We start from the raw sequence: 72089 nt of genomic DNA on the forward strand, positions 1-72089 counted from the left end.
AACTTTGCCCTTTCACACCTTAAATCAATTAGGAGGGGCTCTTTCTGACACTTTGCTCAGACTGACTGGCGGTATCAGAAGTTTCCCTAATCCCTGAATTTATGGGGCAGATAGGAGTAATGATGGTTTTTCTGGTTTGTGTACCTTAACTGTCTTCAGCTATTGAGTAATGATGTTTGAAATAACATCAGCTCCTCTAAAATAAACCCTATTTAAGAAAATTCTATATCCCCTAGAATATATCCTCTCAATGAGATACAGACACATAAAGATACATTAATAATATTTGGTTATAATACATCAATATTGCATAGTATATATGAATCATTAATAAGTTCAAACGCTAAATAAATGCACACAGGAATATATCTATATGCGAATATATGAATAGATATCTGTTCCACACCAGATGTGTTTTATGGACGTCTCTTATCAGATCATGGTTTAGCCATGAAACACCCATTGTTCCTCAGACAGACAAGTTTAGAGAAACCTGTGTAGATAAATCCATGTCTCTAAACAATAATAAAAGTATAGTCTTCTCTATAGATTCACTTTTAACACATTGAACTTGCTATGAACCCATCTTGGTTTTTTTCAGGTTCATGCTGATCACATGTTGTTAAAGGCAATGATAATCCATATTGAATATAGTATCATCAGATACATTGTACACTTATGAAAATGCACAACATTCCTGTCATACTCACTCCAGGGACAGTGATGCGGTCTCATTCAGTGCGCAGGGGTCTCAGTCTCTCTCAATCCCCTTTGAGCAGGAGCCCATGTAGCTGGGTTTGCTTGCCTCTAACAACAGAGGATTCAGCTCTCAGAGGAGGGTTTGTTTCTGTTGTGGAGGTATAAATAATTTGGCAAATGTTTGTCCCTCTAGGAGATTCAGGGAGTTTTTAGAGAATAATAAAGAAACAAAAAGAAAAAAGTCCTCTAAAAACGTTCCATCTGTTACTATTGGCAAGGTTGATGCGGAAATTGAAGGTTTTCCGTTTGCTTGTAGTTCCCGTTTTGTCCTACCTGCCAGGGTGGCGCTAGAGAGCAAGAACATTGTTTGTGAGATTTTTGTAGATAGTGGAGCAGCTGTCAATCTCATTGATAATCAATTTGCTATAACACATGGTTTCCAGGTATGCACTTTGGAAAAGGATATACCTATTTTTCTATTAATTCCGCTCCACTTTCACAAAAATCATTAAAGGGCATAGTTCACAATATCCGTTTGACTGTGGGTGATGCTCATGTTGAGGATGTGTCATGTTTCGTCCTAGGCGGGTTACCTACTCCTCTAGTGTTGGGTCTACCCTGGCTCACTAAAAATAACCCCACCATTGATTGGCAAGCGAGGCAAATAAATGGTTGGAGTGACTTTTGCAGAGAGAATTGACTCTCGACGTCTCTTTCAGAGGTTTCTACTAAGACTGTACCATCTTTTCTTTCTGAATTTTCGGATGTGTTTTCTGAGAGTGGTGTTCAGGAGCTACCCCCTCACCGGGAGTACGATTGCCCTATTAATCTCATCCCAGGCGCCAAGCTGCCTAAATCTCGTTTATACAATCTCTCCCAACCTGAAAGGGTCGCTATGCGTTCTTATATCTCTGAGAGCCTGAGAAAGGGACACATCCGACCCTCTAAGTCACCTGTTGCCGCTGGTTTCTTTTTTGTTAAGAATGGTTCTTTAAGACCATGTCTGGATTTCAGGGAGCTGAACAATATCACAGTCTAAGGTACGTGGACATGCTACTTTCTATCATTGAGATCTTTGCATGGGCTGAGCAGTGAGGGAGAGCTCTAGGGCATTAATAGGGCTCACCCTTTTGTTCCTTAGTTTGGAATCAAGTCAGTCGGATCTTTATTTGTTACTTATTGTTTCCTGCAACACCATCCGTGACACATGCTTCCTATGGATTGTAGTATCTGTCCTTTATACTTAAAACACATTTACACTGCACAGACTAGCAGACAATTATCAGGAAGGTTTTGCTCAGTCATCGGGTGATCTGCAGCACCTTTACACCGGCAGATTTTTAGGAACGAGCATACATAGGAATGTTTGTTTCTGATAATCTGCCTGACAATTGGGCAGTGTAAATGCGCTTTAAAGCATAACGAGTTTTCAAAAAAGTTTGCTTAATGGCTGTGCTTCTGTGTACAATCATACCTGTTAAGGAGCAGTTATATTTGGGCTTCCCTAATGTTTTTTTTCCGTCATATTATTCCATGTTTCAGCTACACAGCTAGATGCATTTCACTCAGAAGCAGGGAATGTGTCCCTTCTGCCAGCACCATACTACTGTCACATCCTTTCCCTTACTTACCACTTTGCTTTCAGCTCTGGAGCTCACAGAACAGATAAGGAGGGATAAATCACTTATCTCAAATCAGGCTCATGATTTCAGCTAGCTTTGACTTACCCCCCATTTCCTCTCAGGTGTCTTCTGAGTTTCTGTTAACCAGCGATGGATCTTGCCTGACAACATGCAGTGGACTGCAAATTAGTTGGAAGTGAAACCCCTAGTGGCCATGACTTTACTGCTTTTTTTTTTCAGATGGATTCGGGCATATTTTTTAAATGAAGGGATTTAGAAATGTGGTAGTTACACCAATCTCTATTAAATGAAATTGTGTGAAAGTACAGAGACTCTTTAAAGAGGCATATACACCTCACCAACAGGCAGTTATGGGAAAGGAATGCTGCAACTGCTTGCATATCAGTGGTGGTGAACACCTTCACTGTATGAGGATGAGTGATGGCTACTGCTATCACTCATCCTCATACAAATTCATTTTTTGGGGGCAGCAGAATGCTGTTTACACGGTATGATCTGCTGACCAGAAAAGATTATTGAGGTGTCTGCACCAAAGATCATTTCACCTGATGAACGAGTGTTTTGCTCATTCATCATGTGATCTGGGGCACCTATATACTGGCAGATTATCAGGAGCGAGCATTTGTAGTATAGCTTGTTCCCTATAGTATGTCTGACTATTGAGCAGTGTAAATGCACATTTCCTCTTCCTTTATGCTCTACACATGGTTTTGGGTTCAAAAACAGCATTAAAAAACTTGAACGTGTAAGGCTACTTTCACACTAGCGTTGTTTTAATCCGGCGTTCAATTCCGACACCGGAACTGCCCGCCGGATCCGGAAAAACGTGTGAAAACGGATTACATTTGAATCCTGATCAGGATTTTGATCACAATGAAAAAATGCATTGGAAAAAACGGATCCGCCATTTATGGACTTTAACTTTTTTTTCACATTTTTCGGGCTTAACATGCAAAAGCCGGATCCGTTTTGACTGAACACACAGTGCCAGATCCGGCGTTAATGCAAGTCAATGGGAAAAAGGCCTGATCCGGCGTTCAGTCAAAGTGTTCAGGCTTTTTGGCCGGAGGTAAAAATACTGCATGCTACGTTTTTCTGAAAAGCCTGATCAGTCAAAAAGACTGAACTGAAGACACCCTGATGCATCCTGAAGGACTGACTCTCCATTCAGAATGCATGGGGATAAAACTGATCAGTTCTTTTCCGGATTTGAGCTCCTAGGACGGAACTCAGCGCCGGAAAAGAAAAACGCTAGTGTGAAAGTAGCCTTAATCCAGCCTGAGTCAGAGCTAATCAGTAGACTACATCTCTGTACATTGTAATTAGACTGTTTTACAAGCAAGCTTTCTCATTTGCAAACAAGCACTCAGCGTTTATGTGACACTTTGTATAATTATGTGCAATGTTTATCAGCAAAGGAAGTTTGCAGAAAATATAATCTTGTCAGGAGTAATAAAACAAACCATCTGGCACTGTGAATGGAGTAGCTCTCAGATGAAAACACCTTTGACATAAAAGTTTCCTCCTATCATTTTAAATTAAACCTCTGTGAATTAGACTGTTCATTCTTATATGGCATCTTCTGTAGAAGAAACAGAGATGTTTACACAAAACTCTTTGAAGTTTTATACATTACAAGTACAGTAGGCAGGCTCCCTTTGCCCGCTGCAATTGCCTTCACTGGGGCTGATTGTTTGAAAGACAGTCTAAAGTGCCTAAAATTGAAGATCAAACGATTATCAGCAAATTATGAAAAACAAGCATTCATAGAAACACTTGTTCTTGATAATTGGCTCGTATAATTGAGCAGCCAATCAGCAGATGAATGAGCAAACATTTGTTTATTGGCTGCTGGGCATCTTTCATCAGGATGAAAGATGCCCAATTATCAGCAGCAGATATCCATATGTAATCAGGGATCTGCAGCCAATAATGAATACAACAGAGTGAGAGAGGAAAAAATTATTCCTCCCACATTCAGTTTGCATCGACCAATGCAGGGGTGTTGCTAGGGTCTCAAAAGGGCCCAAGCCCCAATGAATATGGCCCAGTTCTCTAAGTCTCCACCCCCTCCCCCCGCACACCGCATTCTGCTGTACTTGCTATACAGCAGCACATACCTGTCACATCTAGAGCCTCCCAGGTGACGTCTCCTCCGATATAGATCTTCTCTGTCATCATCTTCTCAATTTGGTCTGGACAACTTCTTTCAGTCGTGCCTCGTCTCTGCAGAGTGTAACACACAGACATCTTAGCTTCCTCACTTTTCTAACATCATCCTCCAACCTGGAGCCCCCACAGTGTTATTCTGCTGGTCACTGTGCTCCTCAATACCCCCAAATACTATCCTGAAGAAATATGAGTGCCCCCCATAGTAATAGTGCTCTTCCAAGTCCCACCGATAGTAATTCCTTTCCAGAATGCCCCCATTAGTAATACTGCCCCCTACAGTGCCCCCAACAGTGATAACGCTCCCCAAGAATGCCCCAATTAGTAGAAGAGCCCTCCAGTATTAATAATACCCTCACAGAGCTGTATGCATTTTTGTTGGGGTTCGTCATTAGCAACGGGCCACAAGTGCAGGACTTGCTCCCCTATATACACTCACCTAAAGAATTATTAGGAACACCATACTAATACGGTGTTGGACCCCCTTTTGCCTTCAGAACTGCCTTAATTCTACGTGGCATTGATTCAACAAGGTGCTGATAGCATTCTTTAGAAATGTTGGCCCATATTGATAGGATAGCATCTTGCAGTTGATGGAGATTTGAGGGATGCACATCCAGGGCACGAAGCTCCCGTTCCACCACATCCCAAAGATGCTCTATTGGGTGGAGATCTGGTGACTGTGGGGGCCATTTTAGTACAGTGAACTCATTGTCATGTTCAAGAAACCAATTTGAAATGATTCGAGCTTTGTGACATGGTGCATTATCCTGCTGGAAGTAGCCATCAGAGGATGGATACATGTTCTCATTCTGTTTACGCCAAATTCGGTCTCTACCATTTAAATGTCTCAACAGAAATTGAGACTCATCAGACCAGGCAACATTTTTCCAGTCTTCAACAGTCCAATTTTGGTGAGCTCGTGCAAATTGTAGCCTCTTTTTCCTATTTGTAGTGGAGATGAGTGGTACCCGGTGGAGTCTTCTGCTGTTGTAGTCCATCCGCCTCAAGGTTGTGCGTGTTGTGGCTTCACAAATGCTTTGCTGCATACCTCGGTTGTAACGAGTGGTTATTTCAGTCAACGTTGCTCTTCTATCAGCTTGAATCAGTCGGCCCATTCTCCTCTGACCTCTAGCATCCACAAGGCATTTTTGCCCACAGGACTGCCGCATACTGGATGTTTTTCCCTTTTCACACCATTCTTTGTAAACCCTAGAAATGGTTGTGCGTGAAAATCCCAGTAACTGAGCAGATTGTGAAATACTCAGACCGGCCCGTCTGGCACCAACAACCATGCCACACTCAAAATTGCTTAAATCACCTTTCTTTCCCATTCTGACATTCCGTTTGGAGTTCAGGAGATTGTCTTGACCAGGACCACCCCCCTAAATGCATTGAAGCAACTGCCATGTGATTGGTTGACTAGATAATTGCATTAATGAGAAATAGAACAGGTGTTCCTAATAATTCTTTAGGTGAGTGTATATGCACAACTGCATGTGGGTTTGAGCACTTCCTGCCTGTTTAATGCCACGCCATTATTTTCAGTTTGTATATATAGAGATGCCTGGAGGTGTATAAACTCCAATTTAAATGTGCCTGCTTTCCATCTACAGGCTACATTTAGGTGCACCTGTGAGGCCTGGGCCATATCAGCCAGTCTTGAGTGGGACTCGCAGACTCCTCCCTCCTCCCATTGCAAGCATGGTTACATGCTGGAGGTAACTGGTGAGTTGTTTGTGAGTCGGCCTCATGCTCCTGCAATTTGCCCACTGGCCCCTGGTATTGCCCACATGGCACAGGTAGGTGAGTGTTAGGTCCCGAGCTACTTGAGAAACCTTGGCGCGGTGCTCGGGCTCAGACATGTCCTACACCATAGGACATGTTGGCTAATCTCTCAATTTTAAAATCAGTTTGAGGGTTTAGTAAAACCACAGAGTGCACCTGTCTTTGCTATTATTTTGTTATATTGATTATCACATCCACATAATTGCTTCTTGTGTAGGATGTCTATTGTGGTACTTGTGGTTCGCTGCGGGCATCCTCCACTGTATGCAGAACAGGCCACAGAACGGGCCACAAGTGCAGAATTTGCTCCCCTGTATATACAGGGAGTGCAGAATTATTAGGCAAGTTGTATTTTTGAGGATTAATTTTATTATTGAACAACAACCATGTTCTCAATGAACCCAAAAAACTCATTAATATCAAATCTGAATATTTTTGGAAGTAGTTTTTAGTTTGTTTTTAGTTTTAGCTATTTTAGGGGGATATCTGTGTGTGCAGGTGACTATTACTGTGCATAATTATTAGGCAACTTAACAAAAAACAAATATATACCCATTTCAATTATTTATTTTTACCAGTGAAACCAATATAAAATCTCAACATTCACAAATATACATTTCTGACATTCAAAAACAAAACAAAAACAAATCAGTGACCACTATGGCCACCTTTCTTTGCAAGGACACTCAAAAGCCTGCCATCCATGGATTCTGTCAGTGTTTTGATCTGTTCACCATCAACATTGCGTGCAGCAGCAACCACAGCCTCCCAGACACTGTTCAGAGAGGTGTACTGTTTTCCCTCCTTGTAAATCTCACATTTGATGATGGACCACAGGTTCTCAATGGGGTTCAGATCAGGTGAACAAGGAGGCCATGTCATTAGATTTTCTTCTTTTATACCCTTTCTTGCCAGCCACGCTGTGGAGTACTTGGACGCGTGTGATGGAGCACTGTCCTGCATGAAAATCATGTTTTTCTTGAAGGATGCAGACTTCTTCCTGTACCACTGCTTGAAGAAGGTGTCTTCCAGAAACTGGCAGTAGTACTGGGAGTTGAGCTTGACTCCATCCTCAACCCAAAAAGGCCCCACAAGCTCATCTTTGATGATACCAGCCCAAACCAGTACTCCACCTCCACCTTGCTGGCGTCTGAGTCGGACTGGAGCTCTCTGCCCTTTACCAATCCAGCCACGGGCCCATCCATCTGGCCCATCAAGACTCACTCTCATTTAATCAGTCCATAAAACCTTAGAAAAATCAGTCTTGAGATATTTCTTGGCCCAGTCTCGACGTTTCAGCTTGTGTGTCTTGTTCAGTGGTGGTCGTCTTTCAGCCTTTCTTACCTTGGCCATGTCTCTGAGTATTGCACACCTTGTGCTTTTGGCCACTCCAGTGATGTTGCAGCTCTGAAATATGGCCAAACTGGTGGCAAGTGGCATCTTGGCAGCTGCACGCTTGACTTTTCTCAGTTCATGGGCAGTTATTTTGCGCCTTGGTTTTTCCACACGCTTCTTGCGACCCTGTTGACTATTTTGAATGAAATGCTTGATTGTTCGATGATCACGCTTCAGAAGCTTTGCAATTTTAAGAGTGCTGCATCCCTCTGCAAGATATCTCACTATTTTTGACTTTTCTGAGCCTGTCAAGTCCTTCTTTTGACCCATTTTGCCAAAGGAAAGGAAGTTGCCTAATAATGATGCACACCTGATATAGGGTGTTGATGTCATTAGACCACACCCCTTCTCATTACAGAGATGCACATCACCTAATATGCTTAATTGGTAGTAGGCTTTCGAGCCTATACAGCTTGGAGTAAGACAACATGCATAAAGAGGATGATGTGGTCAAAATACTCATTTGCCTAATAATTCTGTACAGGGTGTATATGCACAACTGCATGTGGGTTTGAGCACTTCCTGCCTGTTTAATACCACACCATTCTTTTTAGTTTGTATATTCAGGGCCCAGGCCCCAAATGTTTTGACCTAGCAACGCCCCTGGACCAATGTAAAGCTACTTTCACACTTGAGTTTACATTTTCCGGGATTGAGGTCTGTCATAGGATCTCAACACCACAGAAAAACACTTCCGTTTTGTCCCCGTTCATTGTTAATGGGGACAAAACGGAACAAAATGGAATACTCCAAAATGCATTCCGTTCCATTTGGTTGTGTTCCCATACTGGAGAGCAAACCGCAGCAAGCTGCGGTTTTCTTTCTGTCATAGGATGCGGAGCCAAACAGATCCGCCATGACCCACAATGCAAGTCAATGGGGATGGATCAGTTTTCTCTGACACAATAGAAAACAGATCCGTCTCTCATTGACTTTCAATGGTGTTCATGACGGATCCGTCACTGCTATGTTAAAGATAATACAACCAGATCAGTTCATAACAGATGCAGATGGTTGTATTATTAGTAACAGAAGCGTCCTTGCTGATCCCTGCCAGATCAGGGAAAAAACGCAAGTGTGAAAGTAACCTAATCAGGCTGCGCGATCAATGTTTTGTGATCCATTGGTGCTCGCATTGCACATATATCAGTCAGAGTAATACCACCTTAACAAAAGCCCCCCAGGGCTGTCCTTTGGTAGTTTTGGCAAGAGGTATAACTTTACAGCTGCCTGTGGACTTTACATGTGGACAGTGATTCACTGAAAATTGCAATACATAGGTATTCCTATGTATTATAATACAGAACATGAACTACAGTTTATTAAAATATGGACTGATTGGGATTGTTTTATTAACATACATAATGAAAAGACTTCCTATATCCATAGTAGATAGGAATAAAACCCTTACCGGTAATGAAAGGATTTGGGCCTTTCTGGACCTCTACGACCACCTTGGTTGGATGTCACTGACGTCAGGAGAGATGTTTCTCAGTTGGCAATAACAGACACGCACACAGGCAATCACTGAGAAACACTCTGATTTTATTATGCTATTGCTTGGCCTCATATAGGCAACAGAAAAGTTTGCAACAGCGTTAAACCAATCATAAAATGATAAACATTGACGCCCATACAGATACAATTGGAACATCCCTTTTATGGGTATGTAATACGTCACATATAAGAACGTACGTTGTTGTGCCGAATGACCCTGAGTGAATTAGAACATTTGTTCTAATTCTGGGAGATTTCCAGAATCTGTCCTGAGACAGATAAGTGAATCTAACTCACAGCGGGGGGGGGGGGGGGGTGAAGTGCGTAGGTGAGATATTATAACAATTCTGTACATGTAAGAGAAGACAAGATGGAGTCACATTTGCCTTCAATCCCCTCTTTAGAACCAAATTTCTTAGATAATATGGTTCTTACCCTTGCCCTTTTCGCTGTATACCGCCAGATATTTTCTATATGCTTCATGTGAGTTGTCTTCAGGATTAGGCAGCAGAGTCTCATAAAATTACATATTTGATACTTTCATTATCAGTTTCCGTACACATGGTATGATACATGTTGCAAATAATGCTATTACTATAATAATTATCAGGATAATAATTCCCAACTGTACAAGTGCCTGTTTCCAGGTAGTGAACCAGCCAAAATACTGATCCCAAGGGTTATCGATACCTGAGTTTCTTTTGAGCTCGATTGATAAATCCTCGAGTTTCTTTATTGCCAGTGTGACCTTACCATTAGGGTCGGTGTTGTTGGTTATGAACGTGCAGCAGGATGAGGGGTCTGACAATACCTTACAGACACCACCTCTTTCTGCAAGTATCATATCGAGTACCATGCGGTTTTGAAATGTCATAATGGAATCTGCCTGTAACTGTTCTGCTACACCCTGTAACGCATCCCTGGTGCAGTTTACAAACCTTTGTTGATCATAGTAAATATAGTTGATCCAGTATACATTTTTGTTGATTATGTGGGGAATTATGGATTCAAATCCTGCTGCCACCTGACCTCTGGCCTTGAATTCATCAGGGACCCCTCTTGGGACCCCGATTGCATCAATATATACGTGTGAGTCGAAGCTACCTTTTGGGAGGGCACGACGGTTGCGTATATGTGTGTCTGTGTCTTTTTCATTTTCAGTGAAGATGTGTATGTTCATGATGGCTTTAGCAAGGGCACATTCACCTTTCCAGGAACCCTCTATCTAGATCTATCTTTCCATCCCCACAGATCCAATATACATCTCCAATCGAGTATACTTGATTCTGTGTGAGGGAGGTATCTGTTTCACTGTAAGTTGCACAGTATCCTTCAGTGAAATCCTTGATCTCCCCCTCTGTGGCAGGTATAGTTACCAGGATAGATATGTATACCTGCACCAGGGCGGAGTGGGTATTTTTGCTTCCATTCTTCACATGCAGACTGGTTACTAGATTAATTTGAGAATAATTGCAAAAAACATTCCTCAACACTAGAGGGCAATATTAAGGTCACAGCACCTAGGTGAGGCTTAGCTGTCCCACATATATAACAATTACTTTTATTTACTGAAGCAGCGCTGTACTTCATCCATTCTAACCATAGGTTGGCATCAGAGAACCCAGTTTCTTCTGCCAGAGCCTCCTCATATGTTGGGTCAGATATTGCTCTTATATTGTTAAAAGTTAAGATACAGGGTTTGAGGGGGTTTGTTTCTGAGGGTATGTCCATTCTTATAGTGGTTGCCGCATCTCGTGGAAGGACTGCACTTCATTATGCTGCATAAACAGAAGGAGTAAGTTGCAACGTGAGTACTGGAGGAATTGTACCAGAAGGTAGTGATTCCACCTTTCTGAGTTATAGCAACTTCAGCTTTGTTATCCTTCGGCAGAGTCATTAGGATCGTCAGTAATCCCACAGTCCAAGTGGACCGTCTGTGCCATCTTCCAGAATTGAAGGAGTGCATCCTGGTGGAGGTGTCACTACCAGAGCTTTGGGACGTTCTCACAGCTCTGTTTCTCCACCCCTGTGATGATGTCACTACTAGAGCTGGGAGGAGTTCTCACTACTCTGTTTACTTTTGGTTTCTTTCACCACAGCTGTCCTTCATGTGTTTGATTTTCCTCTCTTTATATCACCCCTCCTCCTATGATAGGATGTGGATTATAGTTCTCACTTCAGTTGTAGCTCTGGCTTTAGTTTCTTCACTTGTAGCTATCAGTTCACTGGACCTGTGTTCTGCTGCAGCTAGCACTCCGGATATTGCCAGCCTGTCCTTGGATCCGTCTTCTCTGCGGCTGCAACACCGTCAGCTAAGTGTGCAGACATTGTTGTGTTCCTGTTTATTTTCTGACTGGATCTGAGGTGGCCACGGTTCCCTCCATATACCGAGTAGGGCACTGGTGGCCGTGCCCCTTCCACTATTGTAGGGGTTACAGTGGTCATTAGTCTTAGGCACGTGGGCATGCCTCTTTCCGCCATTTGGATCCGGGCATGTGCTTTAGCAGAATAGGGAGAGCGTTGAGGGTCGGACAGGGGTCACCCGTTATCCTCCCTAGTTCTGGGTCCAGTCAGTAGCTCTGTACTGTGTATTACTATTGTTGCCCACATACAGCCGTGACATTATAATCCACCAAAACCGTCCTTTTTTGACATGGATCCGCTTTCTGGCCTGGTTGACCGCATGCAGGGTCTTTCTTTGGAAGTAGCGGATCTCCGTCAATCTATGACTCAGCTTCAAGCATTGGGCCCTGCTCCGGCTCATGGAGTCTGTTGCGAGCCAAAGGTCTCACTTCCGGAGACGTTCTCCGGGGGCAGTGAGAATTTTGTTCGTTTCAGAGAGGCATGCAAACTCCATTTTTGCTTGTGTCCTCACTCTTCTGGTAATCAAGAGCAGAGGGTGAGGATTGTCATCTCCCTGCTCAGGGGTAATGCTCAGACTTGGGCTTTTTCGCTGCCATCAGGGGATCCCTCCCTTCGATCCGTGGAGGGATTTTTTGTGGCCCTGGGGCAGATTTATGATGACCCGGATCGTGTTGCTCTGGCCGAATCTAACCTACGTGTTTTATGCCAGAACAAACGGTCTGCGGAGCTTTATTGTTCTGAATTTCGGAGATGGGCAGCTGATTCGGGTTGGAATGATGCTGCACTCCGGAGTCAGTTCTGTCATGGTCTCTCGGAGAGATTAAAAGATGCGTTTGCTTTCCATGAGAGACCAACGTCCTTAGAGTCTGCCATGTCATTGGCGGTACGCCTTGACAGGCGTCTAAGAGAAAGAAACGAGACCTCTCTGTCCAGCCATTGTCAGTCTAGGGGAAGTGGTGCGGACTCATTCAGTGTGCAGGGGCCTCATCCTGTCTCGCTCCCCTCTGAGGAGGAGCCCATGCAGCTAGCTCGACTTGCCCCTGATAAAAGAGGATTTAGTCCTCAGAGTATGGTCTGTTTTTGTTGTGGGGGCATAGGTCATTTGGCAAATGTTTGTCCATCTAGGAGATTCTTGAACCGTACTAAGAGCGATAATAAGAGAAAAATCTCAAAAGGTAAATCATCAAGTTCTGCTTCATCTGCTACTTTGGGCAAAGTTGATGTAGGATTTGATGCTTTTCCTCTGACCTGCAGTTCCCGTTTTCTCCTGTCTGCCAGGGTGGCGCTAGAGAGCAAAGTCATTTCTTGTGAGATTTTTGTCGATAGTGGAGCGGCCGTCAATCTTATTGACACTCAATTTGTAGCCATGCATGGTTTTCAGGTTTGCACATTAGATAAAGATATACCTGTTTTTGCTATTGACTCTGCTCCACTCTCACAGAGATCTCTGAAAGGCATTGTTCACAATATCCGGCTAGCTGTAGGTGACACTCATGTGGAGGATATATCTTGTTTTGTCCTTAACGGATTGCCGTCTCCTCTAGTTTTGGGGTTACCCTGGCTCACTAGACATAACCCCACTATTGATTGGCAAGGAAGGCAAATAAATGAGTGGAGTGACTTTTGTAGAGAGAATTGTCTCACAGCGACTTTTGCAGAGGTGTCTACTAAAACGGTGCCATCATTTCTCTCTGATTTCTCGGACGTGTTTTCCGAGAGCGGTGTTCAGGAGCTACCTCCTCACCGGGAGTTTGACTGTCCCATTAACCTCATTCCCGGCGCCAAGCTGCCAAAAGCACGCCTCTACAATCTCTCACAACCGGAAAGAATCGCTATGCGAACTTACATCTCCGAGAGTCTCGAAAAGGGGCATATTCGTCCCTCAAAGTCACCTGTGGCCGCGGGTTTTTTTTTTGTTAAAAAGAAAGATGGCTCTCTGAGACCTTGCCTAGATTTTAGGGAGCTGAACCGTATCACGATTCGCGATCCCTATCCCCTTCCTCTGATCCCGGACCTCTTCAATCAAATTGTTGGGGCCAAGGTGTTTTCCAAATTGGATTTGAGAGGCGCGTACAACCTGGTCAGGGTCAGAGAGGGGGATGAATGGAAAACGGCCTTTAATACCCCTGACGGGCATTTCGAGAATCTCGTTATGCCTTTCGGCCTGATGAATGCTCCGGCCGTCTTTCAGCATTTTGTTAATAGTATTTTCTATCATTTAATGGGGAAATTTGTATTGGTGTATCTTGATGATATTTTGATTTTTTCCCCTGATGTTCAGACCCATCAGGATCATCTTTTTCAGGTTCTGCAGATTCTGCGGGAAAATAAATTGTACGCCAAGCTGGAGAAATGTCTTTTTATGGTATCGGAGATTCAATTTCTGGGTTTTCTCCTCTCTGCTTCTGGTTTTCGCATGGATCCCGAGAAGGTCCGTGCTGTACTTGAGTGGGAGCTTCCTGAGAATCAGAAGGCATTGATGCGCTTTCTGGGTTTTGCGAACTATTACAGAAAGTTAATTTTGAATTATTCCTCTGTTGTCAAACCCCTCACTGACATGACAAAAAAGGGGGCGGATTTTTCCTCTTGGTCGGAGGAGGCGCTTGCAGCCTTTTCTAAGATTAAAGAGAATTTTGCGTCTGCTCCCGTCTTGGTGCATCCCGATGTTTCCTTACCTTTTATTGTTGAGGTGGATGCTTCCGAGGTGGGTGTGGGTGCGGTTTTGTCCCAGGGCCCTTCCCCTGCCAAGTGGCGACCCTGTGCCTTTTTCTCTAAAAAACTCTCCCCGGCAGAGAGAAACTATGATGTGGGCGATAGGGAGTTGTTGGCCATCAAGTTGGCTTTCGAGGAATGGCGCCATTGGTTGGAGGGGGCCAGGCACCCTATCACCGTTTTTACCGACCATAAGAATCTGGCATACTTGGAGTCGGCCAGGCGTATGAATCCGAGACAGGCCAGATGGTCTCTGTTCTTCTCCAGATTCAATTTTGTTGTTACATTCCGACCTGGGATAAAAAATGTGAAGGCTGATGCTCTCTCTCGCTGTTTTCCGGGAGGAGGAAACTCTGAGGACCCGGGTCCCATTTTGGCGGAGGGGGTAGTTGTTTCTGCTCTATATTCCGATTTGGAGGCCGAGGTCCAGGCTGCCCAGACTGAGACACCTGCCCATTTGTCCTTCTGGGAAGTTGTTCGTGCCTCCTGAGCTACGTCACAAACTCTTTAAGGAGCATCATGATACGGTTCTTGCTGGTCACCCCGGGAGTAGAGCCACGGTGGATCTCATTGCTCGGAGATTTTGGTGGCCGGCTCTTCGTAAGTCGGTGGAGGGTTTTGTGGCTGCTTGTGAGACGTGCGCTCGCGCTAAGGTCCCTCGTTCACGGCCTTCAGGTTCCCTTCTCCCGTTACCCATTCCTTCCCGTCCTTGGACACACCTGTCCATGGACTTTATCACGGATCTTCCTCGTTCCTCGGGGAAGTCGGTGATCCTGGTGGTGGTGGACCGTTTTAGCAAGATGGCTCATTTCGTACCTTTCCCTGGTTTACCTAATGCTAAAACGTTGGCGCAAGCTTTTGTCGACCATATTGTTAAATTGCACGGCATTCCCTCTGATATTGTTTCCGATAGAGGCACGCAGTTTGTGTCCAGGTTCTGGAAGGCTTTCTGTTCTCGCCTGGGGGTTCGGCTGTCCTTCTCTTCTGCTTTTCATCCGCAGTCGAATGGTCAGACTGAGCGCCTCAATCAGAATCTGGAGACATATTTGCGCTGTTTTGTTTCAGAGAACCAGGAGGATTGGTGTTCATTTCTCCCTCTTGCTGAGTTTGCTCTGAACAACCGTCGTCAGGAATCTTCTGATAAGTCACCATTCTTTGGTGCATATGGGTTCCATCCACAGTTTGGGACATTCTCGGGAGGGGCTCTTTCTGGTTTACCTGAGGAGGAGAGATTTTCCTCGTCTTTGTCTACCATTTGGCAAAAGATTCAGGGTAATCTTAAAAAGATGAGTGAGAGGTATAAGCGTGTGGCTGATAAGAGACGTGTGCCTGGTCCGGACCTGAATGTGGGTGATCTGGTGTGGTTGTCTACTAGAAACATTAAGTTGAAGGTTCCCTCCTGGAAATTGGGTCCCAAGTTTATTGGGCCTTATAAAATCTTGTCAGTCATCAATCCTGTTGCCTTCCGTCTTGATCTTCCACGGGTTTGGAAGATACATAATGTATTTCACAGATCTCTCTTAAAACCATATGTCCAGCCCACGGTACCCTCCTCTTTGCCTCCTCCTCCGATTTTGGTTGATGGCAATCTGGAGTTTGAGGTTTCCAGAATTGTGGACTCTCGCATGGTCCGCGGTTTTCTTCAGTACCTCGTTCATTGGAAGGGGTATGGTCCTGAGGAGAGGATGTGGGTTCCGGTGTCGGACATTAAAGCCACTCGCCTCATCAGGGCATTTCATATGGCTCATCCTGAGAAGGTGGGTCCTGGGTGTCCGGAGTCCACCCGTAGAGGGGGGGGTACTGTCACTACCAGAGCTTTGGGACGTTCTCACAGCTCTGTTTCTCCACCCCTGTGATGATGTCACTACTAGAGCTGGGAGGAGTTCTCACTACTCTGTTTACTTTTGGTTTCTTTCACCACAGCTGTCCTTCATGTGTTTGATTTTCCTCTCTTTATATCACCCCTCCTCCTATGATAGGATGTGGATTATAGTTCTCACTTCAGTTGTAGCTCTGGCTTTAGTTTCTTCACTTGTAGCTATCAGTTCACTGGACCTGTGTTCTGCTGCAGCTAGCACTCCGGATATTGCCAGCCTGTCCTTGGATCCGTCTTCTCTGCGGCTGCAACACCGTCAGCTAAGTGTGCAGACATTGTTGTGTTCCTGTTTATTTTCTGACTGGATCTGAGGTGGCCACGGTTCCCTCCATATACCGAGTAGGGCACTGGTGGCCGTGCCCCTTCCACTATTGTAGGGGTTACAGTGGTCATTAGTCTTAGGCACGTGGGCATGCCTCTTTCCGCCATTTGGATCCGGGCATGTGCTTTAGCAGAATAGGGAGAGCGTTGAGGGTCGGACAGGGGTCACCCGTTATCCTCCCTAGTTCTGGGTCCAGTCAGTAGCTCTGTACTGTGTATTACTATTGTTGCCCACATACAGCCGTGACAGGAGGTCAGAGCTGTCTGCTCCCGTTAGTACCTCACTTTGTCCTTTTTCGAGGTCAGAGCTGTCTGCTCCCGTTAGTACCTTACTTTGTCCTTTTTCGAGGTCAGGACTGTCTGTCCCCGTTATTACCTCCTTTTGGGGTGCCTCCTTTAGCAGTTTCACTCTGGTGGCGTGGATCCAAGTAGGTGCTTCTTCTATAAGTACAGCTGTGCGGGTCGCGGCTACCACTGTAGTCGGTGGTCCTTAGGTGAAGTCTCCTGCGAATTTTCCTTTTTTTAATTTCTTTATCAGCATGATATCTCCCACTTGGAATGGGTGAGTTGGTTCCTGTGGAAGACAAGGAGACTTACAAGCAACTTTTTTCCTTAATTTCACTTAGGACTTTAATCAATCTGGTTACATTGGTGTTTGGGTTGTTCCTCAAACATGTGATACATCTTCCCACATAATCTGACACTAACTGTTTAATGCCTGTAATATAAAAGTTCTGTGCTAGCAGCATGTGTGTTGTTTGAATGCTGTTGTGTCCTACTCCATGAAAATGTGCAATGATCAGAGGGGAGCTGTGCTGTGGTATGCATGTTTCCCCCTCTTTGCAGAATAATCCTGTCCTAGGATTCTTCTGCAAGATTGGATAACACCAATCGGCCATTTCATCGTCAGTAGCTGAGGACTGGAGATCCACAAGCATCTGAGTTAACTCAAGTGAAGGAGGTACTAATTTCACCATTTGCAATGTGGCCGGGGCTATCAGTGCAGCCTTCTTGGCCTCCGCGTCTGCCAGGGCATTGCCTTGGGACACATGATCTTTACCACCAGTATGCACCCTGCAGTGGACAATTGCAATCTGTCAGGGAAATCTTATGGCTTCTAAAAGTTTTATGACAAGTTGTGAATGTGAGACGTGCTTACCATCAGCTGCAATGAATCGTCTCCTTTGCCAAATGACCCCGTGGTCCCAGACCACTTCATGTGTGTACCTGCTGTCAGTGTAAATGGTGACTGGCTTGCCTTCATGTAGTATGCATGCTCTTGTGAGTGCAATTAATTCTGCTGCTTGTGCAGATTGGTATGTGATGGGTCTGGCTTCCAGGACAATATCGGGTAGCATAACAATAGCATATCCTGCATGATAAGTGTTGTCATTTGGTCTGCTGCAGGATCCATCAACAAAAACATCAGGAGTCCCTTCTACTGGTACAGATTGTAAATCAGAGCGGGGTGATGTCTCATGTTGTATGGCGTGTATACAATCATGTGCCTCTGTAAAGTGATCCTCAGGTCCTTTAAGTCCTAATAGGGCATTCAAGATAGGTGCTGGACCTAAGGTGTGTGTTGCATATTTGATTTGGAGGGAGGGATTGCTGAGGAGTAGAATCTCCCATCCAGATAGTCTTTGTGCAGACATGTGCTGTGTGTGTATGCCTTTGAGAAGGCCTACTACATCATATGTGGTGTACAGTATAGTTTCATGTCCCATTGTGAGTGGCGTTGCAAGCTCAGCTATCACAGCACAGGCTGCAAGAGATCTCAGACAGGCCGGCATTCCTTGGACGGATGCCAGAACCACCTTTGAAAAAAAAGCACAAGGACGTAACTTGCCTCCGTGATACTATGTCAGCACACCCGCCATGGTTTTACAATTTTGTCGAGCATATACGTGGAATGTGAGTTTGTAGTCAGGGAGGCCTAAACCTGGACTTGTCATTAAAAGAACATTTCAAATAATCAAATACATTAAACATTTCCTCAGACCACCTGATGAGATCTGGCATGTCTGCCAGAGTGGCTTGTCTCATTACATTGTCATAGCAATCAGGAATCCATTGTCTGCAGTAGTTTATCACACCAAGGAAAGATAACATTTCCTTCTTGGTGTGTGGGGTGACCAGGCCCGCTACCAGACTGGAATCTTTCTGTGCTGATTCTCCTTTCTCCCTTTGTGAGAACAAAGCCCAAGTATTCAACTTGCTTTTTACACCATTGCATTTTCTTGCGTGACACCTTGTGTCCACATTCAGACAACCATTTCAACAAAGATAAACATACATTGGCCTCCTCTGACATACTGCACAAAAACAAATAATCCACGTATTGCAAAAGCACAGAATCCTGGGGGGGGGGGGGGGGTGCCAGTGTTTTAAACTGGCTTGGAGGACAATGCTGTACACTACAGGTGAATCAGCATATCCCTGGGGCATCCTGCACCAGGTGAGTTTACATCCCTCAAAGGAAAAAGCAAAATTAGTCTGGTCCACTTATCAACCGGAATAGAGAAGAAAGCATTTTTCAAGTCTATCACGCTGAAACAGACAGCTTCTGCAGTAGATGGCTGAGAGCAACTGAGAAATGTCTCGGCTGTTTACTCACGGTTTTCCTAAACGTTTGCAACTATGTGTGGAGGTCTGAATCTTCCTGATCTCAAAGCATCCCACTGCCTCCTTCTCATATAAATGTTTCTCAAAATTTTGTATTTTGTCTGAGGTCCATGAGAAAATGCGCTGCTTTACAATCAACATGAGATTAGGAAGGAGAACTTGGAAGGAGTGATAATATTACAGGGAGATATGTTCTTACACTTACCACCAGAACAATAGCTCTCACACAAACAGATTAATCTTAAGACTCTATGTATCTTATACTCTAAATATAGGTATGCGTCGAACCAAGGTAGGTCAGTCTCCCGGAGACTGTTCTCTTACATGTACTTCTGGTACAAAAAAAATCTCTGTCGACAGTTAGATAAAGTAAATAGATTCTCCCGGAGAATCTATGGTGTGTCCCTGACACACAACAACTTACGGAATGGATCATGTGATCCTATGATGTGTCCCTGACACAAAACAAATCTCCCGGAGATTTGTTTCCGTGCGTGGCACTCCAAGTGCCGGCCTTATTCATGAAAGTACTCCAAGTACTCATTATAAACTCCCGGAGTTTATTTTTAAGGCTTAACAATGTATCCCGGATACATAATAAAACTCACGGGTAGAGATGTGGCCAGTGCCCTCGTACCCGGCAGTGGACAAAAGGGATGTCTCTCTTACCGGACATGAGGACGGCCTTCTCTATCCCGGAACGGAGCCCCCAACTGAAAGGATTTGGGCCTTTCTGGACCTCTACGACCACCTTGGTTTGATGTCACTGACGTCAGGAGAGATGTTTCTCAGTTGGCAATAACACGCACACAGGCAATCACTGAGAAACACTCTGATTTTATTATGCTATTTCTTGGCCTCATATAGGCAACAGAAAAGTTTGCACAACAACAGCGTTAAAAACCAATCATAAATGATAAACATTGACGCCCATACAGATACAATTGGAACATGCCTTTTATGGGTATGTAATACGTCACATATAAGAACGTACATTGTTGTGCCGAATGACCCTGAGTGAATTAGAACATTTGTTCTAATTCTGGGAGATTCACAGAATCTGTCCTGAGACAGATAAGTGAATCTAACTCACAGGGGGGGAGGATGTGAAGTGCGTAGGTGAGATATTATAACAATTCTGTACATGTAAGAGAAGACAAGATGGAGTCACATTTGCCTTCAGGTAACATATGCATAATGAGACATACTGACAGTAGCCGCTTTAAAAAAAGACCAGCAAAGAAAATAAAGAAACATAGTAATTGTTAAAAAAACTGAGAAAGAATTTTTTTTTTTGTTTAATGCTTTTGTGCGGCATTCTGTAGTTTTTATTGATACCATTTTGGAAAGCATAGGCCTTTTTTATCACTTTTTATTCAACTAATCTGCAATTTAGATTTTTTTTTCATTACACAGTTCACCCTACAGAATAAAAATTTATGAATATTGAATCTAAAGCGTGATCGGCAGCAAGGACTTAGGTGCCTATTTTTTTTAGTAAAACTACAAAATAATTAATAAAGTGGATTAGAAAAAAGTTTTTAAGCCATTTAGAACATGAAAAAAAAAGTTTAGTTGAACTGTAACTTGAAGCTTTAGAGAATCTCACAAAGACCAAGAGCTGAGAGTTGACAAATATGCAGCTCCAAACCCAGATAGCATGTGATTTTACTGTAAACTGAGGGTGACATGGGTTTGCAGTGCTCATTTTGACTGCATGGTTTTTGCATGTAAAACATCTGAAAAAAAACAATGCAAACTAAACTTTGCTGGTATGTGGTTTTACCGCAGATTCAAACACTTTTTTTTAATGTCCACTCAGTTTGTGTAGGTGAAACTTTGTAGGGTAAACTGCGCCTGCTGTGTGTGGTTTCTGCAAGCAGTTTTGGAAGCTAAAACCAGGAGTGAATAAAAAAAAAAAAGTCATATCTGTCCTTTAAACTTTCTCTACTTTTATGATGCACTCCTAATTTTGGCTTCCAAAAACTGCATGCAGAAACCTGACCATATTGTCGTACTCATAGGCTTGATGCTAACAGCCATGTCCATAATTGAGTCCACAAACAGATCTGCAAAATACGAATATCTTCAGTGTGCATTTGACTAAAGCAAAATGGTGGTGAAATTTTAAAATTAAATTTTTTGTGTGGATTTTCCATTTTAATCCATTTTTTCTGTAACGGAAAGTTAACAGCAAAACAAACTGCAATACTTATTACCCTGATTCTGAAGTTTACGCAGTTTACAGAAACATACCATAAGTGGTTGTAAACTGCTGTATGGGACATTTGAAGAGACCCTGAGGTACTCCTACATTAGAAACACCCTAAAAGTGACCACATTTTGGAAACAACATAGTTCGTAGAATTGTCTGAGGTGTGTAGTGAGCACATAGGAGTGGGACACTTGGCTGTGAAAATGAAAAATTTCATTTTTTTTTTTACAATAAAATGTTGCTTTAGCCCCACATTTTTCATTTTCACAAGGGGTAACAGAATCAAAAGCATCCTAAAATTTGCTAAAAATGTTTTCCTGAATACAGCAAAACCCCATAAAAGGAATCCCAAAGAAGTTACCCAATTTTGGAAACTACAGCTTTAAATGAATTTATTATGGGGTGGAGTGAGCATTTTGACCACACAGGTGTTTTGCAAAAATGCACAGCAGATGGGGCAAAGTGAACATTTGCAATTTTTTAACAGCCCAATATGCCCAATATGTTGTGCTCATCTTGTCAGTGTAGAAACTAAACCCTCTTACTATTATGGTGTGCTCACTGGTTTTAGTAACCCTCTACATGTGGCTCAATTTTTTTGGGCTGAACGTATGAGAGGGCTCAGGAGTATAAGAGCATCACGCACATTTTGAGGCCTGGTTTACACCGCTTTTGCTAACAACTGTAGATACTCTTGGTTGAAATAATAAATAGAAACTCTGAGACGTGACACCATTTTCAAAATTTTTCCCTCAAGGTATTAAAGAGGTTGTCAGGTCTTTTAATATTGATGACCTATCCTGAGGATAGGTCATCAATTTCAGATCGGCGGGGGCGCCCCCCCATCAGCTGTATGAGGAGACGGCGTGTGCAGTGCGCATCCGCCATTCGGATATTGATGACCTATCCTGAGGATAGGTCTTCAATATTAAAAGCCCGGACAACCCCTTTAAGGAGTGCAGTAAGCACTTTGATACCATAGGTATTTTGCAGAAATGAATGTGCAGCGAACCGCTCAAAATAAAAATTACAAGTTTTCCACAGATATAGCATTTCAGTGCCCAATAATTTGAGTTTTTCAGTGCAGATTTTGATATATTAGTTTACAGGTGCAGTGTGGTTTCAAACTGCCTCTGGGGTACCAGTACAGCCATTTTCTGACAATCAAACATTTTTTTTTTCTCTCGAGTGGGTTTATTTTTGCAGGATTAGTTGCCATTATCACTGGTACTAATTGGGGTACATATGACTTTTTGATCACTATTAATTTTGCATTTCGGGCAGCAGGATAAAGAAAAGGCCTCTTGCACATGACTGTAGGGCTTTTTCAGTATTTTGCGGTCCATTTTTCATGGATCCATTGTTCGGTTTTTTTGTTTCCATTTTTCTGTTCCGTTTTTCCGTATAGCATATACAGTAATTACATAGAAAAAATTGGGCTGGACATAACATTTTCAATAGATGGTTCTGCTAAAATGGAACGGATACGGAAGACATACGGATGCAGTTCCGTATGCATTCAGTTTTTTTGTAGACCCATTGACTTGAATGTAGCCACTGAATGTGATTTGCGGGCAATATTAGGACATGTTCTATCTTTCAGCAGAACGAAAAAACGGAAATACGGAAATGGAATGCATACGAAGTACATTGCGTTTTTTTTTGCGGAACTATTGAAATGAATGGTTCCATATACGGACCGCAAAAAATGGCCCATAAACGAAAAAAAAAAAGGTTGTGTGAAAGAGGCCAAAGGCAGACTTTTTAGACCAGGATTCTGGAGTGCACGACTTGATAAATTCCCCCATCTATGTATAAGGTAGACATGAGCAAAGTTTAGAAAATTTTGATTTGCTGGCTTTTCTGAAATTTGATTAGTTTTGAATTAATTAGTCACGAGTCACTATAAATCAGGCAAACCCAAGCCAATCTGCTTAAGAGCAATGTTTTCAAATCCAGCATAAAAACGGATTTCAGACGGAATTGGAGCAAACAGATGTCAAAACAATGACATCCGTCCTCCATTAAAGTGTAGATTAAATAAAATGAAACGTTTGTTTCTGTTTTAAAGAACAGGCAGGCACATCTGTTAGACGGAAGGCTGAAAGCCAGTGAAACGTGAGTGTGAACCTACCCTAAGGCATATTCTTTGCACTTGGTGGCCCAATCTCAGTGTAAGGCCTCTTTCACACGGGCGTGTCCGGATGCGTCCCGGTGCATTGCGGCAAACCCGCGCGAGTAGGAACGCAATTGCAGTCAGTTTTGACTGCGATTGCGTTCCGATGTTCAGTTTTTATCGCGTGGGTGCAATGTGTTTTGCACGCGTGTGATAAAATACCGACTGTGGTACCCAGACCCGAACTTCTTTACAGAAGTTCAGGTTTGGGTTAGTTATAGTGTAGATTGTATTATTTCTCCTTTATAACATGGTTATAATGGAAAACAATAGCATTCTGAATACAGAATGCATAGTAAAATAGGGCTGGAGGGGTTAAAAAAAAATGTTAAAAAATTTAACTCACCTTAATCCACTTGTTCGCGCAGCCCGGCTTCTCTTCTGTCTTCATCTGTAAGCAATAGGACCTTTGATGACGTCACTGCGTTCATCACATGGTCCATCACATGATCCATCACCATGGTGATGGATCATGTGATGAGCGTAGTGACTACATCAAAGGTCTTATTGCTCACAGATGAAGACAGAAGAGATGCCGGCTGCGCGAACAAGTGGATTAAGGTGAGTTAAATTTTTTTTTTTTTTTTTTTTAACCCCTCCAGCCCTATTGTACTAAGCACTCTGTATTCAGAATACTATTATTTTCCCTTATAACCATGTTATAAGGGGAAATAATAATGATCGGGTCCTCATCCCGATCGTCACCTAGCAACCGTGCGTGAAAATCGCACCGCATCCGCACTTGCTTGCGGATGCTTGCGATTTTCAGGCAACCCCATTCATTTCTATGGGGCCTGCGTTACGTGAAAAACGCACAAAGAGGAGCATGCTGCGATTTTCACGCAACGCACAAGTGAGGCGTGAAAATCACCGCTCGTGTGCACAGCCCCATAGAAATGAATGGGTCAGGATTCAGTGCGGGTGCAATGCATTCACCTCACGCATCGCATCCGCGCGGAATACTCGCCCGTGTGAAATGGGCCTTAAGGCTTGGAAGTTACAGCTGTATAAGGCTACATGCACACGACCGTATGTGTTTTGTGGTCCGCAAATTGCAGATCCGCAAAGAAAACTAATGACGTTCCGTATGGCATCCGTTTTTTGGGCGGATCCGTTTTTTTTGCGCATCCATTGTAATAATGCCTATCCTTGTCCGCAAACTAGAAAAAAATAGGACATGCACTATTTTTTTTGCGGAGCAACGGAATGGACATACTGATGCGGACAGCACACAGTGTGCTGTCCGCGTTTTTTGCGGACCTATTGAAATGAATGGGTCCGCATCCTATCCGCAAAAAATACGGAACGGACACGGAAACAAAATACGGTAGTGTGCATGAGGCCTAATGCAGTATTTTTAACCAACTTGGGGGTGCAATCCCAGTATGCTGGCTAAGTGTCTAATAAATTTCATAAAAAGTTGTATAAAGTAGAGACCCCATGACAAAGTTGGGAGGGTGGCAGCAGCAGTGGCATACAACAGAAGATGGTGGCATATCACAGTAGTAGTGGAGTTCTGATGCGTGGAAACGTCACATATTAGGCGATGTTGGGAAAGAGTATTTTGCCTTTCCAGCTCAAGAAGGGTGTGTTTTGCACAGTAAGAGTGACTGAAGTGCATTCACAGTTTCCTGGATATTTTTAACAGCGCTTGCAGTCCAGTGAAGGGCCTGAGAAACTAGGCAGGGATCTCAAGTCTCCCGGAGGTTCAGGGAGTCTCCCGCTATTAGATAGCGGCTCCCTGACACCCGCATGTGAGACAATATATCCCGCAAAGGTTTACTGATAGCAGAGCAGAGAGATGAGAGAAGTGACAGGACAGAGTTTACATTACAGGTTGAATTAACCCTTTAGGGTCAAATTGGCTTCTCAAGGAGATATATATGTTAAAGGCATCCCTTCTTCTGTCTCATTCAGTAGCTATATAACTATTGAGAGAGAAGTATTTTTTTTAAATACATTTACACATTTAACTCTCCATTTTAATTATATTATTTACCCCAGTGTTAAATTCACACCCCCTGGATGCTTGTTTTTTTCCTACAGTGGGGTAGATAATTACACACAGGGTTTTAAAGAATAAATTTCCTGACTTAGACCAAGAGCCGACTCAGCGAGTCAGCAAATGAATCCAAGCATCCGCGCATGCGCATTGCGCAACCTAAGCTTCGGTTCACTTGCTTCTTGTCAGCTCAGCGAATGAACCGAAGATTTGATTCATGAATCGGTTCATTTGAATGAACTGATTCAAATGAACCGATTCATGTGAAAGATCCGAACTTCCCATCTCTAGTTTACTCGCAGTAAACCTTTCCGGCAACCTGTAGCAGTGTCCCCTTCTCGGAGCGTGCGCACAGTGCAAGAAGTAGCCGATGCCAGCAGTCTGCAACGGCGCATCAGGCTGAGCCTGTGCGCACGCGCGGGATCTCAAAGCGGGAGGAGGGGGAGGGAGAGGTGGCACTGAGGAGTAGAAGGCGGCGATGCGTTTGGCCGGGCACCATGCATCCACAGACCTCCCCTGCTTGGGCACCTTAACTCAGTGATTGACAGGTTAGTAAAACCTGTTTTTCCACAGAATAAAGCCACAAATAGCTTTTATAAGGCCACCTTAGAAATCCGAATGCTACCCTGGACATGAGCATATGTTTAGCTCACAGGGCTTCTAGGTGGTGACAGAATCCCATTAATCATATACATAAATATGATAATTTGGGGCAGGGTAATGAGCCCAGTCCTCCACACCATAGAGCAAAGTGTGCAGATACTGCATATGTCTGGAAAATGTAATAAAAAGTTTGTGAAAGAAAAAAAAAAGAAAACCTCCCTGAAATGAGAAGTGCACCTCCCTGAAATGAGTTTTTGCAGGTTGGGATGTCTGAACTAGATGAAAATTAGATTGAAGATGTGCACCATGCAGGTCGCATGGGTCAGCCCTCCCCGATGCAGCACAGACAAAATGTTCCTCCCATTATTAGTAACCATGGTTCCAATGCCTAGCTTTGCATGGGTAATACACTGGATGATCACTGTGAACTGTGCCTAGAGGGGAGGGTTAGAATAAGGTGGAGGAGGAGGAGGCAGAGGAGGACATTGGTACAGAAATCTCACAATTACAATGCGGAGGTGGCATTGCCATCACCTGGCCACGTCATTTACCCAGTGGGCTGTGAATGACATACTGTACAGATTTTTGGGAAAAGTGATATAAGCTTGGGACTTTCCACCTTAGGTGGGCACAAGCCATCAGTTCTCTGAAATGTGCAGAGTCAACTACATGGAAAGGGAAGGGACCAGCAACTTGGCCAGGTGTACATTGAACTTCTGTGCCACCCGTTGAGTGCATGCATACTGTTGTCTTTTTGCAATCACCTCGGTGATTGATTGCTGCTGAAACAAGTGACAAGTAGGGGGAGCATCAGGAGCAATAGACAACATTGAAGTAGATGGAAAGGAACGACAGCTTCCTTCTGCTGATGTTGACGAGCCCTGACTGCTGGAGAGGGAGTGCGGGTCGGTGGGAGATTCAGAGGTTGCTGCATCAGGCTGTAAGACTAAATTAGTGGCATGGTTTTCCCATGTCACTTTATGGTGAATCCCAATGTGTTCACGCAGGGCTGTCATGCCGACATTAGCACCCTGGCTGTGCCTCACCTTCTGCCCACACATCCTGCATACCGCCACACTAATGTGCAGCAATGACTGTGTGAAAAATTCCAACACTGCCAAGTATCGCATTTTACCTCCCCCACTGCGTGGTGCCTGCTTGTCACTGCCTTTTTGAAACTGTGCACTGCCAGTGTGTTCCTCACAGGTAGTCTCCTAAGTAGCAGACGATATACCCCTCCTGCATTTGGCTCCAGACCTCCCACTGACTCCAAGTCATAGCTAATCCAGTCTGTTAGCTGTAGAGTTACTGTTCCGTCAGTATTAAAGGCAGGTCTAATTTATAGCCGTGTACATAACTGTGCAGTGCACCAAGAGTCAAAGCTAATCCATTCTGTTAGCTGTAGAGTTACTGTGCGTCAGTATTACAGGCCACTGTTGCAGGCAAGTCTAATTTATCCCTGTGTACATAAATGTGCAGTGCACCAATATTCATAAGTTCTGTTAGCGATACAGTTGTTATACACAATGGCCAAAAGCAGGGTGATCTTGCGCTCCCAGACTTTTCTTCTCTACACTTACTTTCACTTTCTAACACATACAGCCACCATTTTAGAAAAAATTATTCTTTACCACGAAGTGCAAGGAAATTTTGATTAGTTTACAATACAAGCTTTCCTAAAATTCAGACCGCTTCAGATGCTTTTCTTCACAAAACACTATTACAAGGTATTCTTCTCTAGTAGCATGGTTCTGTGTACATAAAACCTTAAAGGAGTTTCCTAGGATCACTATGGTTTTTAACACATATGCTCCTGTTTTTTCTTTTTTTTTGGGGGGGGGGGGGGGATCTGTACACCCAATTTCAAATCACTCTGCTTTGTTTCCATCCTGTTTGTAGCACTTCCTGTTACTGTATTCAAACAAACTCATGATGCACTTCTCCTTTCTATGCACTGCCCCTAACAATGTCCAGCTAGTTATATAGCTATATAGCACCTCCCACCCAGATGATTACATACAGCTGCATGGACATCTGACCACAGATCAGAACTAAAGCAATAAAGATAAAAGAAATACATTTCAAAATGACAGCTACTGTACCTCCATAAATGATTACTTTAAAGGGTGTTTAAAACCCCTTTAAAGAGTTACAAATTTTATTAACACGTTAAGGACCTAGGACGAGAATGCTCATCCTAAACGGCAGGCACTTAGTGCCCCAGGACGAGCATTCTCGTCCTGCGGTCCTTCCTCCCCCCGCTGTTACTGACAGCTGGATCCCTGCTGCATCCACCAGCATCAGTGATAACGCTGGTGGATTAACCCCTCATATGCCGCGGTCAGCGCTCCCTCACCTCATCCATCGAGTCCCTGCGCTGCTGTGGCAGGGACTCGATGGTTGCCATGGCAGTCCCAAGCCATTCAAAGGCTTGGGGCCCGGCATGTACGGAGGCCTAAGAGGCCCAGCCCCCAGGCTGGGTCTCCTAGGCAACTGTTAGGCTGGATTCACACGGGCGTTGAGGGTGACATGCGGAACAGATGGGGGTGCGTTGCGGGAAAATGCACGATTTTTCCCCGTGAGTGCAAAGAGTTTTAATGCGTTTTGCACGCGCCTGTGAAAAATCGGCATGTTTGGTACCCAGACCCGAACCTGGACTTCTTCACATGGTTACAAGGGAAAATAATAGCATTCTTAATACAGATTCTGTATTAAGAATGCTATTATTTTCCCTTATAACCATGTTATAAGGGAAAATAATAATGATCGGGTCCCCATCCCAATCGTCTCCTAGCAACCATGCGTGAAAATAGCACCGCATCCGCACTTGCTTGCGGATGCTTGCGATTTTCACGCAGCCCCATTCACTTCTATGGGGCCTGCGTTGCATGAAAAACGCACAATATAGAGCATGCTGCGATTTTTACGCAACGCACAAGTGATGCGTGAAAATCACTGCTCATGTGCACAGCCCCATAGAAATGAATGGGTCCGGATTCAGTGCGGGTGCAATGCGTTCACCTCACACATTGCACCCGCACGGAAAACTCGCCCATGTGAAAGGGGCCTTAGCATAAGACACTAACAGTTCAATACAGCACAATACAGATGTATTGTGCTGCACTGAAACAGGGATCAGACCCTGTAATGTTGAAGTCCCAGAGTGGGACAAATAATAAAGTTAAAAGAAAAGTTTAAAAAAAAAGTTTTACAAAAAAATGTAAAGTTTCAAGTTTCAAAAATAATAGTACACATATAGGTATCACTGCGTCCGTATTGACCAGCTCTATAAAAATATCACATTATCTAACTCCTCAGGAGAACACCATAATTTTTTTTTTATAAAAACTGTGCTAAAAAAGGCATTTTTTTTGTCACCTTACATCACTAAATGTGCAACACAAAGCAATCAATAAGGCATATGCCCCCCAAAATAGTAGCAATCTAACCGTCACCTCATCCCGCAAAAAATGAGCCCCTACCTAAGACAATAGCCTAAAAAATTAAAAAACTATAGCTCTCAGACTATGGAGACACTAAAACATGATTTTTTTTTGTTTCAAAAATGCTTTTATTGTGTAAAATGTAAAAAAAAAAAAAAAAGTAGACATATTAGGTATCGCCGCATCTGTACCAACCTGCTCTATAAAAATACCACATGACCTAACCCCTCAGATGAACACTGTAAAAAAAGAAAAAAAAAGAAACGGTGTCAATTTATTTGGTCAACTTACATCACAAAAAGTGTAATAGCAAGCAATCAAAAAGTCATATACACCCCAAAAATAGTGCCAATCAAACCATCATCTCATCCTTCAAAAAATTTGCCCCTACCTAAGACAATCGCCCCAAAAAATAAAAAAAATATGGCTCTCAGACTATGGAGACACTAAAACACGATTTTTTTTTTGTTTAAATTATATTGTTGTGTAAAACTTAAATAAATAAAAAAAGTATACATATTAGGTATCGCCGGGTCCGAAACAACCTGATCTATAAAAATATCACATGACTTAACTCAGGTGAACACCGTAAAAAAAAAAAAAACGGTGTCAAAAGCCATTTTTTGTCACCTTACATCACAAAAAGTGTGATAGCAAGTGATTAAAAAGTCATATGCACCCCAAAATAGTTCTAATCAAACCATCATCGCATCCCTCAAAAAATTATACCCTACCTAAGACAGTCGCCCAAAAAGTTAAAAAAAACTATGATTTCAGAATATGGAGACACTAAAGCATGATTTTTTTGTTTCAAAAATGCTTTGATTGTGTAAAACTTAAATAAATAAAAAAAAGTATACATATTAGGTATTGCAACGTCCATAAGAACCTGCTGTATACAAATATCACATGACCTAACCCCTCAGGTGGACACTGAAAAATATATTTTTTTAAAGTGTCAAAAAAAACATTTTTTTGTCACCTTACATCACAAATAGTGTAATACCAAGCGATCAAAAAGTCATATGCACCCTAAAATAGTATCAATCAAACCGTCATCTCATACGGAAAAAAATGAACTCCTAAATAAGACGCCCAAAATTTAAAAAAATATGGCTTTCAGAATATGGAGACACTAAAAAAATCTTTTTTCAAAAAGGCTTTATTATGTAAACAAACAAACCCAAAAAAGGAGTCATATTTGGTATTGTCGCATCCATAACAACCTGCTCTATAAAAATACCACATGATCTAACCTGTTAGGCCTCTTTCACACTACCATTTTTTTTTTCCGTTTTGCGGACCGTTTTTTGCGTTCCGTATACGGTCCGTATACGGAACCATTCATTTCAATGGTTCCGCAAAAAAAACAGAATGTACTCTGTATGCATTCCGTTTTCGTATTTCAGTTTTTCCGTTCCGTTGAAAGATAGAACATGTCCAATTATTGCCCGCAAATCACGTTTCGTGGCTCCATTCAAGTCAATGGGTCCGCAATAAAAAAACGGAACACATACTGAAATGCATCCGTTTGTCTTTCGTATCCGTTCCGTTTTAGCGGAACCATCTATTGAAAATGTTATGCCCAGCCCAATTTTTTATATGTAATTACTGTATACTGTATATGCCATACGGAAAGACGAAAGGGAAACACAACGGAAACAAAAAAACGGAACAACGGAGCCGTGAAAAACAGACCGCAAAACACTAAAATAGCAATACGGTAGTGTGAAAGAGGCCTTAGATGAACACTAACAGCAATTTTTTGTTACCTTGCCTCCCAAAAAGAGTAATATAGTGCAACCAAACATCATATGTACCCTAAAATAGTACCAACAAAACTGCCACCTTATCCAGTAGTTTCCAAAATGGGGTCTTTTTTTGGGGGAGTTTCTACTCTAGGGATGCATCAGGGGGTCTTCAAATGTGACATGGCAGCTTAAAATTATTCCAGTGAAATCTGACTTCCAAAAACCATATGGCGTTCCTTTCCTTCTGCGCACTGCCGTGTGGCCATACAGCAGTTTAGGACCACATATGGGGTGTTTCTCTAAACTAAAGAATGAGGGTAATATATATTGAGTTGTGTTTGGCTGTTAACCCTTGATTTGTTACTGGAAAAAATTGATTAAAATGGAAAATCTGCCAAAAAAGTGAAATTCTGAAATTTCATCTCCATTTTCCAATAATTCTTGTGGATCACCTAAAGGGTTAGCAAAGTTTGTAAAATCAGTTTTGATTACCTTGAGATATGTAGTTTCTAAAATGGGGCACTTTTCTGAAGTTTCTACTCTAGGAGTGCATCAGGGGGTCTTCAAATGTGACATGGCAGCTTAAAATTATTCCAGTGAAATCTGCCTTTCAAAAACCATATGGCTTTCATTTCCTTCTGCACCCTGCCATGTGCCCGTACAGCAGTTTATGACCACTTATGGGGTGCTTCTGTAAACTACAGAATCAGGGTAATAAATATTGAGTTGTGTTTGGCTGTTAAACAAATCACAGAAAAAAAATATATAAAACATCATGCACGATATGATAATGAATGTTACGGATGTGCATAGCTACATTTATACAGTCACAGAAAATAATGCACTATAATAATAGATGCAAGCATAACATATGGACTAAGCCATCACTCTATTGATAAAATCTGAGACACTTGGTCAATACATTTTGATCAAAACACATCTAAGCCCACCTACCAAGCGACAAGGTGGTCTCAGTTCAGGCGGGTCCTACGCTAAACCTGCCTATGCCGTTTTACATTTATGTTCAGGAGCGCAGACCCTGCACATATAGGGTGTTGCTCCTAGTTACCTCCATGTGCAGCAGCAACCGGTGGGAGGAGGAGCACACACAACTATATGTACCACCTTAATCAAGGTTGCCTATTAGATAGGTGGGGCAAAAGTGCACATAAATACTACTCCCAAGATAGGAGCGTATTCGCAAATGAAGGTGACACTCTTTCAAGACAAGTTAAACAAGTCACGGGAAAAAAAATTAACTGAGACCACCTTGTCGCTTGGTAGGTAGGCTTAGATGTGTTTTGATCAAAATGTATTGACCAAGTGTCTCAGATTTTATCAATAGAGTGAGGGCTTAGTTCATATGTTATGCTTGCATCTATTATTATAGTGCATTATTTTCTGTGACTGTATAAATGTAGCCATGCACATCCTCAACATTCATTATTATATCGTGCAGGATGTTTTATATATTTTTTTCCCGTGATTTGTTTAACTTGTCTTGAAGGAGTGGCACCTTCATTTGTGAATAGGCTCCTATCTCGGGAGTAGTATTCATGTGCACTTTTGCCCCACCTATCTAATAGGCGACTTTGATTAAGGTGGCTCCCTCTCTCAACCATCAGGGCTGCAGCGCTGCGATGGCAGCACCCGATAGTTGCCATGGCAACCGGACGCTTTGCAAAGGCGTCCGGTGTTGCCACCTACAGGAAATCTGATAGTATTATACTTTGCAATGCAAGAGCATTGAAAAGTATAGTACAGCCATCAGCCCCACTGGATATTCAAGATCCAAGTGAGACTTGATATAAAAAAAATTGAAAATAATAAAAGTAAAAATAAATAAATAAATAAAAATGGAAATTAAAAAAATAAATTGCCTTTTCCTATAAAAAATGAAAAAACAAAAACAAAAAACTACACATATTAGGTATCACCGCATCCATAACGATCGTCTCTATAAATATATCACATGATCGACCCCGTCCGATAAACACTATAAAAAAATAAAAATAAAAACTGTGCCAAAACAGCCATTTTTTGGTTACCTCGCCTCACAAAAAACACAATATAGAGCAATTAAAAATTATATGTACCCCAAAATAGTACCAATAAAACTGGCACCTTATCCCCTAGTTTCCAAAATAGGGTCACTTTTTGGGAGTTTCTACTTTAAGGGTGCATCAGGGGGGCTTCAAATGGGACATGGCATCTAAAAACCATTCCAGAAAAATCTGCCTTCAGGAAACCATACGGCAGTCCTTTCCTTCTGCTCCCTGCTGTGTGCCCTTACATCAGTTTATGACCACATGTGGGGTGTTTCTGTAAACCGCAGAATCAGGGTAATAAATATTGAGTTTTGTTTGGCTGATAACCCTCAATGTGTTAAAGAAAAAAATTTAATAAAATGGAAAATCTCCATTTTCCTTTAATTCTTGTGGAACACCTAAAGGGTTAAAAAAGTTAGTAAAATCAGTTTTGAGTAACTTGAGGGGTGTAGTTTCTACAATGGGATCATTTATTGGGGGTTTCCACTATGTTAGCCCCACAAAGTGACTTCAGACCTGAACTGGTCCTTAAAAAGTGGGTTTTGGAAATTTTCTTGAAAAGTTTAAGAATTGCTTCTAAACTTCTAAGCCTTCTAATGTCCTAAAAAAAAAAAAATTACATTTCCAAAATGATGCCAACATAAAGTATATATGGGGAATGTTAAGTAATAAATATTTTATGAGGTATCACTTTCTGTTTTAGAAGCAGAGAATTAGAAATTTTGAAAATTTTGAATTTTTCTACATTTTTGGTAAATTTGTGATTTTTTTCAGAAATAAAGGTGAAATATAGTGACTCAAATTTATGACTATCATAAAGTATAATGTGTCACGAGAAAACAATCTCAGAATGGCTTGGATAAATAAACGTGTTCCAAAGCTATTACCACATAAAGTGACACATGTCAGATTTGGAAATTTTGACCTGGACACTGGGGCATCAATGACCCTTGGTCATGAAAGAGTTAAGGTGAAAAATGGCAAAGTCATTAAGGGGTTAAATTCTAAAATTGTCTACTTGTCAGCTGGATTACAGCTGATATGTATATATTTTTTCCTTCTCATAATTTCTTACGTGCTTAGCTCCAAAAGGGCACTCCTCCAATGTGTGTATACAGGCCAAGAAACATTTGCAGGGTGGTATCCATAAACGGGAAATAAACAGAAAGTGAAGTTTAACATAAAAAAATGCCACTGAGCACAGCCAAATACAATGGACCCAAGTGCCAACTAGAATGTTGTGAGCAACTCTTAGTCACTGAGAAGCAGATTGTTTCCATCTGTTATTATCCCTGACCAAACACCAGTTTCTTTCAGACTGTCGTTGCTCATTTCCAAACAACTGCCATTTTCCTATTTAGGCATACTGTGGGCTGGAACAACAACTACACAGAAAATGACACACTTTCAGCACCTGTTACTATGCATCGGTTCCATTAGCTGGGCTAGAAACACATTCCCCTAACCTTTCTAATTTTTCATCACACTTAATTTGACCGGAGACATTTTAATTATGAAGCGTGATGGGTGAAACTTGTTCAATATATTAGAAGGTACAGATGGTACTATTTACTCTGTCATACATGTCAGTGATTTCTAAAGACGTCAAGACTGGCATAGTGCCCCCTCTGTCTATAAAATATGCTCATCGAGTCATCGCTCTTGCTTTTTATAAAGCATTTTGCACCAAACATGTTTCTTTTAGAGCTAACATTTTTTTTTATCTTTCTATAAGAAGTTATTTCTTTTGATGGTGGCATCCAGTGCTCTTTTCTATTAATTCAAACAGCAGCACAAGATGTTTGAAGAAAGGACTTGCCACTAATGTCTTCAGTAACTTCAATTTTTTCCTCTGTTGTAAAGCATATTTGGATGGCTTTTTATCAGTGAATTATAGTACAGCAGGAAATGTACAAGACCAGATCCATACAGGAAAACATAAAATAAAATAGGCTCCATCATATCTAGAACAAATATTCACCAAACAGAAGCTTTATTTAGTGAGATTTATTATTCCTACCTTCTATTGTTTGACCCGAAAACAAGTATGTTTATTATTAAATGAGAGTGATAAATAAACTGAATATGCACCATGTGTATGTGGTTGTGTGCTGCGTGTGCCTGTGCAAGCAGGTGTGCACCTAGCCTTTCTGCTGATGGGATGCAAAAATTGCAACCCCTTCAGCCAGCTCTACTCTTAAAAACATTTTTGGATGGACATTACATACAGCGCTAAGAAACAAACAGGAGAAAACAGCACTACATAATTCTTACATCCAATGATGTCTCCTCTGAAGTAGACATTCTCTTTCCTTGTGTTCACCATACAGACCAGACCACCTTGATTACTTCTTTCAGTCGCTTCTCATCTTTGCAAAGTTTCCCCCTCCTGGTGCCCCAAAATTGTTATCCTGCTGCACCCCTTCCCCCAATACCGTGCATGCTGTGCTCACCAACGCCCCTAAATGCTATACTGCATTCTATACAGATAGTTCCTCATAGTAATAGTGCTCCCAGACTGCCTCAATATTAATAGTTCTACCTAAAGTCCCATCAACAGTAATTATTCTCTCTCAGGCTGACATCATTAGTAATAGTGCCTCCTGCAGTGGCCCCAATAGCAAAAATGCTCTCTAATAATGCCCCCACAGTACCCCCTGTAGTAACAATGTCCCAATAGTGCCCCCCAGGTAAAAATAAGTGCCCCAGCAGTAACAAGGCCCTTCCATAAGGCATCCCTTTAGAACCCACAGTAGCAATAAGGCTCCCTATAGTGTCCCCAGTAGTTTTAAAGCCCATTATAGTGGCCCCAGTCAATGCTGTACTGCAAATAGAGGCAAAACAGGCAGTCGCTATGGGGCCCATGAGGTTGGGGGCCTGGGCGACCTGCCTGGCTGCTTCTGAGTGGACAACAGTTTATGGCGGGGTAGAGGAGCTATGGCTCCCATACCCACTATTCAGCCTCATAAGCCTCAGGCCATAGGGCAGTTAAATGGCGCAGGAAATCTTGACATCATCGCAACCTCCTGTTCCGGGTCTTGCGTTATGATGTGATGTCTACTGGCACTGGAGTACGCAGTGATGTCATTGCGACAGCGCGGGAACTCATGGCCACATCACAGGCAGGCAGCGACTGGGAACACATGGGCAGTACTGATGTGGGTGGGGAGAGCAATTTATGTACTACACATAGAAACATAGAATGTGTCGGCAGATAAGAACCATTTGGCCCATCTAGTCTGCCCAAACAGGGGCCATTTCATAAAGCCAGGCCAATATATATATATATATATATATATATATATATATATTGTGACATAACAAGGGGTTTTGTTTGGGAAGGCAGGTATTTTCCTCCCAACATGGGCGGCTGGGCTGATTTCCAGCCAGGTGAGATCAAATACCGGACCGGAGTTTAAGTGACAGTCTGGGTTTTGGCAGCACCTGGCTGTCCTTTAAATAGGCAGCTGGGCTCAGAATCAAAGTCTCTGTCTTGGGATCTGAGGCATGGTGCCGTACTAGAGGATTGAGAGCCGCATGCGGGGAAACAGGCCCCCTAAAGCCTGTTGTGGACCGCTGAAAGAACCTGCTAACAAGGTGACTGTTTTTGTGCTTTGGACTTTCCTTTGTGTGAACGAACACTAAGACTGTCAATGTTGCTGTGTTTTTATTCTCCTGTGTGAATAAACACTGAAGTTTTGTTTTACAAACTGTTTCTTTTGCCTCTGTTCTGCATCTGCTTACCCTGCCTACCAGAGCGGATCCTCACAATTGGTGGCTTGGAGCGGGCACACGCAGTGAGGCTGGCGTAAACGCCAAAATATTTTTTCAGGTACGGCTAGATCTCCTGGATTAAACCAGCAAAATGTAAACCTGTGTCATGTGATAAAATGGAGGCTATAATAAAAGCTCTCGTGGAGGCTAATCAACACCAGCAAGAAACAAACCAGCTGTTCTTACAACACGTGATGGCTTTACAGATGGCAGGAGCGTCCCAGAGTGTCCATGATGTCCAGAAAGTGGTCTGTGCGGCGATCCCCAAGATGACACCATCAGATCACGTAAAAACTTATCTGGCGATGCATGAGAAGGTGGCCACAAGGGAGAATCTACCCTGAGATCAGTGGGCTGAGGTCGTCGCTCCGTTCCTGACATCCAATTCCCAGCGGGTGTATTTCGACTTGCCGGACGACCAAGCGGCCGACTACCAAAGAGTCAAGGGTGAGATTCTGGCAAGACTGGGGGAGAATGTGTTGGTCCGGGCCCAGCGGATGCATCAGTGGGGGTTTAAGCCGGCTGAGCCCGTGAGACCCCAGTATTATAACTTGCCCTAATCTCTTGCAAAAGTGGCGTGCTGACGTGCTGAGCCCTACTGCTATGCTGGACCGTCTGGTGTCTGATATGTTCTGGTGGGCTTTGCCACCCCCTCTCCAGAAATGGATCGGCCAGGTCTCTCCAGGTAATGCTCTTGAGATAGTCGACCTGTTGGAGCGCTATGAGGCTACCCGGAATCTACAGGGGGGTTCTTTTGGGAGGGGGGGGGGGTAGTCAAAACCCGTAACTCTCCACCCCAGACCCGGCTATTTGAACCCACACAGGATGTGCCCCCTGTGGACCCAGCTCCGATAGTCTGGTGGTGTTGGCGGGAGCCTGGCCATATACCGGTGGAACCTATGGACACGAACTATTGCTTCCGCCAGTTCTTATATGCTAGGAAGCTGTGTGCAGCAGGTGCCCCAGACTCTGAATCACCTGTGCCAGGTGGAGGTGGGAGACACTCCAGCGGAGGCTCTGTTGGACTCAGGGAGTCTGGTGACCCTGGTAAGGGCTGCACTGGTACGAACCCCTGAGTATACTGGCTGGAAAGTTGGGGTCATGTGTATTCATGGTGACTTAAAAGACTACCCCACTGCTATGGTGTCTCTATCCACGGTTGCCAGCAGGTGGACCCACGAGGTGGCTGTCACCACCAATCTACACTACGAACTTATAAAAGGGAGATACTTCCCTACTGTGGCCTACTACGAGAGTGACTGATATCCATGTGACAGGGGTTACCCTGGAAGAGTGGCCCGGCTCAGAGGGGAGACCAGAACCCTGGTAACCTGAGTCCGAAGGGCCAGCAGTAGGGGTGACAGCCACTTCAGTGGAAGAGGGGGAGACAACCCCGCTAAGTGTGATGGTAGGAGACACGGAGGACTTTCCGCCGGGTCCTGAGCTGGCAGACCTCAATGTCTCTGGGGATAATTTTGGTACCGCCCAACACCGGGACCCAACCCTATGCCGAGTTGGGGAAAATGTATTAATAGTAGATGGTGAACCACAACAACCAGGGGCAGAGTCGGTGTTCCCCCGTTTTGTGGTTCATCAGGGTATGTTGTACCGGGTAAACCAGCTGCGAGGTGAATCCATTGAACAGTTGGTGGTGCCCCAGGCTTATTGCAAACTCGTGTTAGAGTTAGCCCACCAACATGTTCTCGGGGGTCATCTGGGAATGCAAAAGACACAGGACTGGATACTACAACAGTTTTACTGGCCCAGTGTGTTTAGGGAGGTGGAAGAATTCTGTAAATCTTGCCCGACCTGCCAGGCAACTAGCCCCCAACACCTTTTTTCGCAGTCCCTTGGTACCTCTCCCGATCATAGAGGTGCCGTTTAAGAGAATCGCTATGGACCTCGTAGGCCCAGTACCGAAGTCCGCTAGAGGACACTAAAACATCTTGGTCGTCCTGGACTACGCCACTCGGTACCCGGAGGCGGTGCCACTGCGACATACATCAGCGAAGCTTATAGCTAAGGAGCTAATGGAGATGTTCTCCCGAGTGGGGCTACCTAAAGAGGTTCTGACTGACCAGGGGACCCCTTTTATGTCCAAGGTCATGAGGGAACTCTGTAAGTTGCTGCATATCAGATAGTTAGGAACGTTCGTGTACCAACCACTAACGGACGGTCTGGTAGAAAGGTTTAACAAAACTAAAAACTATGTTAAAAAGAGTGGTGTCTAGCAGAGCGTGAGGTACCCCAGGCTTCTACTGGGTTCTCGCCCTTTGAATTGCTTTATGGCAGACATCCTCGTGGTCTGTTGGATGTGGCCAAAGAGGCGTGGCAGCAGCAACCCACTCCGCATAAAAGTGTCCTGGAGTATGTTGTCAAGATGCAACAGCGGATAGAGACCGTTTTACCTCTTGTCAGGGAGCATATGGAGGCCACTCAGCGAGCCCAGAGTCGGATCTATAATTGGCAGGCTCGGGTCCGGAACTTTAACCCGGGTGATCGGCTTTTGGTTCTGGTACCGACCGTGGACAGTAAGTTCCTGGCTAGATGGCAGGGGCCCTACGAGGTACTCGAGAAAATTGGAGAGGTAAATTACAAGGCACACTAGCCAGGGCGGCGGAAGCCGGAGCAGGTTTGCCATGTTAATTTACTTAAACCTTGGAAAGATAGGGAGACCTGTACTGAAGACAGCCCGCGGCCGGGTTTTCTAGGGGAAGAGGTTGCCACAGTAAAAATTGCTGACAGCCTCTCCTCTAAACAAGCTCAGGAGACCAGGGAGTTCATTAGTCGGAACACGGATGTGTTCTTGGACCTCCCTGGACGCACACTCCGGCAATCCAACATCGCATTGTCACTGAGCCTCAGGCAAAAGTCCTGTTAAAGCCATACCGAGTACCCGAGGCTCGGCGACAAGCCATCTCGGCGGAAGTGCAGCTCATTCTGCAGCTAGACGTCATCGAGGAGTCTAAAAGTGAGTGGGACAGTCCTAAAGTCTTAATACCCGAACCGGACAGGACGTTACGGTTTTGTAACGATTTTCGTAAGCTGAACGAAATATCTAAATTCGATGCATATCCCATGCCTCGGGTGGATGAGCTTACTGAAAGGTTAGGCCAAGCCCAGTATTTTTCTGTTTTTGACCTCACCAAAGGGTACTGGCAGGTACCCTTGACGGAGGCTGCCAAGGAGAAAACTGCCTTCATTACACCAGAGGGGCTGTACCAATATAAGTTGTTACCCTTCGGTCTGCATGGTGCCCCTGCCACTTTTCAACGTCTAATGGACATTGTGCTTCGTACACATCGGCGTTACACCTCGGCTTATCTGGATCATATTGTCATTGACAGTAACAACTGGGAAAGTCACCTGCCCAAAGTACAGGCCGTAGTGGACTCCCCTGGTCTAACAGCTAATCCAAAAAAATGTGCGATAGGGCTAGAGTAGCCCAAATACCTAGGGTATGTCATTGGGCGCGGAGTCATCAAACCCCAAGTAAACAAAATAGAGGCGATAAGGAATTGGCCCTGACCTGTCACCTCTAGGCAAGTAAAGTCGTTCCTGGGAATGGTGGATTTTTATATAAGGTTTGTTCCCCATTTTGCCACTTTAGCAGCTCCATTGACAGGGCTCTTGAAGGGGCAGAAGTCTGTGATGGTTCGTTGGAATGACCAGGCGGAAGAGGCTTTCTTCGCTTTGAAGTCGGCCCTGTGTGGGTTCCCTGGTTTTGGTGACGCCCGACTTCAAAAGGGAGTTTATAGTACAAACCGATGCCTCCAAAGTGGGCCTCGGTGCTGTACTGTCTCAGGAAGTCAACGGGGAGGAGCATCCCGTTGTTTTCCTCAGCTGTAAGCTCACTCCAGCCGAGACCCAGTACAGTGTAGTGGAGAGAGAGTGCCTGGCCATCAAGTGGGCACTTGAGTCTCTCCACTATTATCTGTTGGGGAGAAAGTTCCGTCTGGTAACCGACCACTCCCCTCTGAAGTGGATGAGCCAGGCCAAAGAGAGGAATGCTCGGGTCACCAGATGGTTCTTGTCTTTGCAAAACTTTACGTTTACAGTAGAACACAGGGCAGGCTGGTTACAGGGAAACGCGGATGCCCTGTCCCGGGTACACTGTCTGGCGTGTGTTCACCCCGTCAGGGTTGAACAAATGGGGGGGGGGGGGGGGGTATGTGACATAGCAAGGGGTTTTGTTTGGGAAGACAGGTATTTTCCTCCCAACATGGGCGGCTGGGCTGATTTCCAGCCAGGTGAGATCAAATACCGGACCGGAGTTTAAGTGACGGTCCGGGTTTTGGCAGCACCTGGCTGTCCTTTAAATAGGCAGCTGGGCTCAGAATCAAAGTCTCTGTCTTGGGATCTGAGGCATGGTGCCGTACTAGAGTGCTGAGAGCCGCATGCGGGGGAAACTGGCCCCCTAAAGCCTGTTGTGGACTGCTGAAAGAACCTGCTAACAAGGTGACTGTTTTTGTGCTTTGAACTTTCCTTTGTGTGAACGAACACTAAGACTGTCAATGTTGCTGTGTTTTTATTCTCCTGTGTGAATAAACACTGAAGTTTTGTTTTACAAACTGTTTCTTTTGCCTCTGTTCTGTGTCCGCTTACCCTGCCTGCCAGAGCGAATCCTCACTATATACAGTCCTGATCAAAAGTTTAAGACCACTTGAAAAATGGCAACAAATCATATTTTACATTGTTGGATCCTAACAAGGTTCCAAGTAGAGCTTCAACATGCAACAAGAAGAAATGAGAGTGAGACAAAACATTTTTTGAGCATTCAATTAATTGAAAATAACGATTAAACTGAAACAGGCTGTTTTTCAGCTGATCCAAATTTTAGGACCACATGCCTTTAAAAGGCCAAATCTGTGCAAAGATGTGGATTCATTGTCATTCTCTGTCAGGTAGTCACATGTTGTGATGGCAAAGGCAAAAAATCTCTCCCTTTTTGAACGTGGTCGGGTTGTTGAACTGCATAAGCAGGGTCTCTCACAGCGCACCATCGCTGCTGAGGTGGGACGCAGTAAGACAGTCATTTGGAATTTCTTAAATGATCCTGAGGGTTATAGAACAAAAAAGTCAAGTGGAAGACCCAAAAAGATTTCACCAGCACTGAGCCAGAGGATCCAATTGGCTGTCCGTCAAGACACTGGACGATCCGCGACCCAAATTAAGGCCCTTACTGGTGCTGACTGCAGCCCCATAACCATCAGACGGCATCTGAGACTGAAGGGCTTCAAAAACAAAAAACGTCTTCAAAGACCTCGTCTCCTTGAACACCACAGAACTGCTCGTTTGGACTTTGCAAGAGAGCACCAAACATGGGACATTCAAAGGTGGAAGAGAGTTTTATTCTCTGATGAGAATTTTTTTTACCTTGATGGTCCTGATGGTTTCAAACGTTACTGGCATGACAAGAAGATCCCACCTGAGATGTTTTCTACGCGCCACAGTGGAGGGGGCGCCATAATGGTCTGGGGTGCTTTTTCCTTCAGTGGAACAATGGAGCTTCAGGAAGTGCAGAGACGTCAAACGGCCGCTGGCTATGTCCAGATGTTGCAGAGAGCATTCCTCATGACTGAGGGCCCTCGTCTGTGTGGTAACAACTGTGTTTTACAACAGGACAACGCTACAGTACACAATGCCCGCAGGACAAGGGACTTCTTCCAGGAGAATAACATCATTATTTTGGCCCATCCTGCGTGTTCCCCTGATCTAAATCCAATTGAGAACCTTTGGAGATGGATGGAAAGGGAAGTTTACAAAAATGGACAACAGTTCCAGACAGTAGATGGCCTTCATGCGGCCGTCTTCACCACTTGGAGAAATGTTCCCACTCACCTCCATGGAAACGCTTGCATCAAGCATGCCGAAACAAATTTTAGAAGTGATCAACAATAACGGCGGAGCTACTCATTACTGAGTTCATGTTTGGAAGTTGGATTTCTGTTTTGGGGGGGGGGGGGGGGTTAGTTTTTTTTTGCAGGTGTGGTCCTAAACTTTTGATCAGCTGAAAAACAGCCTGTTTTAGTTTATTCGTTGTTTTCATTAAATTGAATGCTCAAAAAATGTTTTGTCTCACTCCCATTTCTTCTTGTTGTATGTTGAAGCTCTACTTGGAACCTTGTTAAGATCCAGCCATGCTAAATATGATTTTTTGCCATTTTTCAAGTGGTCTTAAACTTTTGATCAGGACTGTATATATAAGTGAATAAAAGGATCCCACTATTTTTACCTATTGGAAGTGCTGCGGTGTGTTTATATATACACTCACCTAAAGAATTATTAGGAACACCTTTTCTATTTCTCATTAATGCAATTATCTAGTCAACTAATCACATGGCAGTTGCTTCAATGCATTTAGGGGTGTGGTCCTGGTCAAGACAATCTCCTGAACTCCAAACTGAATGTCAGAATGGGAAAGAAAGGTGATTTAAGCAATTTTGAGCGTGGCATGGTTGTTGGTGAAGACGGGCCGGTCTGAGTATTTCACAATCTGCTCAGTTACTGGGATTTTCACGCACAACCATTTCTAGGGTTTACAAAGAATGGTGTGAAAAGGGAAAAACATCCAGTTTACGGCAGTCCTGTGGGCGAAAATGCCTTGTGGATGCTAGAGGTCAGAGGAGAATGGGCCGACTGATTCAAGCTGATAGAAGAGCAACGTTGACTGAAATAACCACTCGTTACAACCGAGGTATGCAGCAAAGCATTTGTGAAGCCACAACACGCACAACCTTGAGGCGGATGGGCTACAACAGCAGAAGACCCCACCGGGTACCACTCATCTCTACTACAAATAGGAAAAAGAGGCTACAATTTGCACGAGCTCACCAAAATTGGACTGTTGAAGACTGGAAAAATGTTGCCTGGTCTGATGAGTCTCAATTTCTGTTGAGACATTCAAATGATAGAGTCCGAATTTGGCGTAAACAGAATAAGAAACAGAATAAGAACATGTATCCATCATGCCTTGTTACCATTGTGCAGGCTGGTGGTGGTGGTGTAATGGTGTGGGGGATGTTTTCTGGGCACACTTTAGGCCCCTTAGTGCCAATTGGGCATCGTTTAAATGCCACAGGCTACCTGAGCATTGTTTCTGACCATGTCCATCCCTTCATGACCACCATGTACCCATCCTCTGATGGCTACTTCTAGCAGGATAATGCACCATGTCACAAAGCTCGAATCATTTCAAATTGGTTTCTTGAACATGACAATGAGTTCACTGTACTAAAATGGCCCCCACAGTCACCAGATCTCAACCCAATAGAGCATCTTTGGGATGTGGTGGAATGGGAGCTTCGTGCCCTGGATGTGCATCCCTCAAATCTCCATCAACTGCAAGATGCTATCCTATCAATATGGGCCAACATTTCTAAAGAATGCTATCAGCACCTTGTTGAATCAATGCCACGTAGAATTAAGGCAGTTCTGAAGGCAAATGAGAAATAGAACAGGTGTTTCTAATAATTCTTTAGGTGAGTGTGTATATATATATATATATATATATATATAAAAAATCCAAGGCAGCACACAATAATTCGTGAAAAACAGGGTGTTTATTCCCCCATGTGAAGACAGCAACGTTTCAGCTCTCTCTATGGAGCCTTTGTCAAGCCATAACAGTCAGTGCACACACAGGTGTTTATAAAGCATACCAAATTGCAATGTAATTTACATGATTATACACAAAATTTATATAACAGAGTGAAAAATATGTAATCCAAATTCATGACATACATATCTGTGATCGATCATTGTGCAAAATTCATATCAGTGATCCATATAATAATTGTAAACAGTATAAAATCCATAAAAGAGTTAATCCACATTTGTAAACATGATTGACATTAAATACAAACAGGTGCCTATAATTGTGTAGATATTTTAAAAAAAAATCAAATGGAGATCTCACATACTGGGGCAGACAGCAGGATTCCCTTGGCGTCCGGAACTTGATACAGCGCATGCGCGGGACGTCTCTCCTACATATTGTCTAAACACGGCAGTGATCGGAGGCCCGCACTCTCGATGGCCGCCAGGCAGCAGGAGCACACTGCGCATGCTCATTCCCGTACATGGGTGGACACAGTCGGCAGAACTGACAATCATGTGACCAGTCACATGATGCATACATAAACAGCACGTAGTTGGCTTGTAGCGATCCGTGATCACAAACTAAGGGAAAGGATTTTAGCAGCTCTCACCTCTGGTCACCTGCCTGAAGCACGGAAAAGGAAAGTGGCTTGAACCTAGCCACACTTGATAAGTCCAAGAACAAAGAGAAAGGTTGATTCCAGCTTCAGCATATAAAAAGTTTTCTTTATTCGGCTTGTAATAAAATCCAACAAAGATGTCACATGGAGAGACACAGGATTGTGACGCGTTTCGGGCTGTGGTATTGAGCCCTTCTTCAAGACAATACAAAGGTGTACTAAAAACACAAACTTTATATACCACACAAATGGGTAACTCCTCCTTCTTAGTTAATTGGAGACTGTGTCCCAGACCCAGGTGCTCCTGGATTAGTGGATCCTCCCTGGAGCATGTGGGTGGGGACGCAGTGCTTCACAGTATTAACCGCTCAGGGACCACATATAAACATATAAACATATTGATGCACTACATATATTGCAGAGTTAAATCATGTTTCTTGTTCAGACCTTTTGGTATGCAAGTATCTAGAATGAACATCCAATATGTTTCCCTACTTAGAAGCTTCTGTTTGCGATCGCCCCCCCTGACAGGTGTGGAAAACCCCTTCCACTCCCTGTACAGAAAACGCAGAAACATCACCTTTGTGAACAGTGGCAAAATGTCTGGTAGCCGCTGAGACATTACGGGACATAAAATGGGGGACATCACTCAGGTGTTTTCTGATACGCACCTTAAGTTCATTAGTGGTGCAGCCCACGTATTGAAGGTTACATATTTTGCATGTTATAACATAAACTACATGATCTGTTTTACAATTTATATATTGCTTAAGCACGTGTTGTTTATTATTGGCCACAGATGTGACCTCTTTTGAAATAAGCATATGTCGACAGCATATACATTTATTGCTGCCGCATTTGTAATTACCGTTTGTTTTGGGCCAGCTAGTCGTTTTGGGGAAATTTTCCCTATATAGACTGGGGCTGATTTTTTGCCCTACTGTGGGGGCTTTTTTTGCTACACATCTAATCCCTGTTGAAACTACATTTTTCCATTCTTCATTATAGTTCAAAATATGGAGATGTTTACGTATAATTTTGCAAACCTTAAAATAGTCTCTACTATAGTTAGTGATAAAGGTGATGGGTTCTTCTTTTTTAATAGTGGTGTCCTTAGTCATGATATTTTTATTACTATTCTTGTTTTTATTTTTATTTTTATTTTCATGTCCCTTATCATTAATGTCCCGCTCAGAATTTTTATTCTCATTATCTATGTTCTTATTTTTATGATTTTTTGGAAAAATAAGGGTTTCTCTATCTTTAGATCTGGCAAAATTAATTCCTCTCTCAATATTAGTTTGGGTGTAGCCCCTCACTTTAAGTCTGGCTGCAATGTTTTTTGCTTCTTTTTCAAAGAGCTCTGGGGTGGAGCAATTTCTCTTTGCCCTAATCATTTCTCCCTTAGGGATATTTTTTATGACGTGTGGTGGATGGCAGGAGGAGGCAGAGAGAATGGTATTACCAGCTGTAGATTTTCTATGGGTGTATGTGACCACCCTGCTGGTATCTTTGACACCTTCCAGGCATAAATCCAGAAAAACAATTCTCTCTGGATCGCTGGAAAAAGTGAATTTTATTGATGCAGTGCAATTGTTGAGATATTCTATACAGTCAGCTATCCTCTCTGCGTCCCCCTGCCACACCCACAGCATATCGTCGATATAACGACCAAACCATTTGAAATCTTCTCTATAGGGATTGTTGTCAGAAAAGAGGAAGTTATTTTCCCACCACGCCATATATATATTTGCTATTGACGGTGAGTATTTAGCTCCCATAGGGATTCCTGATTGCTGTAGATAGTATTTTCTGTTGAACGTAAAATAATTATGTCTCATCAAAAAATCCAGAACCAAACATAAAAATTCCTGCAGTTCTAAAGTATAATTGCTATAACATTCCAGAAACCATTTCAGAGCAACAATAGCGGATTCATGGGGGATGTTAGTATATAATGAGGAGATGTCTGCTGTCACCCATGTATAGTTTTCATGCCATTCAAAAGAGAGAAAATTAACCAAAACAGTGCTGGTATCTCTCAAATATCCTGGTATTAATGGCACAAGAGATTGTAGCAGGGAGTCGGCCCACTCCGATAAATTTTCGGAGTATGAGCCTATGCCTGCCACAATTGGACGTAGTGGGGGAGGAAAACCTGGTTTATGGATTTTGGGGAGCGCATGAAATATAGGTGTAATAGCATGTTCTACATACATAAACTCAACTTCTCTCTTGGACAGAATGCCCAAGGAATGACCCTTATCCAAAATAGTTTTCAGGGTTTTCTGACAAGGGAGGAGAGGATTATAATCCAATGAGAGATAGGTATTGGAGTCTTTCAGCATATCCAGTATCTGATTCTTATAAAGCTCACTATCAAGGATCACAACCGCTCCTCCCTTGTCAGCTTTCCGTATCACAACATCATGCATATTTTGCAATTCCAGAAAGGCTCTATGTTCATTTTTTGTCAGATTATTTTTCATTACTTTGTCATCTGAGATGGCTTTTAAAGCACATAAATCCCTCTGGATCAAATCCTGAAATCTGTCAAGGACCTCGGATCGGGACTGTATGGGGTAAAAACTCTTATTAGAGATTTTATATGTGGTGGATCTATTACACATACAGTCCCCCTCCGGACCCCCACACATTTCCTGGAGCGAGGCAATCTGCACCAGATCTGCAAAGGTAAAACATGGACACATATTCTCAATTGTGACATCACATGGTGTATCATTAACATTAGATGCATCTTCTGTTGTAACATTAATATCATCATTAATAACTGAGAAATGTTTCTTTAGTGTCATTTTTCTAGCAAGTTTGTTGACATCTATTATTGTGTGATATAGATCAAAACTGCGGGATGGGGAGAAAGAAAAACCCTTTCTCAGAACCCTCTCCTGGAAAGGGGAGACGGGCTTTGAGGAAAGGTTAATCACCTGTATGTCATTGGCTGTTTCTTGCGACTCGGATATCGCCTGCCTTTTTCAGTGTTTTCTCCCCGCCCTGCGTTTTTTGCTTGATTACGGTGACTGGAACCTCCTGTTGCAGATCCCTCCACATGGGTACTGGAGCCTTCCGCATTATCTGAATTAGAATCCAAAGAGTCCATGTCCGTGGAACTGAATGACACACCTGTATTGCGTTTTGCTCTGGATTTAAATCGATTCATTTTCTTGAGAATGGATCGAGGAGTTCCTGATTTGGTATTAGACCATGTATATACTGAATTAGTACTGTAATCCAGGAGATCTCGATTAAATTTGTTCTGCTTGAACTCAATAAGCATGTCCTCCAGTTTATTAAGGTTTTCATTTAGTTTGGCATCCAGATCCTGGAAGTTCTCATCCAATTCATGGTGTTTTAATTCCTCTTGTAATATTTTGATCTCATCATGGGTTTCTTTTAGAGCAGTTTCTTCATGTGAAATAATTAACTCCATTAATTTGATAGAACATTCTGATAGAGTGTTATACCATTGTGTGGTAAAAGAATCAGAGTAAGTCGTGGTTGGTTGCTTTCTTAGCCGCAATCCCCTAGGCACCATATTCTTATCTAGGTATTTCTTTAGGGATGTGCAGTCCCACCACGTCTTCAACTCCTTTGCCAAGAGTTTCTCCAGTGACGTCATTTTTATTTTTAAATCAATTTCACCCTGTTTGGATGTACCTGCTATATTGAAAATATTGTCCATCTTTTTCATGCGGTCTTCACATTGCTCCATTGAGCGTAATGCCGCAGACATAATCCAAAACAATGTATAGCAGGTTTTGTGGATCCCAAGCCTAAAGAAAAAACTTATTTTGCGTATTCAGGTGAGGGGGAGTGCACGCTGGTTCGCATAGCATGTATGATAAGGGAAAGGATTTTAGCAGCTCTCACCTCTGGTCACCTGCCTGAAGCACGGAAAAGGAAAGTGGCTTGAACCTAGCCACACTTGATAAGTCCAAGAACAAAGAGAAAGGTTGATTCCAGCTTCAGCATATAAAAAGTTTTCTTTATTCGGCTTGTAATAAAATCCAACAAAGATGTCACATGGAGAGACACAGGATTGTGACGCGTTTCGGGCTGTGGTATTGAGCCCTTCTTCAAGACAATACAAATCCCGCAGTTTTGATCTATATCACACAATAATAGATGTCAACAAACTTGCTAGAAAAATGACACTAAAGAAACATTTCTCAGTTATTAATGATGATATTAATGTTACAACAGAAGATGCATCTAATGTTAATGATACACCATGTGATGTCACAATTGAGAATATGTGTCCATGTTTTACCTTTGCAGATCTGGTGCAGATTGCCTCGCTCCAGGAAATGTGTGGGGGTCCGGAGGAGGGGGACTGTATGTGTAATAGATCCACCACATATAAAATCTCTAATAAGAGTTTTTACCCCATACAGTCCCGATCCGAGGTCCTTGACAGATTTCAGGATTTGATCCAGAGGGATTTATGTGCTTTAAAAGCCATCTCAGATGACAAAGTAATGAAAAATAATCTGACAAAAAATGAACATAGAGCCTTTCTGGAATTGCAAAATATGCATGATGTTGTGATACGGAAAGCTGACAAGGGAGGAGCGGTTGTGATCCTTGATAGTGAGCTTTATAAGAATCAGATACTGGATATGCTGAAAGACTCCAATACCTATCTCTCATTGGATTATAATCCTCTCCTCCCTTGTCAGAAAACCCTGAAAACTATTTTGGATAAGGGTCATTCCTTGGGCATTCTGTCCAAGAGAGAAGTTGAGTTTATGTATGTAGAACATGCTATTACACCTATATTTCATGCGCTCCCCAAAATCCATAAACCAGGTTTTCCTCCCCCACTACGTCCAATTGTGGCAGGCATAGGCTCATACTCCGAAAATTTATCGGAGTGGGCCGACTCCCTGCTACAATCTCTTGTGCCATTAATACCAGGATATTTGAGAGATACCAGCACTGTTTTGGTTAATTTTCTCTCTTTTGAATGGCATGAAAACTATACATGGGTGACAGCAGACATCTCCTCATTATATACTAACATCCCCCATGAATCCGCTATTGTTGCTCTGAAATGGTTTCTGGAATGTTATAGCAATTATACTTTAGAACTGCAGGAATTTTTATGTTTGGTTCTGGATTTTTTGATGAGACATAATTATTTTATGTTCAACAGAAAATACTATCTACAGCAATCAGGAATCCCTATGGGAGCTAAATACTCACCGTCAATAGCAAATATATATATGGCGTGGTGGGAAAATAACTTCCTCTTTTCTGACAACAATCCCTATAGAGAAGATTTCAAATGGTTTGGTCGTTATATCGACGATATGCTGTGGGTGTGGCAGGGGGACGCAGAGAGGATAGCTGACTGTATAGAATATCTCTACAATTGCACTGCATCAATAAAATTCACTTTTTCCAGCGATCCAGAGAGAATTGTTTTTCTGGATTTATGCCTGGAAGGTGTCAAAGATACCAGCAGGGTGGTCACATACACCCATAGAAAATCTACAGCTGGTAATACCATTCTCTCTGCCTCCTCCTGCCATCCACCACACGTCATAAAAAATATCCCTAAGGGAGAAATGATTAGGGCAAAGAGAAATTGCTCCACCCCAGAGCTCTTTGAAAAAGAAGCAAAAAACATTGCAGCCAGACTTAAAGTGAGGGGCTACACCCAAACTAATATTGAGAGAGGAATTAATTTTGCCAGATCTAAAGATAGAGAAACCCTTATTTTTCCAAAAAATCATAAAAATAAGAACATAGATAATGAGAATAAAAATTCTGAGCGGGACATTAATGATAAGGGACATGAAAATAAAAATAAAAATAAAAATAAAAACAAGAATAGTAATAAAAATATCATGACTAAGGACACCACTATTAAAAAAGAAGAACCCATCACCTTTATCACTAACTATAGTAGAGACTATTTTAAGGTTTGCAAAATTATACGTAAACATCTCCATATTTTGAACTATAATGAAGAATGGAAAAATGTAGTTTCAACAGGGATTAGATGTGTAGCAAAAAAAGCCCCCACAGTAGGGCAAAAAATCAGCCCCAGTCTATATAGGGAAAATTTCCCCAAAACGACTAGCTGGCCCAAAACAAACGGTAATTACAAATGCGGCAGCAATAAATGTATATGCTGTCGACATATGCTTATTTCAAAAGAGGTCACATCTGTGGCCAATAATAAACAACACGTGCTTAAGCAATATATAAATTGTAAAACAGATCATGTAGTTTATGTTATAACATGCAAAATATGTAACCTTCAATACGTGGGCTGCACCACTAATGAACTTAAGGTGCGTATCAGAAAACACCTGAGTGATGTCCCCCATTTTATGTCCCGTAATGTCTCAGCGGCTACCAGACATTTTGCCACTGTTCACAAAGGTGATGTTTCTGCGTTTTCTGTACAGGGAGTGGAAGTGGTTTCCACACCTGTCAGGGGGGGCGATCGCAAACAGAAGCTTCTAAGTAGGGAAACATATTGGATGTTCATTCTAGATACTTGCATACCAAAAGGTCTGAACAAGAAACATGATTTAACTCTGCAATATATGTAGTGCATCAATATGTTTATATGTGGTCCCTGAGCGGTTAATACTGTGAAGCACTGCGTCCCCACCCACATGCTCCAGGGAGGATCCACTAATCCAGGAGCACCTGGGTCTGGGACACAGTCTCCAATTAACTAAGAAGGAGGAGTTACCCATTTGTGTGGTATATAAAGTTTGTGTTTTTAGTACACCTTTGTATTGTCTTGAAGAAGGGCTCAATACCACAGCCCGAAACGCGTCACAATCCTGTGTCTCTCCATGTGACATCTTTGTTGGATTTTATTACAAGCCGAATAAAGAAAACTTTTTATATGCTGAAGCTGGAATCAACCTTTCTCTTTGTTCTTGTGATCACAAACTACAATGTCATAAAAAAAGGGGGTCCAGCAGTTTACTATCAAAACAGTGGATAAACCACTCACATATTTTGCTGCCTCATCCCCGTATTATTAAAGGGTTAATTAATAAAGCCCTACATAGCCGTGCATCACATACAAGCAAATTAGTGTCTCCACATCTGAGGACTCAGATAGAATACCAGTCAGGAGTCACCAGTAATTTAGGACAAATGTGGACAGGGACCTAACCTAAGGCTGGCCCTGTACCACAGTTGCCCCAATCAGAGCATACAAAATATCACCCATATCACACATGTGTCATATCACTGCCCGCCGTCCAACCTCATGTCTAACAGGACGAGCCACGTCTCAGGCCACAACCGATGCCCAGCCCCTGCAAGAGTCTCAGGCCCCAGAAATCCGTCCAAAAAAAAAAACGCACACTCTTAGAAAAATCAAAAAAATGACAATAATATGATGCCGGTGGGTCCTGCCATCCTCCAGTATTCCTAGAGATGCTCCAATGTTCAGATGTAACTTCACTTTCATCTGAAAAATATAGAGAGGCAATATTACTAATCGCAATAATTAAACCAGTGCACTTAAAGACAGCCGTACACGTAGGATGAGGAGAATTGTTCAGAACCCCACATAAAATTCACAAAACAGGGTAACAAAGGATCACCAACAATGACAAACAACAAACAAAGGGGAGACATACATAAAAAACAAGACAAAGAGAGTCAGACTACCCGGAAATCTACATTGAGCCCCCTTGGTTTCAGAGTCATGAGCTCAAAAATCCAGAAGAGCTCCCTTCTTTTAGGACGTATCGTCCTGTCCCCACCCCGTCTGGGTAAGAGCACTTGTTCAAGTATCCTAAATTTTAAATCACGCTCTAAATGACCTGCTTCAGTGAAATGTTTAGGTACAGGCAAATCCAGCCTCTTTTTTCTAATGGTATACCTGTGCTGGTTTAGTCTGGTTTTGACATCCCAGGTTGTTTCTCCAACATACCATAATCCACAGGGACACGATAAAAGATAAATTGCATAGGTTGAATTACAAGTCAAATACTGTTTAATACGAATTGTCTTACCAGAGGCTGGATTTACAAATGAGTCACCCTTCAGCATATATGGACAATTAACACAATTGTGGCATGGATAACAGCCCCGACGAGTGGAGCCGAAATATGTGCCACAATCCATCCTAGTAGATCCAACATCAGATCTGACTAATTTGTCTCCCAAATTACGGCCTCTCCGAAAGGAGCATAAAGGTGGAATTTTAAATTCATCTATATTGTCAAAGCCACTAGCCAGAATTGGCCAGTGTTTACTGACAATGGAGGAGACTTGGGGGCTGCTAGTGCAATAATCGGACACCAGCGGGATCCTTTGTGTGGACTCTCTCGATCTCATCTGATATCCATCTCTCAACCTAACTCTGGTTTTCTGAATGCTCTCCGTAACAAGTTTGTTGGGGTAACCTCTGGCCCTAAATTTGCTAGCCATTTCTGATAATCGCTGGTCCCTCACTGGACCATCACCAACTATCCTGGCCACACGCAACATCTGGCTCAGAGGAAGGGAATCAATCATTGGCCTTGGGTGGTGGCTCTCATATCTGACAAGAGTGTTTTTGTCTGTAGGCTTAACATAGAGGTCAGTGATCAGAGTATCACCCTGAATCACCACCTCTGTGTCAAGAAATTGTAATTTTTCATGGGAAAACATTACCGTAAATTTGACACTAGGGTCAATCTCATTCAAAAATGAGTGGAAAGCCATGAGGTCCTCTGTGGCACCCACCCATATCAGAAAAATATCATCTATGTAGCGCCACCACCCCAGCACATGGCTGAAGTGGTGGCACCCATAGATGTAAGAATCCTCCAAGAATGTCATATAGATATTTGCGTAGGTGGGCGCCACATTGGACCCCATCGCGGTCCCTCGTAGCTGTACATAATAGTCATCCCGAAATAAGAAATAGTTCTTGCATAGAATAAACCTCAATAGGCCAAGTAAAAACAATCTACATTCCTCTGTGTAGTTTGTCCGAAGCAGACATAGTTCCACAGAATGGAGCCCTAATTCATGCTCGATTGACGTGTACAGACTGCACACGTCAAAAGAGGCAAGAATGGCACCATCTGGGATCCTCAAGTCCTTAATCTTCATCAAAAAATAATTTGTATCTCTGATGTAGGATCTAGCAGATACCACAAAAGGCCGCAAGATCCTATCCAAAAAAATTGCCGGGTTACAAAAAAGAGACCCCCTGCCGGACACAATGGGCCGGCCAGGGGGCTCCCGCAGATTCTTATGTATCTTTGGAAGGGTATATAGTATAGGAGTTATTGGTTTTTCACATAACAAATACCTACATAATTTATCATCAATGATACCACCAGATTCGGCCTGTAATAACATATTTCTAAGTTCTTTCAACAGATTAAACTTGGGGTCATTGGAGACTCGTTGGTATACATTACTGTCAGCCAGTTGAGATAAAATTTCCTGCACGTAATGATCCGTATCCATTACAACAACCCCACCACCTTTGTCCGCAGACTTGCTGGTGAGGCTGTGGTCTGCAGACAGATCATTAACGGCCTTAATATCCTCAGAGGTCAAATTCCCATATCTCAAGGAATTCACCATCATATCCTGCTTTAATTTTTCTATGTCACACCTGACCGCCAGAGTAAAGGCCTCAATAGCGGGATGGTGTGACACAGGATTAAAGCCACTCTTCAAGAACAATCCCATACTTTGTAAACTTATTTCACTAGTTCTTACATTGGTAGACCTTGAGCTGTCCTGATGCTCAGATGCCCACACCTTCAATTTGATCCTGCGGTAAAACCTCTGTAGGTCTAATTCCACATTAAACCAATTGGTTTTGGCAACTGGGCAAAAGGACAGACCCTTATTCAAAACATGGATCTGGGCATCAGTTAATTTGGCTGAAGAGATGTTTACCACTGTGCTTTCTTCTTGTCTTTCACAGTCCTTGGTCTCTGTGACCTTGGTGTCCTCTCTCTTTCGCCATTTGTGCTGACGCCGACCGCCCCGCCGGAGTCTCCTGGACCTGTGCTCTGCTCTGGAAAAGAAGGACAGGGGACTCTGATGTTGGAAGAATGTGCTGTAGTTTTGTCCTTAGGACCTCGATTTGTATTTCTGTTGTCACCCCCCATGGTTGAATTTCTCTTGTCTCCCAGTGGTCTCCTATTTTTTCGCAAGTCACCTTGCCAGTTGTATACATAGCCTGTAGCATAATCGTCCATATCCCTAGACCATTTATTTCTTTTTTTATTCTGAAGCTCACTTTTGAATTTTTCAAAGATTGATGAACTACTTGACATATAAATGTCAAAGTCCTCTATAGGCAACAAAGCTTGTAATTGTACAACGAGGGCCTGTATAGCAGCTCCCGTGGAAATCAGTTCTTTTTGTAAAAATTCAACATTTAGCAAAATAAAGTCAAAAGCATATTTGTTGGAAATCTGGGTAAATCTAGCACAGAACTCAGAATTATTTAAAAATAGGTCTGGTCTGAGATGCGAACGCATCCCTCTCGGTATTCTGTGGAGATGATGATATTCACTGAGCGTTTGTAAATGTAAATCCAAATTAATGGAGCGTTTTGATTCATTTTCAAATTTATTTATTTTTCTTGACGTCAATAATAGAAGGAGCAGATAAAAAGGAGGCATCTCTCACCGTGTTCTGGAAAATTCGTTTCTCATCCTCTCTCGTGTAGGAAAACACATCGGGGTTATTGATATTTGCAGTATTATCCATATCGGTGGTGCAAACCAGCTCGTCTGGTCCAGATAGTAGAAAGCAAAAAAGTAGATGAGCAGCACAAACTATGGAGGTGCAATTCCTTAGAGTAGACCACGGACTGGATCCAATTCAATATGTATAGAAAAAATCCAAGGCAGCACACAATAATCCGTGAAAAACAGGGTGTTTATTCCCCCATGTGAAGACAGCAACGTTTCAGCTCTCTCTATGGAGCCTTTGTCAAGCCATAACAGTCAGTGCACACACAGGTGTTTATAAAGCATACCAAATTGCAATGTAATTTACATGATTATACACAAAATTTATATAACAGAGTGAAAAATATGTAATCCAAATTCATGACATACATATCTGTGATCGATCATTGTGCAAAATTCATATCAGTGATCCATATAATAATTGTAAACAGTATAAAATCCATAAAAGAGTTAATCCACATTTGTAAACATGATTGACATTAAATACAAACAGGTGCCTATAATGTAGATATAAAAAAAAAAAATCGAATGGAGATCTCACATACTGGGACAGACAGCAGGATTCCCTTGGCGTCCGGAACTTGATACAGCGCATGCGCGGGACGTCTCTCCTACATATTGTCTAAACACGGCAGTGATCGGAGGCCCGCACTCTCGATGGCCGCCAGGCAGCAGGAGCACACTGCGCATGCTCATTCCCGTACATGGGTGGACACAGTCGGCAGAACTGACAATCATGTGACCAGTCACATGATGCATACATAAACAGCACGTAGTTGGCTTGTAGCGATCCGTGATCACAAACTACAATGTCATAAAAAAATATATATATCTATATTTACACTAGCAGAAAGACCCGGCTTCGCACGGGTATATTTCATCTATTTCATTTAATGTTTCTGTGTGTCGTTAAAAGATATCAACAGTATCCCCCATAATAGTGACCTCTACAGCACCCTGCCCCACTGTCTGCTGAGCTGTGTATCTAATCCTATCCTGTGTGATACTGTCTGTGGAGATATGTATCTAATCATATCCTGTGTGATACTGTATGCTGAGCTGTGTATCTAATCCTATCCTGTGTGATACTGTCTGCTGAACTGTGCTGTGTATCTAATCTTATATTGTGTGATACTGTATGCTGAGCTGTGTATCTAATCCTATCATGTGTGATACTGTCTGTTGAGCTGTGTATCTAATCCTATCATGTGTGATACTGTCTGCTGTGTATCTAAGTCTATTGTGTGAGACTGTCTGCTGAGCTGTGCATGTCGTCCTGTAGCTCTAGCCTAAAGCTGACCTACAACAGTGAAGAAAAATGGCTCGGTTGTTATGGAAACCTGGGGAGTAAAACTGTAAGACTTAGGGCCTGCGAGCTTCTATTGGCTGATAAGGGACATGTGACCGTGTGCATGGCAGTTGGAGGCTTGCATTGGCTAATACAGGTCATTTTTTGGGAATATCTCAGAAACTGTACGCCCTAGAGAGCTGAGACCTTCCAGGACACCTGATGTACCTGTGTGCCAAATTTGGTGAAGATCGGTCCAGTCGTTTGGTCGCACATAAAGAACAGACAGAAACTCATTTTTATATATATAAGAGACTAGCAGAAGGACCCGGCTTTGCACGGGTATAATTCATCTATTTCATTTCATGCTTCCGTGTGTCGTAAAAAGATATCAACAGTATCCCCCATAACAGTGACCTCTACAGTGCCCGCCCCTTTAACAATGACCTCCACAGTGCCCGCCCCTTTAACAGTGATCTACACAATGCCCCCCCCTTTAACATTGACCTCCACAGTTCCCGCCCCTTTAACATTGACTGCCCCTTTAACAGTGACCTCCACAGTGCCCGCCCCTTTAACAGTGACTTCCACAGTGCCTGTCCCTTTAACATTGACCACCCCTTTAACAGTGACCTTCATAGTAGCCGCCCCTTTAAAGGGAATCTGTCACCAGGTTTTAGCATATTAAGCTGTCACCATTGCCATGTACAATAAACTACCTTCTTTCCTGCTGTGGTCTTGTTTTTTCATTTTTTTATGGTGTCATTTTGATCAAAAAAAGCGCTTTTTATGTTATGCAAATGAATAACAGGGGCGTTATTTTAATTCTCTTGAGCCCAGTAACGCCCCCCTGCAGTGCCCAGCCCGCCTTAATTTCCAGCCCAAGAACGCCTCCTCATCAAGAAATATCCTCCCACAGCCGAGGTGAGGCGCCGCCCCCCTCCACTACATCATCTAATACATTTCAGCTACGCCCCTGTCTTCTTTCTTTAGGCCGCCGGAAATCTCGCGCAGGCGCAGTACCACCAACTGCCTGCGCCTGTGCGATCATAAAGCTCCTGAGGGCAACAGCCTCAAAAGGGTCACTGGGCATGCGCCCACCCCTTTAATAACAGTGACCTCCACAGTGCCCACCCCTTTAAAAACAGTGACCTCCTCAGTGCCTGCCCCTTTAAAAACGTGACCTCCACAGCGCCTGCCCCTTTAATAACTGTGACTTCCACAGTGCCTGCTCTTTTAATAACAGGGACCTCCACAGCACCCGCCCCTTTAACAGTGACCTTCACAGCACCAGCCCCTTTAATAACAATGACCTCCACTGTGCCCGCCCATTTAATAACAGTGACCTCTACAGTGCCCGCCCCTTTAGCATTGACCTCCACATTGCCCGTCCCTTTAATAGTGACTGCCCCTTTAACAGTGACCTCCACAGTACCTGCCCCTTTAACAGTGACCTCCACAGTGCCTGCCCTTTTAACATTGACCAACCCTTTAACAGTGACCTTCACAGTGCCCGCCTCTTTAACATTGAACTCCACACTGGCCGTCCATTTAATAGTGGCCCCTTCCCCCCATGCATGTAGCAGTGTAGTTGTGCCGTCATACGTCATATGACTGAATATTTAAGAACCTGCGACCTGTTAAAAGTTGTTATGGCAACCTGGAGTAGGACCTGGGAGTTTCTATTGACTGATAAGGGACATATGACCGTGTGTATGGCAGTTGGGATATGAGTGAAAGGCTTGCAGGCTTCTATTGGCTAATGCAGGTTATTTTTTGGGAATATCTCAGGAATGGTACGTCCTAGAGAGCTGAGACCCGGTCTAAAACCTTCCTGGACACCTGATGTACCCGTGTGCCAAATTTGGTGAAGATCGGTCCAGTCGTTTGGTTGCGCATAAAGAACGTCTAGACAGACAGACAGAAACTCATTTTTATATATAAGAGATATAAAAATTGATTAGTACATCTCAACAAATTAGACTATGAAAGTTAATTTATTTTAGTAATTAAATTCAAAAAGTGAAATTATAAAAGTAATATTTTATACCTAGGGGCTCACACAGAGACGTAATGGATAGTGGGGGTTCGCTATCTACTGGTTTACCCAGTCCCAGTACGTAAGATCAGGTAAAATAACTAAAATTTAGTTAGTATATAGGACTAAAGAATGTATTAATACAAAAACATAATAAATGAAAATCATGAATAAAGATGAAAAAATATATATAAAATAGTGTAAAAAATATACATAAAAATTCACATAATCCAGTTCAAAAATGTACATACATGATTAGGTATAATTAAAAATCTTTCATTGGGGTCCCCAAATTTCTATCACACTACATGATATTTTACCCAATATAATAATTCATAAAAATAAGGTTACAAAATGAGTAATCCACCAATCCCTATTATTCAGTATCAAACAGATCTCGTGAAGATATACAGTTGGCTGAAAAACAGGAGATCCACAGTGTATTATTGACTATATTCAGGCCAATCACTAGTCCAAATCTCCCATAATGGTATCAACTTGCAGGATGACAGGCCGAACTGGATGGACAAATATATTTTTTCGGCCTTATGTACTATGTTACTATATACTATATGTATACTGTATGTCCCATAAATTTTACTTTAGAAATTGTACTTTATTTATAATGCTATTGTTCTCTGGCCTGTAATATAATGCCTCCTCTCCCCTTTGTAGTGCTAGTATATATAATGCCTTCCCCCCAACACTCCTAGTATTATAATATCACCCCTGTAGTGCTAGTATGTGTAATGTTCTCACCACACCTGTAGACCCCTGTACTATAACGCCCCCCTGTAGTCCCCCATGTAGTATAATGCACCTCTGTTGTCCCCTGTGGTATAATACATCTCTTGTAGTCAGGGCTTTTTTTCTGGCGGAACGCACCGGAACGGCGTTCCGCCACCTTTTGACATCGCATCCTGCGATGTATCAGCGGGGAGGGACTGGGAGGAGGAGCTGGGGGCCGGTGCGTTCACTGTGCTCCGGCCCCGCAGCTCCAGTAGAGACATACAATGTGTAATTAAATGAATAATGATTCCTGCTGCCCCTCAGTAAGATAACTTTCAATATATTGTACTCACAGCCGGCTACTGTTATCGTAATGCAGGCCGGCCGGGCAGACGAGCGGCAGCGTCACTGACTGACGTCACCTGCCTGGGCCGCCTGCTTCATTCATAAAGTAGGCGGCGCACGCACGTGACGTCAGTCAGTGACGCTGCCGCTCGTCTGCCCGGCCGGCCTGCATTACGATAACAGTAGCCGGCTGTGAGTACAATATATTGAAAGTTATACAACAGAGGGGGCAGCAGGAATCATTATTCATTTAATTACACATTACTGTACTGGAGCGGCAATGGGGGGGTCTGTGGATGACACTGTTATGGGGTGGGGGTCTGTGGGTGGCACTGTTATGGGGTGGGGGGGCCTATGGATGGCACTGTTATGGGGTGGGGGGGTCTGTGGATGGCACTGTTATGGGGTGGGGGGGTCTGTGGATGGCACTGTTATGGGGTGGGGGGGTCTGTGGATGGCACTGTTATGGGGTGGGGGGGTCTGTGGATGGCACTGTTATGGGGTGGGGGGTCTGTGGATGGCACTGTTATGGGGTGGGGGGGTCTGTGGATGGCACTGTTATGGGGTGGGGGGATCTATGTATGGCACTGTTATGGGGTGGGGGGTCTGTGGATGGCACTGTTATGGGGTGGGGGGGTCTGTGGATGGCACTGTTATAGGATGGGGGGGGTCTGTGGATGGCACTGTTATAGGATGGGGGATCTGTGGATCTGTGCCATCCCCAGATTCTCCACCCCATAACAGTGCCATCCTCAGATCCCCCCATTAACAGTGCCATCCCCAGATCCCCCATTAACAGTGCCATCCCCATCTGGGGGGTTTCTTTGCTGGGCTGGACTTTTATAGCCCCCCCCCCCCAAATTTTACTTGCAGTCCTAGGGTTGTGTAGAGGGGGCGGTCCTAGGGGATGGGTAGGGGGCGGTCTTAGGGGCGGGTAGGGGGTGGGTAGGGGGCGGTCCTAGGGTTGGGTAGGGGCGTGGCCAGGGGAGGGGGGGTGAGTTCCACCACCTTTTCTCTGAGAAAAAAAGCCCTGCTTGTAGTCCCACCTTCAGTAAATTGTTCCCCTGTAGTCCTCCACTTTGTATAAAGCGCCCCTATAGTATAATGCCCCCCTGTAGTTGTTTTATATATACTGCTTTCCCTCCCCTGCTAGTGCCCCAGTATTGTCAACATAAATATATTGAAATAAAAAAAAAGTATTTACCTTTGTCGACTCCATGTCGTCTGCAGTGCAGGCCACAAACCTATTCTAGTCTGTGGCCTGAGTTGCTGTATCCGGGTGCAGTCGGCCGCAATGACATCACCTCCACCTTCTGTGGTGGGTCTGAAGTGGAGTAATGATGCTGTCACAAACGCCAGCTCCAGTACACACACGTTCGTGACGACATCATTACACCACCTCTGACCCAGCACAGGAGGTTGTGATGATGAACCTGTGTGTGTGTGCTCTGTGTGTGCCTTTGTGGGGTTGGACACTGAAAGACCAGGGCTCCTGTGCACCAAATCCCCCCTTCCTTCATAAGCAACCAAGCTACACAAATAATAATATATACATAATAGTATATACATATAGTACATAGCAGGCACTTACTATATATACAGGACATATTTACATATAGGACACGTTACACATACTTGCTCACTCATATACAGCTGTTGTAGACGCACCAGTCACACAAGACACATGGTACACATATGGCACGCATACCATCTATACATTAAATACATGTGTTCTGTCTTCATACACGTTCACACAGTGTGCAGTCTGACATTCAGAATAAACCATTCCTGTCTCCTCAATAAGAGGACTGTTCTTCGTAGTCTAACTTGTTTATTGGTAAAACAGGATTGTTGATTGGTAGAACTATAAGAATACAAATAGCAAGTATAAGTATAGCTAGCATGTATTTAACATTTGTATATAACATTTGCATTAACACTGAAAGCACATGGTAAAATGGCTGCCTATACATAGGATTACATGTCTAGCTAACAGTAGTAACAAATCCCTGAGTAACAATTACAACTAGCTGAACAGCTCTGCAACACCCAATATCCCTGAAACAAAGGTAGGTCTCTCACCAGATATGCTTTTACAAGGATGGTGGAGTTTGAGGAGATATGCATGGGACAGCTCTGCCGATGTGTCCTGGAGACTGGAGACTTCTCTTTCCAAGGATGCTTTGCACTCCCACAATGCAGTGCACCACCCACAATCCAGTAGTCTTTGTAACAGGAAAAACAAATCTTAATACAACTTAACACCGCTAGATGGTGCTATAACCACACTAAACACTTCAGAAATACAAAGACTGAGGCAGACGTGATCTGTAACGATTCTCTAACTCAGCTGAGCAGAACACTCTCCATCTGGCGTAAACAGACGTCACTACTAAATCCTTCATTCTTAGCAACCCATTTTGGTCAATGATGGGATCAAGCTTCATCAAAGCGCTATTCTTGGAGACTGTTTGACCTTTGCTGAGGTAGTCTATTTCCTTAGCATGACATTCACGTTGTATCATGTGAATTATTATGTTCTTGGACCTTTCCAGATTAGGAGCGGTAAAGGCGTGTTTGCAGTAATGCCAACCTTTTGCAGGGCTTCTGGCTCACAGGTAATGTCGACTTGTAAGACTGAGCTATATGAACTAGACAGGCTATAGCACAAACGAGCAACATCCAGGTGGAGACCCTGCCGAAACTATGAGATTTAAGTTAGTGGTCAGAAGTCATTGTACGTAGAACAGATACTTCAGGTCAGATTTCTTCATCTGCGTCTGGGTCTACCAATTCAAATGTGTCAGCTCTGGTACTGCAAGACGTTAAACGGTACAGGAATGCAGGACCCATAAACAATGTTGTGTCCTTAAGTTGGCTCGCTGCTACAGATCTAGTTGCGTGGTCCGCAGGATTATGCTGTGTAGGCACCTAATCCAACTGTTTAGGACAAGTGGATCTACTGATCCTTAGCATCCGATTGCAGACGTAGACGTAAAAGCGTTTGGTTTCGAATATATCCTAGGACTACCTTGCTGTCCATATAAAACTCGACTTCTTTGATTTCCAGGTTCATTCCTGAAGTTATGAGTTCTGCAAACTCCACTGCAAGCACAGCAGTGCAGAGCTCCAGTCTGGGAATTGTGTGTTCGCGGAGTGGCATTAGGCTACTTTCACACTTGCGTTTGGGGTTCCGCTTGTGAGATCCGTTTGAGGGCTCTCACAAGCGGCCCCGAAAGGATCCTTTCAGGATAAGGATCCGTTCAGAATGCATCAGTTTGGCTCCGTTCCGCCTCCATTCCGCTCTGTAAGCGGACACCAAAACGCTGCTTGCAGCGTTTTGGTGTCCGCCTGGTCATGCGGACGGATCCGTCAAACGGATCCGTCCCTATTGACTTGCATTGGAAGTCTGGACGGATCCGTCTGGACGTTGCATTGTACGTTGCATTGTAAGTCTGGACGGATCCGTTTGACGTTGACACAATATGGTGCAATTGCAAACGGATCCGTCCCCCATTGACTTTCAATGTAAAGTCAGGACAGATCCGTCTGACTAACAATTAGACTTAGACTTTTTTTTTTACATAGAATGCAGATGGATCCGTTCTGAACGGATACTATAGTTTGCATTATAGGTGCGGATCCGTCTGTGCAGATACCAGACGGATCCGCACCGAATGCAAGTGTGAAAGTAGCCTTAGGTTGGTCCGGCTCATGACAAATCCTATATGGCATCGTTCTTTGACATCAATAGTCTTTTGGTATGCTACGGCACCAATTTGCCTTGACTGAAGCATTGCAGAAGATGTACAGGCTTTTCATCTTGACTTCAGTTAATGGTATGGAAGCATAGGGTTGTGCCACGTGCAGGCTGGTCAAAGCTTCGAGAGACTACTCCCAACTTGTCCACAGGTCCTTTTTCTCCATGGGAAGCGGTTCATCCCAGTCAGACGTCTCTGTGGTGAAGTCTCTTAACATCACTTTGCCTTGGATAGTAACAGGCACTATGAATCCCAGAGGATCATATAAGCTGTTTATGATAGACAGAACTCCTCTGCATGTGAGGGGCTATCTTCCTTGCTCATTTGGAAGGTGAATGTGTCTGCCTTTAAATCCCAGGGGTGCGTGGCTCTCCTGAGTTGGACAGGTCTCTATTCTTATGGGTATGTAACCTTATAGTGTGAGGCTACCTTTTGTTGCAACTATCACTTTTCTTGTGGCATAATTAGCTACTTTGTGCATGCTGCGGGGGTTGATCTCTGTGATCCCCATTTTCACTTGGTGGATGCGGGCGTCTGGGTGATTAATCCCCGCTACTTTCATATATGGTTCTACAAACTGGATTCCAAAAAAGTTGGGACACTAAACAAATTGTGAATAAAAACTGAATGCAATGATGTGGAGATGGCAAATGTCAATATTTTATTTGTAATAGAACGTAGATGACAGATCAAACGTTTAATCCGAGTAAATGTATCATTTTAAAGGAAAAATACGTTGATTCCAATTTTCACGGTGTCAACAAATCCCCAAAAAGTTGGGACAAGTAGCAATAAGAGGCTGGAAAAAGTAAATTTGAGCATAACGAAGAGCTGGAAGACCAATTAACACTAATTAGGTCAATTGGCAACATGATTGGGTATAAAAAGAGCTTCTCAGAGTGGCTTGTGTCTCTCAGAAGCCAAGATGGGTAGAGGATCACCAATTCCCACAATGTTGCGCAGAAAGATAGTGGAGCAGTATCAGAAAGGTGTTACCCAGCGAAAAATTGCAAAGACTTTGCATCTATCATCATCAACTGTGCATAACATCCTCCGAAGATTCAGAGAATCTGGAACAATCTCTGTGCGTAAGGGTCAAGGCCGTAAAACCATACTGGATACCCGTGATCTCCGGACCCTTAAACGACACTGCACCACAAACAGGAATGCTACTGTAAAGGAAATCACAGAATGGGCTCAGGAATACTTCCAGAAACCATTGTCAGTGAACACAATCCACCGTGCCATCCGCCGTTGCCAGCTGAAACTCTACAGTGCAAAGAAGAAGCCATTTCTAAGCAAGATCCACAAGCTCAGGCGTTTTCACTGGGCCAGGGATCATTTAAAATGGAGTGTGGCAAATTGGAAGACTGTTATGTGGTCAGACGAGTCACGATTCGAAGTTCTTTTTGGAAATCTGGGACGCCATGAGATCCGGACCAAAGAGGACAAGGACAACCCAAGTTGTTATCAACGCTCAGTTCAGAAGCCTGCATCTCTGATGGTATGGGGTTGCATGAGTGCGTGTGACATGGGCAGCTTGCATGTCTGGAAAGGCACCATCAATGCAGAAAAATATATTCAGGTTCTAGAACAACATATGCTCCCATCCAGACGTCATCTCTTTCAGGGAAGACCCTGCATTTTTCAACAAGATAATGCCAGACCACATTCTGCATCAATCACAACATCATGGCTGCATAGGAGAAGGTTCCGGGTACTGAAATGGCCAGTCTGCAGTCCAGATCTTTCACCTATAGAGAACATTTGGCGCATCATAAAGAGGAAGGTGCAACAAAGAAGGCCCAAGACGATTGAACAGTTAGAGGCCTGTATTAGACAAGAATGGGAGAGCATTCCTATTTCTAAACTTGAGAAACTGGTCTCCTCGGTCCCCAGACGTCTGTTGAGTGTTGTAAGAAGAAGGGGAGATGCCACACAGTGGAGAAAATGGCCTTGTCCCAACTTTTTGGGGATTTGTTGACACCATGAAATTCTGATTCAACATATTTTTCCATAAAAATGGTACATTTTCTCAGTTTAAACTTTTGTTCCGTGATTTATGTTCTATTCTGAATAAAATATTAGAAGTTGGCACCTCCACATCATTGCATTCAGTTTTTATTCACAATTTGTATAGTGTCCCAACTTTTTTGGAATCCGGTTTGTACTTAAAGCACTGGCAACAGCCTTATTTGCCTTATGATACTTATGTGCATGCTCACACATATATATAGGATCTGGTTCTCTATATATGAGACGGATGATACTATGTGTATGTGTATGGGACCATTAAAGTGATTAACTGTTATTCACATACATGGAACCATTAAAGTGATTGATTGTTATGCACATGCATGTCTTCATGTGGGATTTAGTTTATAGTGCACAGGCAGTTTTGTGTCCATGTGGAGACATGTAGGTGCATACTAATACGATCTAGACATTTGTGACATTTCTAGACACATTGGATAGGTCTTTTATATGCATATGTATGCTTGGAGATCGATATTTGTACTGTCTTTTTTTTTTACATTTATGACGAATAGATGTGATATCCTTATGTGTCAAGGTGCTCGATATATGTCCAAATTTTTTTGGTTGCTTCACTGCCCTTTTCCCCTATTTGTGTGTGACTGCGTTATGTCCCCTCAGGTGTAGTCAACCTTTTTTATCTGATGCATTACAATATGTATAATTTTTTATGTATCACCCAATAAAGTATATTAATATTTTGCTACTATACCCGTTTTAGTCTTAGTTTATCTTCTGTTTGTGTATCTTTAAATCCCAGAGCAAACTGAGACTCCGCTGCACGGGAAGGGAGTCGGTGCTAAGATCCAAGTCCTTTAGATCATTTGAATGGTCTTGGGGTGAGAACGCCTCCATTAACTCACGGCTGTTGCAGGGGATTTTGTGCAACCCCAAAATAGATAGAGCGAGCATTTCTTGAGCCCTTTTCAGGATACTGATTTGTAGTCTTATTTGTAGGTGTGGATTTCAAGCAGTCGTCCACGTAGAAATCTTTTTCCACAAAGGATCTGACATCTGACCCATACTTGGTTTCACCCTCTCGGGCTGAATGTCTAAAACCGTAGATAGCGACTGCAGGGGAAGGACTGTTTCCAAAGATGTGCACTCTCATTCGGTACTCTATAATGTCTTCATTGGGGTCGTTGTTGCGGTACCAGAAGAACCTCAAGTAGTTTCTATGTTCTTCTTTGACGAGGAAGCAGAGGTACATCTGTTGTATGTCGGCCATAAATGCTATGAAATCTCTGCGGAAGCGGAGAAGTACCTCTAGAAGTCTGTTGTTAAGGTCTGGACCAGACAGTAAGACATCATTTAGCGAGACGCCTTCGCACCTGGCCCTCAAGTTGAATACTACTCTTATCTGCCCTGGTTTTTTAGGTTGATACATGCCGAATATGGGTAAGCAGCAACACTCCTCAGAGTCTTGGAGCATGGGTACCATTTCTGCATGGTTGTTCTGGAATATTCTTTCCATGAAGGTAAAGAAATGTTCTCTCGTCTCTGGTGTCCTCTAAAGTTTATGTTTGAGGGAGTTGAATCGACTGTAGATAAGTTCTTTGTTGTTAGGTAAGCATTGTCTCCGGGGTTTAAACGGTAAAGGTGTGACCCAGCTTTTTGACTTGTCTTTTATTATTCCTTGATCCATGATATCCTTATCTTGTCCTGTGGAAGACTGTGCACCCTAAGTGATCTTGCTCACCATCTCAGGCGTGGTATTCACAGGAGGTATCTGCGAAAGGACAAGGCACAGGGGCGCTGTGTGGCAATTCTTTTATCAGGAAACTGCTCTAACATGGCTGGAATAAGGAAGTACGTCCATTTTCACGTGTGTTGATGAGCATACTGTTGACTGAGGTCGGCTTGTGTGCTCCTCCTAGACAGATGTCTCCTATGATGACCCATCCTAGGACAAGTCTCTGGGCGTATAGAGCATTTTGGGGACCGTTAATCTGTCCTCTAGCCTTATGATCTCGTAGCATGTCTCTTCTAAAGAGTAAGACTATCATCGCTTCTGGGTCCAGTTCTGGTATCAGGTGAGCTACATGCCTCAGGTGGGGGTGGTATGCCACCACTTCTGGTGTAGGTATCTCAGACTGGTTGTCAGGTATGTGATTGCACTCCAGTATGGTTGGCAGTGACAAGCAGGTCTGACCATCTATGGACTCCATCTTGTACCCAGTTGCTTTCCTACCCACCATCTCAACGATACCAGCACATGTCCTTAAGGAGTAGGGAGAACTGGGCCCTACGATGTTGAAGGTGTCGAAGAAGGTGGATTTAGCCAAAGACCAGGGGTTGCTTTGATCATCTAAGATTGCATACACTTTGATCACCTTATCTTGGTGGCCAACCGGATAAACTCTGACAAGGAAGATTTTTGAGCAGTACTTCCCTCCTGCAAGTCCTTTACAGATCTCTGTACAGTGAGAAGTGACTACTTGGGTATCTATGTTGGTATCTATCTGCTTTCCGTCATGCTCCTCTGCTTGGGATGATACCTGAGAAGGTGGTCTAGGGTGTAAATCCGTGTTGTGTTCTGTGCTACCGTATTCTGTGCATGTCACACTGACCTTACAGTTCCTGGCGAAGTGCGATGTTGTAGTGCAGCACCTGAAGCAGATGTTTTCTTTGAGGAATTATTTGCGGCCCTCCAAAGACTTCTCTCTGAAGGCTCTGCATTTTAGTAGAGAATGTGGTTTCTTGTGCAGGAGACATTGTTTGGTAAGATCTTTGGGTATGTTCTCATCTTGAGAATACTTAAACTGCCTGTAGGAAGAACCTGTGGAGGCAACATTAGTTTTGTGGACTGCCACTGGTGTTTTATGAGGTTTGACACCAGAGGTAGTGGAACATAACAGAGTAAAGTCAAACCTGGGATCATTTCTGATCCTTGCCTGTTCAGCGACAAAGTCTACAAACACCATAAAGGGATGGAATGGTACATTGTAAACCTGTTTATAACAGGAACCATGCGTGATCCACTTCTCTTGTAGATTATAAGGGAGTTTTTGGACAATCGGATTGACAGCTCTGGCGGTGTCCAGGAATGCTAGCCCTAGCAGATCTCCTTCTTCCTGAGCAACCTGTACCTCTATCAACAAGTCACTGAGTTCCCTGAGCTTCTGGTAACCCCTACCCACTATTCTGGGAAAATTATCAATTCTCTTATATAAAGCATTTTCTATAGCTTCTATTGACCCATAACACTTATCAAGTCTTTCCCACACCATCTTTAGGCCTTTGCCCGAATAGTTTATGTTAATGTCTCTGATTCTTTTGGCATGTTCAGCAGACTCGCTTCCAAGCCACTTTACCAAGAGATCTAACGCCTCCCTACAGGAAAGATCTAAGTCCCTTATGGCATTCTGGAAGGAGTCTCGCCATGCTCTGTAGTTCTCGGGGTGATCAGTGAACTTTATAAGTCCTTTGGTAACCGCCTCCCATTTAGCAAAGAACTTAGCGAAGTCCATGGCGGCCTGATTAGCGCCAATACTACCCGGTGTGCTGTTGTTATGCTGCATGCGTGTTGTATCACCATACCTTTTAGGGACTTCTGGCTTAGGGAAGTCTGTATAATACCATTCTGACGCAAAGGTTATCCCTTTAAGTCGAAGCGAAGGTTGTGGCTTCTGTTCTGTAGGGCGATAGTTGTGGCTGGCATCGCTTTGTCGCCTACCATCCTGCTCGAGGTACTGCGGTTCAAGGTAGGATCTTTGGCACTCCATATAAGCTGGCCGATATACAGGATCGAAGTTGTCATCTGTCTTGGGATGCTCATGGACATATTCTGAGAAGCGCTGTGCTGGATCTTGTTGATCTAGATCTGGTCCAAGTACTTTGCTGTGTTTCTCGGATCCGAGGAACTCCATGGCTTCTAGGAACTCCGCTTTGGCTAATGCGGCTGTCGCTTTTTCTCTGCTATTTCCTGTCTGCAGAGAGCCTTTATAGTGGTGTAGAACACTGTGCCTTGCAGTAACACGCATAGGGAGTCTGCTTTGGTAGTGAAATAATACTGTGAGTCAGTATGACATGCAGATGACAGGCATCTTTCTTAAAATTACTGCACTGCCACTGACTTATTTGTGCAGTCATGGGGCCAAAACTGACCAAATAACTCAAGTATGAAGTCAGCCTTACAGGTCGATGTTAGCACCAAGAAGAAGCAGACTCCTTTTACTCCGTCGTCAGCTGATTCCACATAGATGTCTACAGAACCTGTTCTGTTACACACTTATACAAGTAGAGCCCCCCGACAGAGTGGAGAGGGTGTCAGCAGTAAGTTTGTGTTGACGTCACAGATTATTTTGCCCATCCTCTGATCTATCAGAACAATAACCCACAAAAAATGGATCCTGTTTGTGGAGAAAACGAGGTGCAGAAGGGAAGGACAGCAGTGGCGTCGCCAGGGGGGGCCAGAGGGGGCCACGGCCCCCCCTACATCATGCTGTGCCCCCCCATGTGCCCCCCCAACTAAAATGCCCCCCCCCCCCAAGTGAAGTGAGCCGCCAGCGTCTTCACACAGAGTCCGGCTGAGGAGGGGAGAGGGGGCGGGGCATGCACGGCAGTTCCCAATAGGCTCCGCCCACCTTCCAGGCAGGAAAGGCAGTGAGTGCAGAGCCAGCCCAGTAGCCGGAGCAAGAAAGAAGATGCAGAACTGAAGTCCAGACTCCAGGCAGAGAGTGATTCAAGCGACCCAGAGTGAGTGACAGTCCCTGAGTGCAGAGTCCCACCCTGTGTAATTAGGTGAGAGGAGGGGAGAGGCGGCCATTATATTAATAACAAAGAGGGGGACATTATATTAATAATAAATAGGGGGCCAATACATTAGTATTAACCTCCTCAGGACCGCCGTACGCAGGATTGCGTCTTTGCGGCGGTCCTGTTGTTCTGGGTGGACGCGCCGGTGCGTCCTCTCGCGAGACGTGAGATTTCGTGCATTGCCGGCCCGCGCATGCGCATCGCGGGCAGGCAAAAGTTAAAGAAGTATTTTGTCACCAGCCAGCCAGCCACGATCATTGGCTGGCAGGCTGGCGATTTTCAAAAAATCAAATCAGAAGCCAGATAACAGATCATATTAGTAAATATGATCTGTTATATGGCTTCTCTGCTCCTCTGCTGGTCCTTTTCGTCGGTTGGATCCAGCAGAGGAGCAGAGATCACTGTGAGTACCCACCAACACTACACCTTAGCCCCAGATCACCCTCCATCACCCCCATCATCCTAATTAACCCCTTGATCGCCCCCTGTCAATCACTTAGTGAAAGACAAAAAGTGATCAGTGTAAACTGTCACTTTTTTTTTTTCACTAGTATTGGCTGTTAGGTTTTAGGATTAGTTTAGGCCCCTTGGTTAGGTAGTTTAGCGTCAGTTAGTGCCCAGCCCACCGCACCGCAGTCACTTATTCGCTGATTAGCATATCGCTAATCAGCATTTGTACTTTTATAGTATCTGTAAGTGATCAAAACTGATCACGGTCAGATCTATAATATTAGTGTCACTTTAGTTCGCCCTCCACCCAAAACGCAGTGTTTGCCCGATCAGGCCTGATCGGTCGCCCACACGTGCGTTCACCCACGCCCGCCCCACCGCAGTGACAAAAAAAAATTTGTTTTTTGATCACTGCACATTCACTTTACACGCACTGCGGCGATAAAAAAATCAGTTTTGATATTTTTTATATACCGCAGCGGCCTCCGGTACTTCGCTAGCCTCCCCTTTGTAAGACAGGCTTGCTTTTTTTCTTGGGTAGTCTCAGGGAATACCCCTAAATTTAGTAGTCCAAAATGTCAAACAGGGGGTATTCTTCTGAAGAGGCCTACAGGATTCTGACCCAGTCGGATGAGGAATGGGAACCCTCAT

The sequence above is a fragment of the Bufo bufo genome, chromosome 5, assembly GCF_905171765.1.
Source record: "Bufo bufo chromosome 5, aBufBuf1.1, whole genome shotgun sequence".
Lineage (NCBI taxonomy): Eukaryota > Metazoa > Chordata > Amphibia > Anura > Bufonidae > Bufo > Bufo bufo.